The 72,089-nt window shown below is 39.0% G+C and overlaps 1 protein-coding gene across 2 annotated transcripts; it reads left to right on the plus strand.

Annotated features, from left to right (window-relative positions):
• Nucleotides 1-6,982: 6,982 nt before the first annotated feature.
• GDAP1 (ganglioside induced differentiation associated protein 1) lies at nt 6,983-25,392 on the plus strand. 2 transcript variants are annotated; one of them, XM_036338677.1, is made up of 6 exons: nt 6,983-7,144; nt 8,422-8,614; nt 18,344-18,517; nt 19,756-19,850; nt 21,211-21,325; nt 22,321-25,392. In XM_036338677.1, exons 1-6 carry the CDS (start codon nt 7,028-7,030, stop codon nt 22,701-22,703), a joined length of 1,077 nt encoding a protein of 358 aa, XP_036194570.1. In that variant the 5' UTR covers nt 6,983-7,027; the 3' UTR covers nt 22,704-25,392. The 2 variants fall into 2 exon arrangements, with proteins under 2 accessions (XP_036194570.1, XP_036194571.1); XM_036338678.1 differs by having other exon boundaries at nt 7,080-7,144; nt 8,422-8,469.
• Nucleotides 25,393-72,089: the final 46,697 nt, after the last annotated feature.

The following is a 72,089-nucleotide window of genomic DNA, read 5'->3' on the forward strand; positions in this document are numbered from 1 at the left end:
AGCTGGCAATCAGTGGAGCCAGTGATTGAATGCAGTTCTGACTTTTTTTTTTTCTTTGAATACTTAATAGACGTTTTTTAGAGCAATTTTGGGTCCACAGCATAATTTAGTGGATGGTACAGAGAGTTCCCATATTCCCTACCCCCACATTCATGGCCTCCTCTACTATCATCATCCCACACAAAGTGGTACATTTGCTTCAACTGATGAACCTACAGCACACATCATAATCACCCAAAGTCCATAGTTTAAAATAGGGTTCACTCTGGTACACTTACGTGTTTTGACAAATGTATAATTCCATGTATCTACCATTGTAGTATCACATAGAGTAGTTTAACTGCCCTAAAAATCTTCTGTGCTTGCCCAGCCAGTGTGGTACAGTGGTTGAGCGTGGACCTATGAACCAGGAGGTCACAGTTCGATTCCCCATTCAGGGCACATGTCTGGGTTGCAGGCTCGATCCCAAGAAGGGGGCATGCAGGAGGCAGCCGATCAATGATTCTCTCTCATCATTGATGCTTCTATCTCTCTCGCCCTCTCCCTTTGTCTCTGAAATCAATAAAACTATATTTTAAGAAAATCCTCTGTGCTCTGTTCATCACTCCTGCCCCACAATCCCTGGCAACTGCTGATCTTTTTATTGTCCTCAGTTCTGTCTTCTCCAGAATATCGTATAGTTGGAATCATTTACCATGTAGCCTATTCAGATGGACTTCTTTCACCGAGTAACATGAATGCAGCTCTGACTTTGGAGCCTGAGCCATGTTCTGGAGTGAAGGGTAAGGCTAAATTAACGTGGAGAAATTGACCAGTGAAGTATCAACGCCAGGCACTGCTCTCATATAGTGACGTGACCCACAGGACTGCATCATTGTGTCCAAACCTGAAATTGTAAAGTCAATAAACTGAACAGAAGTCAGACTGTGATGTAATACATAAATAGTAGAAGACTTTAGAGTTGGCCTAGATCTGTGCTCAGGCGAGTGGCGGGCCACGTGGAAGCTGTGGGATGCTGTGGATGCATAGAATTTGGAGCTAGAAGCCTGGTGATTTGGTTCCCCATCTACCAATACTTAGAAGGGTAGTTGGCTTCATATCTCAGTGCTGATTCCTTATCTCGCAAAGGGGGTAGATGGAAAAATCAAATGAGTAGTGTCTTTAAAGCATTTGCTGACTTTTAGTAGGAAATTGGGTATTATTAGGGGAATGTTGGCACACATTTGTAATAAGTGTTGGTTTAGTTTTAGGAGGATATTTTCCCCACTCTGTTCCTCTCACTTTTTCTTTCTTTCTACAAATCCTAAACACGTTGGGCAAAAAATTCCTGAAGTAAAAACAATTAGAGACTTGAGGAGTAGGTAGCATTTGCCATCCCTGCTGATGGCTCTGTGATTGTCCCTCACAGACTGAGGCCGGCTCTTGCAGTTGTAAGAACATGATTTCTACACCAGTCTTCTGGGGCGAAGTCCAGGTTTTGATACTTCATGACAACAGTGTGAGTTTGGGAAATTTCCTGTCCCTTCTGTGTCTCAGTATCCTCATTTATAAAATGAGTATAATTCTCCCTGCCTTAAGAGATTTTGCATGTGTTAAAATAAAATATCCGTATAAAATCCTCCAAATGGCTCCTGACACACACTAAACACTCAAAAAAAAATTAGTAGCAACCCTTTCATCCAAATGCATCTTTGAACTGCTTACTGGTCCATAGTCAAGTGTTTTCTCTGAAAGGACACCATTCCTCACAGTACAGACGATGAGAGAGGGTGGCCAACATGTGAAACCCTCTCCGCCAGAAAAACAACGTGAACTCTCTACTAAAAAACCAAGATATTCGTGCATTATTTACATTAGCAGTCATTCTTTGAGAAACGAGAAAGTTAATCAAATTATTGTAAGTCTACAGAGCCTCCTGAATTCATATGGCACACTTGGTGGTATGCATGATTATTTGCTCTGGGATGCACGAAAGACCAGAGGAAACATTTTAGAGTGTCAGGAGCAAGTCTGGGCTATTCTAAGGGCATGGAGTCTTTCTCTTAGAAGCCCACAGTGGGTAATCTACAGTTTTTGAGGGAAAAGTGGAGGAGTCTTGGCATCTTGAGTCTATATACTGGTGGCTTGGAACCATGTCCTTTTTTTTTTTTTTTTTTTTTTTTTTTAACCAGGCTGTTTTGTGAAAATGGTTCCAGATTATTTAACCTTTTTTTCCAGCTACCATAAGTCGGCCTTTGAGTTTCATACACCATTCTGCTCCTGAGGTTTCATAGATGGGGCAAACTAGGGACTGAGAATTGGGATGATTCATCAATTCTACACTAAATTGGCAATTCTCAAGCTTAATACGCATCAGAAAAACTGATGGCTTTTTCCCCATCAGTTTAAAAAACTGGAGAGTCTTTTAAAATGCCAGTTGCTGGGCTCTGCCTCCAAATTTTCTGATTCACTAAAATGTAACAAATTCCTGGTTGCTGTCATTTGTCCGGGGGCCACACTTTGAAAACCAATGCTGATAAATCAGACATAGGAGTCAAGTTGATTAGGGCTCCGGTCAACCAGATAGAATCATCACAACTCTTTCACCAAGTTAATGTATGCAGGTGAGCCATGATTAGATAATACTTTGAGTTTTGTAGATGCTCGAGAATATCAGATAGTAAGGATTCTTCATATGTGAGATAAAAATTCTAAAAAATAACTTCTAAATATCCCCTTTATTTTTTTCTTATGCATACGTATACCAGTTACAGAGCATTTTCGATTCTTTGTTGGCATGGGTCAGGACGGAAGAGGCTAAGTCTGGGTGGTTGGTTAGTATTAATGTTGCTACTCTTGGGAGAAAGTGGAAATTCTATTTTTTTAAAAAAACATATATATAAAATATTTTTTCCAATTTTGAAAATTTTGATTTTGAACTAGATAGCTTAATTAGTTAAATCTATTCTTTAGAGACTAGAGATGTTTCTGTCTTCTAATTGTCAAGAAAGAAAATTATCAGGGGATTGATTTTTCTTTAAAAAATAGAGACCTCTTGTGGTCATTCATAAAAGTACTTTATAAAACAGAAACCTAGAGTATTCCAATTTGTCAAAAGGTTTCAAGATCTCTGACTTTGTTGAAATATATTGCAAAATTATATCTATCCCATAATACCTATCAAAATATATAAGAAGATCGGTAATAGGACTTTAAGACTTTACATAACAGTAACTTTTATAAATATATACATCAGTCAGCCATAAAAGTTCTAGATTGTAATTTAAAATCTGATTGAAGCATAAGACATAAAGGAAAGTGAACAAATCCTAATTGTCTAACTCAAAGAAATTTCCTGAACTGGATCTCTCTGTGCAGCCAGTATGTCTGATAGATTTTCTATTGTAATTTTATAGGTAAGGTGACCCCGGTTCAGAGAGGTTATGTGATCTGCTACTTCATAATATCAATCAAACCCACTTTAACCTCATCTATATAGGAATATATAAATGAATAAAGAATTTCAATAAATGTTTATATAAAAAGACAGTCAGTTTACAGAGGCATAACCCTCAGCTCAGATTTGTAAATACCAAATTCTGTCAAATGAAAATACCTGTACACATAGAATTTTGAGAGCAGTAGACTAAACAGGCTATAATTTATTATTATTGTTGTTAGTTGTTGATTGTCATTGTTTGCTGTGGCTGCTGTTGTTGGTGATCTACTCTTCCTCCATTAATAAATAAGCAGTTTAGAGCACCTTTCATGTACCAGGCACTAATTTGGATTCCTGGGGATAATACAATGAATATTGGGCCTTGACCTTATTAAACTCTGAATCTAATGCACAAGAAAGACATATAAACAGTAGTTTCTGATACTGTAGTTTGTGCTTTCACAGAAGTATATGTACACCTATGTGGAGTTATTTTCAAGAAGGTGGCTATATTTTCCCCAAGGTCTACCCCACGCCATGCAAAGCTTGAAAGTCCACAAATTTCTCTTTGGTTTTAGAGCTAGCATAGTGTAGTAGAAAATATACCTGACTAGCAGTCAGAAAAGTTGTGTTTGAGATACGGCTTTTCCACTTATCAAGATTTTGGACCAGTCTTTTAGTCATGAAACTTTATTTTCCTCAATTATAAATTAGGGATGGTAGCTACCTCAGACTATCAGAGGGATCATATGAGACTGTAAGAAATTGGTCCGTGGTCTTTAGATGAAGTTCTACATTATACTTTGTCTATAGGGCATTATAAATATGAAACACCAATGCAATAATCAATTCGTTCAGTTTTCCCGGGTTTATGGTTTGTTTTTTTTTTGTTTTGTTTTTTGTTTTCCTGGTGGGAAGATGTGCTAGAGAAAGTACAGTGAAGAGAATGAAAATGTTGTAAGAGTAGTGGGTGTCTGAGTCATGGAGAAGGAAGCAGAACTAAGCTTATCAGGACAGGAAAATGTACCAAAAGCAGATAATATACAAACTCATTCATTCTCAGATTTACCCAAAGTTCTCCTGATCATCATCATCATCATCATTATCAAAATAATTTACTAAACATTAAATAAAATTCATACACTCCATGGTGTGCAGGTAAATGTTTAACATCCAATTCTCTGGAAAAAACCAAACATATGATAGATAGTACTAGCCAATTGCTACGGTGTAAATACGCCTATGATGGCCAATTTCAGGCTACTAAGATGACATCACTGAACAGGGAGATAGGAAGAGATACATAGCCACACACCCTTATATATGACATACATAATTTCAAGAGTGTAGACAATAATAAACATAGCAAAATGATTAGGAAGTAATGAGTTTTGAGTATTTGCTGGCTCTATTTAAAAAATTATTTAAATGTAATTCAATTTTATCTAATTTTTAATATTGGCTATGTTGAATATCCAGCTTGCAAAATTCTTTAAATGTAGCAATCAGCTCTCATCCGCCTGTATGAGCCAGTGGTAGCCCAACACTGGATATGCTGGTAATTGCACCAGTATGGTTTTAGTTATGGTAGAAGTCATCACCTCTTCTGGGAAGACTCTGTGTTAGGAGGCTTTGTCTGTACTCCTATCTCAACATCCTAGATACCCAGCAATGGCCACGTTGTTTTGTGATCTCATCTCTCTCCCTCCACACTTGACTTCCTGAAGCCAGTTCCTGTGACTTTTACCTCCATCTCTTCTGCATCCAGCACTGTTCCTGAAAGAGGGAAAGCACATGGACCTGGAGCTGGCTCCTGTTCTCCTGGAGCCCACAATCTAACTTAACGTACAAAGACACACGGCAATAGAATGCATGAACGATTTAGCAAAAGCTCTGAATAAACGTGTGAATGGATAATAAGGTTTTTCTATTACATACAAATGGATTTTAGTGGGAAGTATTGGAATGGGGAGAGGGACATTATGAGATTTGTCTCTTCCAAGGCCCCTCCCCCCTTTTTTAAACTTGAGTTGAATACCTGCCTTGTTTTCTCATAGTACCTTGTGTTTATTCTAAGACATATAGGTCTTATCTCTGTTATGGTCGTCTATTTATTTTGTTGTCTCTGCCACCAACCTTATATCTTCGGTGCCAGGTATCAGGTCTTATATATATTTGCATTCCCAGTGCTCGGCATAATGCTTGGAATATAGTAGATACTCAGTAAATATTTGCTGAATGCATTATACAAGCATCCACAGCAATATTAGTACGTTAATTTACTAGTGATATCACATTTTAAGAGGTGTACAATAATAACTAGACTAGTACAAATTATGATTCATGCCTATAAAGAGAATGTTTATAAGTCAACTGAACCTGCGAATAACATCGAGTTCCTACAACACGCCAGGCTGTTTTAAGTTTTTTTTTAAATATATTTTATTGATTTTTTACAGAGAGGAAGGGAGAGAGATAGAGAGTTAGAAACATCGATGAGAGAGAAACATCGATCAGCTGCCTTCTGCACATCTCCTACTGGGGATATGCCCACAACCCAGGCACATGCCCTTGACCGGAATCGAACCTGGGACCCTTCAGTCCGCAGGCCAACGCTCTATCCACTGAGCCAAACCGGTTTCGGCTGTTTTAAGTTTTTAACATTGTATTTAGTTACTTAATTGTCATAAAAACCTTATTAGGATAGTAAATTATCTCCACTACAAAAATGGGAAATACTGGAAATCCAGGACATGAATTCAGGTAGATCTGTTCTAAAATTTCTGTATTTAACAACTAAGTTATTTTTCCTCACCATTGTGTATTAGTTGTTGTTGTTGATGATGATGATGATGATGATAATAATAATAATAATAATAATAATAAATTAGTTTGGCCCAGCTGGCATGGCTCAGTGGTTGAGTGTGGACCTGTGAACCTGGAGGTCATGGTTCAATTCCCAGTCAGGACACATACCCAGGTTTCAGCTCCATCCCCAGTGGGGGGAGTACAGGAGGCAGCCAATCAATGGTTCTGTCTCATCATTGATATTTCTCTCTTTCTCCCATCCTTTCCTCTCTGAAATAAAGAAAAAAATATTTTTTAAAAATGATAAATTAGTTTGCATGACTCCATAATAGCCTCTTCTAATGACAACACCTAGATCCTTATCCTGTTGCTTTGTCTGGCACCTGGAACTTCCCCTTCGCCAAAGGCAGGGCTTTCCCAGAGGAACTCTAAATATCCTGGAAATTTGCTGTTTTGATATCCGAGCAACCTCTACTCCACCTCCAAAACCAACGAGTAATTTCCTATCAATATTATTCATTACCCACTTTAATGACCAGGGATGCACTTTAGGTTGTTTCCTCTAAAAAAAACCGCCTACTTGCCCTTCCCGGTGACTCCCGTGCCCCAAAGGCTTTCTGGCTCACGTACACCCCAGTTTGGCAGACGCTGCCCCACAGTTTTCTGGCTGCAGAAACTACACTTCCCAGCGGCCCGTTCGTCCGCACGAGCTCGCTTTCCAGGCTCCGAGACGCATCGCGGGAAAACTGCCCAAGCTTTGCAGGGCAGTGCGGGTGGGAGACATACCGAGCGCACCTCGAAATGGCTCAGATGCAGGATGAGCAGGGAGGGGGCGCGCCCTTGATGGCGGAAGGCAGGTCGGAGGCGGAGGTTAAGCTCATTCTGTACCATTGGACACATTCCTTCAGCTCCCAAAAGGTAAAGGCCTCGGCGGCGGAGGGCGGAGAGGATCGGGTTTCAGCACCAGGACAGCTCCCTCGGGGCCTGGCCCGCGCTGGCCTACCTGGAAACAGGCCGCCAGGCCCCCCCACCAAAGCTCCCTCCAGGGCAGGGCTGCGCATTAGTGGGGGGCGGGGGGCATCAGCCTGAGATGGAAAGCCTATGCCCGAGGCGCTGCCACTCATGAAAGACCAAAAGCATCACTTTCGGTGTTTGGGCTGCAGGCCTTGTCCCCTCCCTGGGCCTCGCAGAGTGAGGCAGAGGGAAGGGAGCGCTTTCAAACAGCCCCAACACCGATCTTACTCCATTTTGTTCCCATCCATTCTCTTTCACAACGTCTAGCATATTTGTATTTCAGTTTCTTCTTTGGGGAGGATATAATTAGGCTTAGGGCACAAAGAAAGTATTGGTGATGGGGAGGGTGACTGAATTATTGTAGCCAGAGTCATTGTCATTACCGATCTTTTCTAATTCATAGGAACAAGACGCTAGATTAAATCTTATTAATTCTAGAACAAGAATACAGTGACATGGGGTTTAAACAGGGACATGTTCTGAAAAATGCATTGTCAGGCGATTTTGTTGCTCTGAGAACATCACAGAGTGCACATCCACAAACCTAGATGGTACAGCCTGCTGCCTACCTAGACAATATGGCACAGTTTATGGCTTCTAGGCTACAAGCCTGTACAGCATATTAATGTACAAAACTACATGAGATTAAATTTACACACAAGAGAAAATGATGCAATCAAGAGACATGTAAAAACAAAATATATGAGGCTGCTGCTGGTGTAACATGACATATTATTTTACAAGTAAACTCTAAATACCGGGATAAAGTACAGTATAGTACATACATAAACCAGTAACACCGTCATATATTGTCATTATCAGGTATTATGTAGTGTACATAATAGTACCCATGCACATAATTTTATATGACTGGCGGTGCAGTATATTTGTTTACACCAGCGTCACCACAAACATGTGAGTAATGTGTTGTGCTAGGTTGGCTATGACATCACTAAGGGATGGGGATTTTTTTAGCTTCATTATAATCTTATGGGACCACTATCATATACGCAGCCTGTCGTTGACCCAATGGTAGTTATGCTGCCCAGGACTGTAGCTAAAAAGGATGTTGAAAACATTCATAACTCAGGGAAGCACAGAAAAGCTGCCTAGTGGTATCCAGGGATGCCATTTAATTGAAAGCCCCCATGCTCTGTGGTAACCGGTGTGACCTCTTCCAGGTGCGCTTGGTAATTGCTGAAAAGGCATTGAAGTGCGAGGAACATGACGTAAGTCTGCCCCTGAGTGAGCACAATGAGCCTTGGTTTATGCGTTTGAACTCAACTGGAGAAGTGCCTGTCCTTATCCACGGGGAAAGCATTATTTGTGAGGCCACTCAGATCATTGATTATCTTGAACAGACTTTCCTGGATGGTAATGTTAAGGCTATTTGTGATTTCTTGGATTTACTTTTAACACAAGTCTATGTGTTCCCTCCATCCGTTCTTCCCTCCCTTCCTCCCTCCCTCCTTCCCTTTCTTCCTGTTTTTTTTCTTCCCTTTTCGGTTTCATGATGGTGGTTTAGTGATAAAAACTTTTCCATTTCCATAAGCACACAAAAATAAATTAGGCCAATAACATAAATTTTGTACAAACCAGTACAACTCCATTTAAATTTTATGTAAACTACAAATTCTAATGTTTTAAATTTACATTAAAAAAAAAAAAAAACAAAACCCTGCCCGTGTGTGGCTTGTGGTGGTTAACTTAGTTGCCTTAAGGTCAAATTCATAATATTGATTCTAAATGTACACTATGAAAATCAGTCTCATCTGTTCTACCAAATGGTTCCACCTTAAAAACAATAAGAGGGGAACAGAGGGATACATTATAGGCAAGGGAGAATAGAATGTTGGTATACTTTTGAGTTCTTGTCCCCTGTAACTCCTGTATAGTTTGCATTTCATCTCTTGGAAGAAATTACAGTGCCTTTAAGTAACAATCACTTATTGATAGCCTGTTTTATAGCAGGCATTTTGTAATTTCTGTTCTATTCAGTCTTCAAAGAACCCAATCTGAGACAGGTGCGGTAGACTAGTTAATCCCATTTTGTACATGAGGGATTGCCTAAGGTAATATAGCTTTTTCAGGGTAGGGCTGGACTGCAAGCCCTTCAAATCCATATCTTCATATTGTACCAACTGTCTTCCATAGTGATTGCCACTTACACATGTGTCACTTGTTCCTCATGACAATCCTCTGAGGAGACTGTGGCTTCACTGATTTGCCCAAGATTCCACAGCTAATCAGGACTGGCAGGACCGAGAGCAGAACACAGGGCTCCTAGCTCTCAGTAAAAGGAGCTGTGTGAGATCCAGTGACTCCATCTCCCATCAGTTGTGTTGATGTTAACGGGGCAAATTAAAACCAGAATATATAACGTCAAATCACTGGAAACTGAGTAAGGAAATTGGCCAAGAAAAATGTCTGAGGAGGTGCTACTTTGAAGGAAAACAGATATGGGACCTGAATGGGGCAGGGACCCCAGGGAATTCGATAGGCAATGGGCTGCTTCTGCTCTTAATCCAACTATTCAGTTCTCTAGGATTCTGACTGGAGTTGTTATTTAGAGGTGGCCATTGATCTAAATGAAAGAATTGAATGAATGGCTTTTTCCTTCATCATTACCTGCCATCCCTCTGAGTCTACATGCTGGGGATTGTATTGAAAATGATGGCTAATTGATTTAATACCATTTTTCTCAACTTTGAGCTTTTTGGAAATGGACAAGCCTATTAAGTAATAATTTGTATTTACTGGGAAAAGTGATTATGATAATGTGAATAAAACAAAAATAATTGTACAAGAATTCTGTTTTAAATAATCACAAGCTTTAAAATGATACAGTAAATGGAAAATCATATTTAAATCTTTTGTTAGTATCTCTTAAATTACTACTACTACCATTCTCCTCCTCCTCCGCCTTCTCCTTATCTCTTCCTCCTTACATTGTTTCTCCTCTGAGATATTGAGTAATATGACATATGTTACTTAATAACATAGTAATGTTAATGATTATTAGGCTTTCTTAACATGTTCCTGAGGCTTTTCCTTTTCCTTTGACTGTATAACAACAAAACTGAAACACATTCTGAGTCCTGCTCTAACAAGAGAAATACTAGGTTCTTATTATAATTTATTGAATCAGAGAAGGAGGCATTGTGGGCTAAGTGTTAAGATAAAAACATGGAAACTAAGGACTTTAATTCTGATGTACCAACAGAATAAGAAATCACGAATCCTAGCTTGTAGCCTGAAGCTGACCCTAACGTATTCCAGGTCCTTGGTGACTTGACTTCTGTTCGTCCCCTCAGATTAGGTGACACAGTTTTATCAATTGCAGACATAAAGCAAGTCCAACTGGTTCCTATCTTACTCATTCCTCTTTCCTAGGAGAGTAGGGTTGTAAAAGATTAATATTAAAGGACCTAAACGCATATCAAACCAGCACAAGAACAGTTAGTTGCATAAATGAAGACTAGTCTAATCTACAGACGAAGTTTATCCCAAAGTATTAAATAAAAAACAAACAATGCAAGTGTTATCGCAATTATCATTAAGATACTTTATATTTACCATTAGGAACTCAGGGTGATTAGGAAAGGAGCCAGACAAGAGATAGGCAAATGTTATCCCAATTGTCAAGGAGGCGGAGTGGGGAATTCTACCAATTCTTGCTACTTAAAGTGTCTTCCATTGACCAGTGGCACTGGTATCACTGGGAGCTTGTTAGAAATGTCATTAACTAACACTTAAAAAAAAGAGTCTATTATGTGCCAGGCATGATTCTAGATATTGTGTATCTTGATTTAAGCAGATCATTTACAATTGCTTTATATGATACCCTTGTGTAATGAAGGAGCAACTATGGCTTGATGAAACGCACATTTTCAGTTGAATAAACCACTGTATTGAAGAATATTCATTTTAGATTTCTTATACTAGGTTGCTTCTTTAGCCATAGACTGTCATGTTACTTATCCTATAATAATTTTTATTTCACTTTATTTTAATTATTTCAATTGTTTGTGGACCACTCTAAATATCATAAGATCAGAGACAGTGTCTGTCTCATTAACGACAGTATTCCCAATGCCTCACATGGTGAATATTTTTTAATAGGAACTTAATAAATACATTTGAATTATTAAAATAAGTGAATTATTGAAAATAAATGTCAACCTGGACAGGAATCTCTGCTGGTGTTCATATAGGCTTCTATTCCCTGAGGAGCCTAACGATTCCATAAATGACTTGGAAAGCTAGGATGGTTAATATGATGACTAGCTTATGAAATGTTTCTAATGGAACGATAAAATAGAAACATAACTGAGATAAAGTTTAACAAGGTTAAATGTAGTGTGTGAATGTTGTTTGTAAAAGTCACCTCCATTAGTGAAGGATGGGAGGCCTGGCTGGCTAACGAGTTACCAGTAAAAGCCAGTAATAAACAAAAGGCTCGTATGATCTGAAATTGTTTCAGAAGTATAGGTTCTATCTAGACTATGGGGAATTGTAACCTGCTGCATTTTTAACTAGTTGGAATATGTAGCATTTTGTCCAGTTATGGATGGAACTGTGAAGGAGTTGGCAAATTAGAATGATAAGTGAATGGATTTCATGAGGTGTATAGTTGCCCAGGGTTATAATAGGAAGACTTCAATTAAGTATATCCATTCTAAAGAATAGAGTGTAGTGAACTGGTATCTCCTTCACTGTTACTATTGCTATCCCGTGTTAGTCTATTAGTTGGGGATTATACTAAAAATGACCTTTCTCTGTAATCAGTATTACCATGGTTACATCCTTATAAGTCCATCAAATAACTGCTAGGTTGGGGGCGGGGGGTGGAAATTTGATCACCAAGACAGTCTTTCCAAGTTTTAGCTAAAGAAAGTGAATATTAAATTGAATGATGGCTATACTTGATTTTTTTTAAAGCGGTTACATGGAAGACTGGTGTAGACATCAGCCTGATTCATGAATCACTTAAGAAAGTCAAGTAGATCTTCAAATGTACTCCATTGAATTTTGTACTTTAACAGTGGTACGTTCCTGAGGTCAGAGGTTGGGTCAAAGGAAGAATTTAGAACTACTCCATTGCTCAACCAAAGGCTGGCCAAGAGCAATCTCTTGATTCATTCTTTCAGTAGACATTTATTGGGTATTAATTGGTACAAGGTCCCAATTTAAAAGACCCCAAATCACTAACAACTTATCTTCAAAGATAATTTCATTCTATAAAGTTGGCCGGGTGCCAAACCTGCTTGCAAGACATGCATGTATTATCACTATTACCCAGTTTCATATATGTGACAACTTTTCCTACCTGGGCATGTGAGGAAGAGTAGTTACAGTAAAGCAAGCAATTTATATGATAGTAAGCAAACTAGGAGAACTCAGGAGAAATGGATGTGACAAGTGAATGTACACACTAATAATAGGAATTTAAAATCCAGATATTTCTTATACTATTCATAATCTCTTTGGGTGATCTTTAATTTGGCCACTAGATAATAAAAAAAATGTGGGCATAAAATAACTGCAAAATACTAGAACATATGCTTTTTTTTTTTTTTTTTTCTGCCAGTGGTAACCTGGAAACAAGGATGTATTATGGTGAATATTGAATTTTGGTAATTTAATATATAACAGAAAATCCAGGATGCATAATTTGACACAATGTAATTTTTCTTTTCTGTGTTTAGATTTGATCTTGCTAGCACCAAAGTTAAAATAACCTTGAATTATAGTTAGTTTTTAACCACACCTTTTGCTTCAGGTCATAACTTAATTGTTTACTATTAGTATATTTCCTAGTGGTCAGGTGTATGACTTGTTGAAGGGTACAATCTTATTCAGCTAGTTGATGCATATTATCTTATATACTAATGTCATCCCCAAGTGATCTAAGTAGAATTTTTTAAAAAATCAACAAAAGGACCGAGTTAGAAATGAAATCTACTCTGTTTTCATTGAGCTAGTAAAGAAGACCTGAAGGTTCTTCAAATAGACCTGGGGGAGTCTTTCTTGAAAACAGGCATAAAGTGCCTCTTATCTGCCATCATTGGGGAATGCAGGCAATCAGAGTAGTGAATTTAGTAAAATAATGGAAGCTTATGCCTTTAAGTCCTTAGACCCTTTCTATTTTTTGCTCTTGGAACTGAATGTAATTTTTTAAATGGCTCAAGGCCATTGTTATTATCACCAGCAGTATAGGGACTTGAGAATTAAAGGGCTGCAGAATGTTTTTATTGTTTCTTTCTGATTAAAAAAACACAAAACTTCTTTTGTTTTCTCTCCTTGTTGTTTATCACGTCATTCTGCTTTTTTAAAATGTCTATCTGCCTTTTCCTAAGTTGTTGCCTAAATTTAGGTCCAATACAAGACCTGTCTTGCCCCCTACTCAGTCTTCTAGGAAATCAGATCTTGTGCAAGTTATTTATTTATTCTTTTTTAAAAATTGATTTCAGAGAGGAAAGGAGAGGGAGAGGGAGATGGACAATGATGAGAGAGAATCATTGGTTTGCTGCCTCCTGCATGCCCTCTATTGGGGATGGAGCCTGCAATCCGGGCATGTGTTCTGACCAGAATCGAACGCATGACCTCCTGGTTCATAGGTCCACGCTCAACCACTAAGCCACACCAGCTGGGCTATTTATTTTTATTTATTCTCCCAGTGACTGCTAATCGTTGCTCCCACTACTGCAACCCTATTCCCCAATGCTGGGAACCCTTCCCATTGCCCGCTTCTTAAAAGTCCTCGATTACCACCCTGGCTGGTTTGGCTCAGTGGATAGCGTGTGGGCCTGTGGACTCAAGGGTCCCTGGTTCAAATCCGGTCAAGGGCACATGCCCAGGTTACAGGCTCGGTCCCCAGTAGGGGGTATGTGTGTGTGTGTGTGTGTGTGTGTATATATATATAGTTTTAGTATATTGACCTTTAACAAATAGCCAGATATCTCTCCAGCACAATGTGTTTATTTGGGAACAACAAAGAATTGCAATTTGGGACCTGTGGCCTAATGGTGAACCATGTGCAAGTGCAGAGAAACAAGAGGAACACACTCTTGTATGGACATAGGAGGGAGTGTTGTAAGGGAAGAATCCTTTGGAGGAAATTGAAAGCTCAAAGTATAGTGACTTCTCATTGGCTGAGTGTGGAGGCCTCCCGTTGGCGGAGCTGTTACTGGGCTGGGAGGACCCTTTTCCTCCTCCAGCTTGGGTGGGAGGTGTATGTTGGAGGTGCTGGTGTGCGTTTCCCTGTGGGGTCAGTAGTGAGCTATGAGAGACACGTTGTGTTAGAGTTCTCCCAGCCTCCTCACTCCATTGAAATGAGGGTTTTGTTTATTAAATTTTCGCAGGATTATAACAAAGCTAAAAGGACTGGCAAATAAAAGTTGATGAGAGTGAGAGGGCAGATCTGAATAGTTCAAAGGAAATTCCCAGCTGTGTTTTGACTGCTGTGCTCTGGTGACAGGAGGTGGCGGCCCATGGCGCACGTGGCGCTGGACAGGGCGTACTCGGGAGAGGCCGAGACTGAAGAGAAGCAGGACCCGCGGGTGTTTTCTGCTCTGACACAGCGTTTCTGGCGAGAGTGACACAGCAATGGCGTACTGAGTCAAGAACATTATTTGCATGCGTTTCAACATTGGAAGAGTTCAGGCCTGGTCGCATGAAGCCTCCCTCCCCAGAAAGCAACCAGGCCTCTTTTTCCTGCTCTCTTTCACTCTCCAGGGGGACCTGGCTGCTCTCCTGGACACTAGCCTCAGGCCTGGCACTGGAAGGCAGCCAGGGCCAGGAGCCATGAATTTAACCACCTGGGAGGCATTTAAAAATGCTGGCCCATTGATGGTATTAAGCTGAGGTTCTTAGAGTCCTAAAGCAGTGGTTCTTAAACTTTTTGGTTTCTGGGACGCTTTGTGTTGGAAATTATTGAAGATACCTGGGCCATATCTATCAATATTGACCACACTGGAAATGAAAGCGGAGAGCAGTTAGAAACACAAGAACGCGCTCGCCTATGTGCCATGAACTGTGGGAAGGAGGAGTCAGACAGCCCCTGCACAGCAACGCTGTCCACTGAGAGAGAAGAGTGGGAAAACAATCAACATCTTAGAATTACGATAAAAACAGCTTTGACACTGTGGAGCCCTGTGTCTTGGGAAAGCTCAGGGATTCTCAGACCACACTTTGCCCTACGTGGTCTATGAACAGAATTCAGGAGATTTGAGATCTTACTTAGATGGGGGAAATTATATCTTGTTTTCACTAATTTCCGGTAGAAATTTATTATTTCCACTCCTTTCTCATGTAGGCATAATTCACAGCAGTAGCAGGAGTGCCTGTGACTTTGTTACCGATAGAAATCACAGAAGTGCTCATAGTGTATCAAGTTATTGCAGATATTTAAAATGATCATTGATGCTCCTATTATTTTGAAATTATGATAGACCTGCTGCTAGATCTTGTGAACGTATTAACACATAGGCACCCATATTAGTATTTTATCATTTAAAATTACTTTCTTAACGGTATCTATAATAATAAAAGTGTAATATGCTAATTAGATCGGAAGTCCTGCCAGACAAAGCTGGGGCTGCAGCAGCGGCATCAAGGAAGCCGCTGCCTAGGGCTTCGAGGGAGGGATCCAGGCAGCCACCAGGACTGCAAAGGCCTACTCTTGCTCGAATTTCGTGCATCGAGCCTCTAGTTTTTATATAATCAATTTCCTATACAATCCTATGTTTGTATTTTATGCATTTTTTAAAAAACAACAAGAATTTATTTTCATGATCACATGTCTTGTAGTTTAGCTGGGGTTTGCCTCATACAGGCTGGCCTCAGCCCCAGACCGGAGGGTCAGCTCAGGCCTTCTCTTTTTGGGCCTCATGATCAAGGCCAGGGAAAGAATCTCCTCAGAATGAGTGCTTCTCCTAATGGATTATTTGACCACAGGAGTGCTAACACAGCTTGTATTTTACATATTTAAGAACAATATTTTGAGCAGAGCATGGTGGCGCATAAAAGGTTAAGAACTCTCAACATTTCAAGGACCTTAGAAGGCATCCAGTGTGTTGTACTCATGGAAGTGGGATGCGTGTACCGTGCATTGATTGGTTGGCATCCCAGTGATATGCTGAGATCAAGAGATTTTGAAAGGTCAGCAAGGAAGTATGCTCTGGTTGGGTAAATCCACTGTTGGCAGGCGGTGTATAGCTGACACTTCATTCTGGATGATCCTAATGCAGCCTTCAGAATTGGATAACCTAGCAGTTTGAAGAATAATCCATCTTGTGTTTTCTTAGAGAATCAGAAATAGCCTGTTGGCTTCAAAAACTTGTTCTACTTGGTCTGGCATTATGAAATCTTCCCTGCAACCAACTCTGAATTGTCAACACTTATGAATGAGTGGGTCATGCTCAAAAGGATTCTAAGTTCAATAAATAACCCAAACGGAGGAATAAATCAATAAAATTAAGACTGTTCTTTTCACTCGTTGGAATAAGGTAGTTGCCTTTTTTTTTTTTCTGGGCAGTTTGAGAGGCAGAAGTGAAAAGTGATTCTGAAGGGACATTGACCTCACCTTTGGGTCATGCAATTCATCTTCATCATCCTTAGATAGTCTCTGAAAAGTAAGCTCTTTGAAGATGTTATGAAGATGGAATAAAACAGAGCACTGTATTAAGAGATAGATGACTTTAGTTCTTGTTCTGCCTCTAATTAGCTATGGGATCTTGGGAGAATTTCTTGGCTTCTATATCTCAGTGCCCTTATACTACAGAGCTTCTCCAGCTCAAATACACTAGTCCCCTTTTCTGTTGGAGATAGATACAAGACCCCCAGTGGATGGCTCAAATTGTGGACAGTACCAAACCCTACATATCATATTTTTTTCCTATGCCTACATATCTATAATAAAGTTTAATTTATAAATTAGACACAGGAAGAGATTAACAACAAGAACAATAATAAAACAGAACAGTTATAATAATACACTGCAATAAAAGTTATGTGAATGGCTTTGGGACAGTTATGAAATAAAAAGGGTGACTTGAACACAAGCTCTGTGATGCTGCTACGCTTCGATCTGATAACTGAGACAGCTACTAAGTGGCTAACAGGAAGGGACAGCATGAAATTTCATCACACTACTCAGAATGGCGTGCCATGTAAAACATATGAATTGTTTATTTCTGGAACTTTTCGTTTAATTTTTTTGGATCATGGTTGAATGCAGGTAGCTGAAGCAATGGAAAGTGAAACCATGAATACATGTGCCTGCTATTGTCTATAATTCCTAGTAATTTGGGATGTATTAATTAATTTGTTAATTAAAATTTACTGTGTACCTATTTTGAGCCAAATGTGATATTAAGTACTGAGGATGTAAAAGAGAACATGGTCCTTGCCCTCAATGAGTCTATAGTCTAGATTTTAACCAGGAAATGAGGATTCATGTAAAATCCACTTTCCAGAGATAACATATTAGAAATTCCATGAAGACTGTCATTTCACATTCACATAGCATCGATAGGGTAACTCTTGGTATTAATTGGAACCTAGGAGAGAGTAATCCCTACACCTCTGTCTGTAATGAGCATGCATTCTTATCCAACCTTTACCAAGGGCCTGAAATGTATGGGGCACTATGCTAGACCCTGGACCACAGGCCCCTTACCCTGCAGAGGTTCATGGGGCAAAAAGATACAAATAATTAAGGTGATCAGGGCTTTAATGGAGTATGCTCACGGTATTTTGTGTGTACAGAGGAAGGCACGCCTGGCCTAGTCAGATGCTGGTAGCTGTAGGAGGTCAGGGAATGCTCTTTGAAGAGCTGGCATATCTAGACCTTGAGGGTTGAGTAGTAATTTGTAAGGCGGAGAAGTGTGAGAATGCCAGAATGATCATGATTTGGGATCTGGCCTGGTACATTAGGCCATTTCAAAATTTGAATCTCTGAGCTCGGGAGATATCTTTTAAAGCCTTGATATAATATCGAAAATGTTAATGATGAGATGGTTGGGTTTTTGTTTCTGATGTAATATTTCATTTGTAACTTTTCCTTTAATGTTTGTGTGTGTGTTTGTATATGCACTTTAGAAAAAACACCCAAGTTAATGCCTGATAAAGAAAGCATGTATTACCCACGGGTACAACACTATCGGGAACTGCTCGACTCCTTGCCAATGGATGCCTACACACACGGCTGCATTTTGCATCCGGAGCTAACCGTGGACTCCATGATCCCAGCTTATGCAACAACAAGGATTCGCAGTATGTAAAAATCTTAAAGACCTGAATTCTGTCCTGAGTTTCTTTTAATTTGTTTAAGATCTAGCCTATCTCATGAGCATTGAGAGGAGATGGGAACAGAGTTGTTGAGTTTGCTTCACGGACGGGCAGGTGATAGATGGACCATGCACCCAGGTTAATCTGTGCTTCAGCTGTCCAGCTGGACACTTATGGTCTATAGGTCCTGATTTCCCAGCTCTTGGCTTTGAGGGCCAAGTTTGGATAAAACTCAGAAGAGTGACCTGTGGAAAAGTAAAGACCATGACGTGTTCTCATGGACAGCTGGACCGGGAATCAGGAAAGCTGGGATCTGTGGGGAACAGAGGCAACTGAGTTCACATTTCTGGTTCTTCCCTTTCATTATGTGAGGGAGCCAAACTTCAGGCTGTTTCACTTTTACTCTAAATCCAGTGATTGCAGAATTACAGACCTTGAACTGAGCCGTCCAGCTCTCTTCCATCCTGTCCTGCCTGAGGAAGGAGTAGGGTTGCTACATGAGGTGTAGAGCAGCAGAAGGGTGCGCTATGGCACAGTAATTGGGGACAAGAAAATTGGGGATGGTGGTTGTGGTCAGACTTTGTGGACATCTGACTAAAAACACACACCTACATCTTCTAAACCTAGAAACAATATTCTTTACCAAAAACCAAGCCTCACCTTTATCATTCTCTTATTTTTCTTTCTTTTTGGTACCTCTCCTCCTCCCTCTTCTCCTCTCCCTTCCTGTCCCTCCTCTTCTAGACTCTCTTTTTCTCCTCTCTCTTCCTGCTTCTCAGCTTCCTCTTGCTTCCCCTCCTTCTCTTCAAAAGGACCCGTCTATGATTTGAAACAAGTATTCTGATAGATACAATTCTGTCACCTAGAATTTGTGTATATATTTTAAATAAGGCTTTGCCCTCCTCTTCATGTAGAAGTTCCTTACAGAAAACTTGAAAGGTATGGGAGGGTAGCGCAAGTACCCTGCACCCAGCATTTACGACGTCTGGGCCTTCCCTCAGCTCTTTCCAGGCGCTTCTCACTGAATCCTGCCCCTGAGCAGGTACTCTGAGAGGCCCACGTTAAAGGTGACGAAACTGAGGCACAGAGAGGGTGAGCCCGAGGCAGAGGCAGGGCCTGAGCCCCTGAACTCCTGCTCTTACCGTCGAGTTTCCCGCTTCTCCTTGTTTCTCACACAGAAGGAAGGAAATAATTTTCTGTTTCAAAAATGACTTCCTTACCAGGCCAAATTGGTAACACAGAGTCCGAACTGAAGAAACTTGCTGAAGAAAACCCAGATTTGCAGGAGGCCTACATCGCAAAACAGAAGCGCCTGAAAGTGAGTAGACCAGGTGTCCTCAGCTGACAGCCACTGTTTGTGCTAAATGTTCTACCGTTAGCACTGTTTCTAGAACATCTCCTGTTAAAGATCGCAGGTCACCAGCACACCATTTACCTGTGGCTCATGCTGTGCTTTCAGAAAGAATTTTTCTTTAGTTGGCTTGATATTCAAACCTAACAACAGCTGCTTAGACAGCGCATATTGCGCATGCTGGTTCCCAAGCACAGTTTTAAAAGGTAAGAGCTGCCGAAACCGGTTTGGCTCAGTGGATAGAGCGTCGGCCTGCGGACTGAGAGGTCCCGGGTTCGATTCCGGTCAAGGGCATGTACCTGGGTTGCGGGCATATCCCCAGTGGGAGATGTGCAGGAGGCAGCTGATCGATGTTTCTCTCTCATCGATGTTTCTAACTATCTCTCTCCCTTCCTCTCTGTAAAAAATCAAAATATATTTAAAAAAAAAAATAAAAGGTAAGAGCAGGTTAACAACACATTCGAGGTACTCTGCGCATCAGGCCTAGGCTGCCCTCTGTCTGTGGCTTACCTGCCTCCTAAAGGCTTCATCAGTTACAGTTGACCTCTCTCTCTCTTTTTAAAAAGAAAGATTTTTATTGACTTCAGAGAGGAAGGGAGAGGGAGAGAGAGATAGAAACATCAATGATGAGAGAATCATTGATTGGCTGCCTCCTGCATGCGGGGATCGAGCCCGCAATCCAGGCATGCGCCCTGACTGGGAATTGAACCGTGACCTCCTGGTTCATAGGTCGATGCTCAACCACTGAGCCACGCTGACCAGGCACCCTTTCTCTTTCTGTTGATTCTTCCCTATGGCCTAGCAATGCGTGCCAGCTCCTCCCATATTAAAGATGTAGCAAGCAGCAACACCTCCCCCTCCCTCAGCTTCCCATCTTCCTTTACTGTATCTGAGCGGAAGGAGCATCTCAGAAGAAATGGGTCACCTGCACACAGCACTGCTGGTTCTCCACTCGCTCCTTCCCTCACCGCCTTCAGATTTCCCCCTCACCCCCCAGCCGTCAGTTATTCCAGTTATTCACTCAGCAAAGCCTGCTGATGTTCCACTCCTGAGCTGGGCCTGAGAAGCATCTCTGTGCCCCTCATCGTCTTCGCCCGCTCTGCTCCTCTGGTCCACAGGAGTGGCCAGTGAGCAGTGGCCCTGGCCCTGGGGCATCTGCACAGCCGCGCATTTCCCCCCAACTTAGCTTTCGCTTTAACAAAGCTATTCTAATTCTTCTCATTTACAACAAACAGTTCCCAACTCTACAATAGTGTCTATCTGCTTTGCTCTACAGCGCTTGTTTTTACAGGCTTAACTAATCTATTGCGTTATTTTTGTTAATTAGTCAAAGCTGCTTGACCATGACAATGTCAAATATTTGAAGAAAATCCTGGATGAGTTGGAGAAAGTCTTGGATCAGGTAGAAACTGAGCTGCAAAGAAGAAACGAAGAAACCCCAGGTAGGTTCTCATTTGTATTCCTTTTCCCTGGACACCAGGCGTCTTTATGGGAACAGCCTTAGATTTCAGTAACAATGCTCTTTCGTTATTTTCATGGGCAGTTTGAGTTCAGTAAACAATCCTGAGAAGCTGAGAGCCTCCATGCCGAGGAGGCGGTAACTGATATTTCCTCTGGTTTAGGGAAACAATAGGTGAGCTTTAGGAATATCCATAAAGTCAGGCCTGAAATGTCGCTCGGTGAGTGCTGCTCTCAGTCACTATGGAAAGTGTAACAGAGTCCCTGTGCGAAGCAAGTTTCAGCTAACGGGGTCCTCAACTTTGTTGTCAACTGGAGTAGCACCCTGGACGTGGCCGGCGTTCTTGCACTTGAGCCCTGGCTGCACGGCTAGTCAGGTGCACAGGTATAATGCGTGGATGCTCCCCAGTCGGCCTGCACGTCTGCACGTGCCGGCCCCATTTCATACTTGACTGCAGAGGAGAAGTTGTCCCCTTGCCTAAGGAAAGAATTAGAGGGAACATTCAAGCACCTGCTCAGGTTATTCAACTAAACTAACTGCTGTAGTGACACGTTTGTGAGACGGGCGAGGTTGGAATCCCACAATCATAATCTAAATTGTGCAGAAAAATCCTTCGGGGGTCCTATTTCACGTCGATGCAGACTGACCGACAGTTAGGTACCAGGGCTTTGCTAAATGCAGTGTTATTGTTGCTATCCTCAAGGATAGATAGGCTTTGAGCTCAAATGACCCTGGTTTCACTTAGGGACCGAGGTGGCTGGCAGTTGTTAAGTCTCCCTGAGCTTGGAATACATATACATGGACTTGGTTTTTAGCATAAAATTACTCGCCTAGTAGGATTGCCAGGAAGATGTACTATGGCCTTCATCTCCTGTTGTCCTCACTCCTGCCCTCAAGACTGAGATGCAAGATGCCAGGTAGAGTCTGCCTGTGTGCCTGGGCATGGCCCTAACTCTCTGTGTCCCTTTCTCTGATTAGAAGAAGGTCGCCAGCCCTGGCTCTGCGGAGAGTCCTTCACCCTGGCCGACGTCTCGCTCGCTGTCACCCTGCATCGCCTGAAGTTCCTGGGGTTTGCGAGGAGAAACTGGGGAAATGGAAAGCGACCCAACTTGGAAACCTATTACGAGCGTGTCTTGAAGAGGAAAACATTTAACAAGGTTTTAGGGCATGTCAACAATATCTTAATCTCCGCGGTGCTGCCCACAGCACTCCGGGTGGCCAGGAAGAGGGCCCCCAAAGTTCTTGGCACCACCCTTGTGGTTGGTTTGCTCGCAGGGGTGGGTTATTTTGCTTTCATGCTGTTCAGAAAGAGATTTGGAAACCTGGTATTAATAATTAGACCCAGACCAAGTTATTTCTAGGCTTGCGGGGATCCGGTGGTGGCAACTCACCCTACCATTTAGCTCAGCCTTGTCCACCCTGCCAGGCCCAGGGAAGAATGACCCTGGGCAGCCAGCACAAACCATATCTTACTTTACTCTTTGGGTAGTTGATGTCAGGGAGGTGGCAATGAACATGACGGGGCTGGTAATGTTACGATTACTGACTTGCAAACCTAACCTAATCTCTCTTTAAAACACACGCAAGGTCCAGGTATGTTAATGCTGATAGATAGAGAATAGTCCTTGACCTCAAAATGCCAGTTTAGGTTCTGAATTTTTTTTTGGGGGGGGGGGAGGAGGTTATTATTACAAGCAGACAGTAATAATAACCCGAGGTTGCCCATAGCTCTTTATCTGAGACTATCTTGATATGCTGAGTGCTGAGTAGTTAGCAGTATTTGCCCCTGGAATTTAGACGTCATATTTGTTACACAGCATGGGGTTCAGACAGCAGCTAAGTGCAACAATGCTCCATGCTGGCACAGCTGGCTTCAGGCAGAAATGAGGGAGGCAAAGGGAAAAGGGAGAGGGAGAAAGGGAGAATGAAGTCTACGCTGTACAGACCAGAGCAGTGGAGTTCAATTTCCAGGAGCCTCCAGAGCCACCCAGGGCTGCCTGTCCCCCAAGGAAACATTACGGTGATGACCTGTGCCCCCTGCCCACACATCCCCCCGTAGCTGAGAACCTTGGGAAAATAAGGCTAAGGATTTATGAGGTGGAGTGGGCTGGAGAAAACCCAGGCTTTATATTTACAGCACCTCATTTGAATGCATATGAATCACGCTTACATCCATCGATTTAATCAGATGAACTGCTTATGTACTTTGGTGTGAGATGCCCACCCAAGCATGTCTGCCTAGCATTTACATGAAGCTATGAAGTGATATAAAAAAGGTTCCTTTCTTTTCATGGTTCCCCAATTTGATGGTGCCTATGGACTGTTGTGTCCAGTCACATGTGGCTGGGTAGTGGGTTTTGATGAGCTGGGCGTACTAACCATGCCCATTCTGCACTTGGGAGGCTGGTGTGTTCATCCAAAAACTGTTGTCCAGGCCTTGCATCCGTTTATGATCATCAACAAATCTTTAGAAGGTTCCAGAGGAAGAGAAAGGTCTAGTCTTAGCCCTTGGCAGTTAATTTACAGGAGATGAAGTAAATGGCTAGGTAGGAATGCCACCAATATTCATTCATATACATCTGGGCATCTTGGGGGTGCCTCAGTCCACGTGGAAAGGACAAGCCCAGTGTGTCCCACGGACAGCCATAGGGCTGCATCCGACAGTCTGGCTCAGGAGAAATCTTTCTTGGTGCCAGGCACACAGAGATGCTCTAGAGCGGGGCAGAAAGGCCTTGGGAGTGGTGTCAGGTCTGGCAGAGAGAATAAGGACCCAAAGGTCCAGGAGCAACATAAGCTTACTTGGACGGCCCCCATTGGCTGTGCAAGATAACCAAAGACCGGACTGACTATTTCTTTTATAGGAATCAGTCATTCCTAGGGAACAATGATTTTCTGATGGTCAAAGGCTTCTATAATTCCATTTCATGATCCAGTTGTTTCAGAAAAGCTTAATGAACTGGATGTTCTGTGTTTACAAAAAATTAATAACATTTCCGGTGTGAACTCAATCCAACAATCATTAGTAGACAGGCAGCTTTTATACTAGTAATGTCTTAATTTTGCACCTCAGTGCACTGTTGTATAGAGTGAAATTTGTTGCTGGAACATTCCGATCCATGTACTCATAAAAGATCCACAAAACTGATTATTCTGTAGCTCGCAGTGTTATTTGTTACCTTGTTAGGAGCAAGATTTCAGACATGAATCCAAACCTAAATTGGATTTTTATAAAACTACGAAGGGTATTTACCGATCTGAGGGCTGTTCATTAAGAATAAAGATGAGAAGCCAGTGCTTGCTTTTCCTTAAATTTATATCATTACTGAATCAGAGAAAATCTACTAGGAAGTGTCTGTAATTTTCTGATACAGTTTCATTGGAAATAAGCTTGTGTCAATATTAAAGATGATGCATTGCAGACATTTCGCTTGTTTTATGACCACCCTTGAGGATTATACTTTAAAAATGTCTGTTTAGGGATATCATGGCCACTAGATGTCGCTGATCACCCAGCAGTCTGAGACTGGACTTTATGTTCAGCAAAGCCTTCTGAAATGTTTCAACTGAAGATAAACATGAATGATCTCAGTTTCCGAAATGAGGACATCTTCATCAAATCATTCATCTGTAGAAAAGCTTGAGGCACATGTGGTATTGATTTCTGGTGAATTGGAAGGGACAAACACCATGTCAAGCTGAAGAGCTGAACACGTACTATCAGCAAGATCGGCACTTTTATGTGTTTCCTTTTTCATGATCATTGGTGCCTGGCCAACGTGCTCCTCAGTTTCCCAAATTTGTAAACTATCACAATTAGAAAAATGCCTGAGGTACTAAATTTATGATGGCTATTTGTGTCTTAATGCGTAAATGCTATTTTATTGTTATTGCAATGATATGCCTTTGGAATCCCATCTCCTTCATTGCAGATAGTTGTAAATTGCTTGCTCAATTTTTAGTAGTTGTTGATATTGACCCAGAGTTGTAGATATTTTGGTGTTGTGGAATGTAATAGAGAGATCAAGATACTATTCTGCCTGTAAGATAAATAAAAATAATTGGAAAAGAAATATGCGCCCTGCGAGTACTAATTTTGTAAGCTTTTTGAGAAAACAGATGTGTTTGTTTCATTTAAAATCAAAGCATAATGTGGGAAATAGTAAAACCAGCAGAAGTTAGGTATTCAAGATATTTAGCAATAGAATGCCACATTCTCCTTATAACAAAAATTACCGACCCATGATTTACTTACATACACACAATTTTATGGTTAAAATGAATGGCAGCTTAAAGAATTACATATTGATCCTCATCATTAAAGGATCTCTTTTGTAGCCAGCCACCTCACAGAGGGTAGCATGAAAATGATAAACAATGAGAAAGTATTTTTTTCAAAACAGTTTTGTAACATATTTACTGGGTTTCAAATATGACTCTACTTATGATATTTATGTCTACTTTGATATAGCTAATTCTCTTTCTTCTATTGGCTTATAGATGATAAATATTCAAGTTACCATCCATATTTTGGCCTTGGTAAGCTTAGCTATTATTCTAATTATCAAGTAGAAACTGAGTACTGCTTTTGTTTTATTTTATTTTATTCTTTTTAAATATATTTTATTGATTTTTTACAGAGAGGAAGGGAGAGAGATAGAGTTAGAAACATCGATGAGAGGGAAACATCGATCAGCTGCCTCCTGCACATCTCCCACTGGGGATATGCCCGCAACCCAGGCACATGCCCTTGACTGGAATCGAACCTGGGACCTTTCAGTCCGCAGGCTGACGCTCTATCCACTGAGCCAAACCGGTTTCGGCTGCTTTTGTTTTATATTGAGCAAATCAAATTAAATGAAAATTAAATTGACCTTATTTCCCCTAAGTAGGCAAACACAAACAGAAAAAGGAGCAATTTTGAATACCCAGGGAAATTCACGTGCATATACAACTCTGCAGTCTTTTCAGAAACGAAAAGAGCACCATGGCAAAGACACAAAAATTAAATTAATGCAACAAATAATTTGGCATTTGGACATCACCTTCACATTGTTCATGCCAAATATTTGGCCCATTTATATTCTCTCCACCATTCAAATCAGAATGTCTTGATCGTCTGATTCCCCTGAACACGTGTGTTTTACTAGGTAAGGTAGTAGATTTGAAGCCAAGTGAGGGAGTATAATTTCTAGAGTGAGGATAATAGTTTTAATTGTGTATTGCTTAATGCAAATGAAGAGAGGGGGAGAGAAAGAGAACTCGCTTTGTGGAGGATTAGAAAGGCAGCGAGTGCACGATAAAAGCAATTCCCTGTATTTCTTGCTTCTGAGTTGAGCCCTGGGTTTTGACTTAGGAGGGAGGAAGGACTATCATGTGGTTCAGAAGGAGTGGATGGGGTAGAGCAGGTGCTGAGGTACAAGATGACAAGGCCATGTGGAGCTTCCGACAAAACATGCTGATGATGGGCCTTGATGTACCCTGACTCAAGGAGAGTGGTGCATCTCAGTTATAGGGCCTTGTCATGAAACTCCTTCGAGAAGGTTAGAAGTTTCTGTCTTCAACTTTTCACTTTATTCAATATTTGTACACTGGCTCTACAATTACAGTATGTTGTCATTAAATTCCGCTATTAGGAGAAACCAATGGTATGGGTGCAAATAAAAGATGTTAATGAAATGTAATGCAAAGGGTCAGGTTTCCGGGCCAACAGCAATATTCACATCCATACGTACTAGTTAATTCCTAATCAGACAGGTGATTTTTTCATACATTTTTTCTGTATGTATAACTTTTTGTGTCATCAGATTAAGCTATCTTTTGAATTTAAGAATCTGATATTCAACGAAGTCAACCATAAACATCATCAACTACACATCATAATCAAAATATGATGATACACTTTCAGAGATGCCACACTTAGTAAGTTCAATGCACGAAAGCAAGTAAAGGTTGACACTGAGAAAAATAATATGAACTAAAAATCCGCCCATCAAAACCCAGCATCCTTAGAACACGACTATTTTAGACTCACCAGAGAGGTGCTCACCAGAGAGATTAGAATCCAAGTAGTGATGGAAGTCATTGGTGGTCCATTCAGAGTGGTCCAGGCAGAGTGGACCATACCCTAGTAAGGCCTAAGTTAGACCAGAGTTTTTAAGTTTTGGAATTATTGATATTTTGGTCCAGATAATTCTTATGTAGAGCTTTTTTGCATGTTGCAGGATATTTAGCAGCATCTTGGGCCTGTACCCACTAAATGCCAGTAGCTCCCCCTAGATCTCCTGTTGTGACAATCTGCAATGTCCTCAGGTATTGCCACATGTCGCCTAGGGAGAAAATCACCTCCAGTTGAAGACCACTGCCCTGCACCCAGCTGAACAAAGCCAGAACCAAGTCCTGACAAGATCTGCAGGGGGGATGGATTTTGGGGGTGGAGTCCTGTCCATTAGCAGTGCTTGGGAAACATCTCAGGTTTCTCCATATTCCCCATAACAAAGCATAAGAACAAACCTACACAATTGAGAGGTTATTCGCCACTAACTGAACAAGAATCAATACTCTTCAGAGGGAAGGCAACAGCTTTGGAGTCTCGCTAATGTATCACTAAGAGTATCCAGTAGACAGTAAAGAAATGACCAGACGTGCAAAGATGCAGGAAAATAGGATCCACAGACAATCAAAAAAGTAGAAAACAGAAACACAATGTGATGTGACTCAAATGTTGGAGTTAGGAGACTTTAAAGCAGCTAAAGGATAAGATGTATTCATAAAATTAAAGGAAAATGTAGTCTGATGTCCACAGATAAGGAATCTCAGGAGATAAATAAAAAACATAAAAAAGAAGAGACTGACAGCTGTCAGAGGGAAGGGGGATTGCAGGGCCAGGTGAAAAAGGTGATTAAGCAAAGACCAAAACCAACCAAACAAACAAACAAACAAACAAACAAACAAACAAACACAGCTCACAGACATAGACAAAACCATGGTGATTACCAGAGGGAAAGGAGAGTGGGGAGGTAGAAGAAGGTAGAAGGGGGATAAATGGTGACAGAAGGAGACTTGACTTAGGGTGGTGAACACACAATGCAATATACAGATGATGTGTTGTAGAACTATACACCTGAAACCTATATAATTTTATTAACCAATATCACCCCAATAAATTCAATACAAAAAAAGACTCAAACAGAAAATCTAAAATAGAAAAGTACTGTAACCCAAGTGAAAAACTCAGTGCAGAGACTTCACAGCAGACGGGAGATGGTAAAGGAAAGATAAAGGAACAGAACTGCAGAGGCACATGGGTATATCGACTCCTCTAATGTTCATGGTGGGCAAATGTCGGTTTACAGTGTGAGTATGTGAAACAGTTTATTGTATTATTATTTATTAATAATTGTATTATTTATTTGTGTTTCCATTGTAAACCTACTTTTGCCCACCCCTGTATGTGTTATAGGAGTCCTAGAAAGAGAGGAAAGTGAGAATGGGTAGGGAAAAAAAACGTAATTAAAGAATCCCAAATTTCTTCAAATTTGATAAAAAAACGTTGACTTACAAACCCAAGAAAATTAGACTGCTTAAAACTAAAAAGAAGAACAACTTGAAAGCTGCCAGAGCGAGGAAAAACACATAATATAAACGTGAACAATGTGAACATTTGCTGAGTTCCCATCAGAAACAGTGGATGTCAGAAGACAATGGAAATGTCTTTAAAGGGCTGATGGGGGAAATGCTTAGAATTCTACATCAGAGGCAATACCCCTTAAAAATTGAGTGAAATTAAAACATTTTCAGATAAATGGAAGCCAAGAGGATTGGGTCCAGCAGGTCTGCAAAACAAAAAATGCTAAAGGCAGTTTTCAGATTGATGGAGGAATGATACCAGATGGAAACACAAATCCACAGAAAGAAAAAAAAAAATTCCAGGAGAGGCAAATAAGTGAGTGGTATAAAATATTATTTTTATCACTTCATAGTTTCCTTAAGACAATTGACTTAAAAACACAATGAAATAATAGCATTGTAAGGTGTACTTCATAATATAGGTAGATGTAAATATGTAACCAAAAAAGCACAAAAGTTGGGGGTGATGGGAAACGTAATTATACTATTGTAAGGCTATTAGCTCTGTGGAGTGTAAAGTATGAAGTGTAAAGAGAACTGTGTCACGTGTAAAGTAACAAGTGGGAAGTAGTAATTTTGATTCTGAATAGACTGATAAGTTAAGAATGCATTGTTAGTCCTGGAAGAACACTAAAAATTAATTTTTAAGAAGAGATAAGAAACAAATAGGAAGAATAGAAACAAAACACTAATGAAAGGGGCAACAGAATGAAAAAGCAGAAGAAATAAATGGAAAATAATTAACAAAGTGGTACACTTAAACACAGCACAGCAATAATTATCCTATATAATAAAAGCGTAACATGCAAATTGACCAAACGGCAGGGGGTGGGGCCAGTGAGCAGATGGCTCCAGGCCAGCCAAGGCATGTGCCAGTGGGCAGAGGGAGAGGATGGCGATGGGGGGGTGGTGGGGGGGGGGGAGCAGCAGCGACCAGCATCAGCAGAGGGGTGGGGGGGGCGGAGCATCCCCTGATTGGCCTACTGGTTACCTTCTGCAGGGGGAGGTCAGAGGGCCTAAGCCGTCAGTTGGACATCCCCTGAGGGCTCCCGGACTGCAAGAGGATACAGGCTGGGCTGAAGGACCCCCCTGAGTGCACGAATTTTCATGCACTAGGACTCTAGTATTAAATATAAATGTAATATAAATGATATTAAATGTAAAATGTTCCAGTTAAAGGTCAGGGATTTTGAGATTAGATAAAAATGCAAGATATAGTTATGTGAATCTATTAGAGATATTCTTTAAATGTAAAGTTATGCATAAATTAGAACATAGAGGAATGGAAAGTGTTATACCAGGGAACTGGCATAAGATAGATAGTGTGGCTATATTATTCCACAAAGTAGACTACTAAAAAGTAGACTTTATGACAAAGTATTTTAGAAGAGATGTAGAGGGACATTTACAATCACAAAAGATCAATTCATTAGGAAAACATAATTATAAGTATATATGCATATAATAGGAAAGCTTCAAAATCCATGAAGTAAAAACTGACAGAACCAATGGAAAAAATAGTGGGGGAGCTTAACACCACTCTTTCAATAATGCATAGAACAAGTAAATAAAAATTAGCTTGGATATAGAAGACCTGAGCACAGGATCAACCAGCTTGAGCTAATTGACATTTGCAAAACATTGTACCCAATAGCTGTGGAGTAAATATTCTTTTCAAGTGCATATGGGATGTTTATTAAAGTAGACATATACTGGGTCTTCAAAGAAATTTTAAATAAGTATTACAGAGTGTATTCTATGACCATAGAGTCAAATTGGAAACCAGTAACTCAAGTAGTTGGAAAAATTCTAAACATTTGGAAATTAAGTAACATATCTAAGTAACCCATGGCTTAAAGATTAAACCACAAGATAATAAGAAAATATTTGTAGTTGAATGATAATAAAAATACAACATATCAAAATTTATGGGATAAAGTAATGGCAGCACTCAGAGGGACATTTATAGCTTTAAATACTGTAATAAAAGAGAAGGAAGGTTAAAAGTTTTGATGTAATTTTCACTTTAAGAACTACAGAAAGAGAGTAAATTTAACCCAAAATAATAAGAAAAAATATTAGAGTCAGTATAGAAGTTCATTATTTAGAAACAAAAAATTAACAAAGCTCAAAAGTCATTATTTGAAAGATTAATAAAATTGATAAGCCCAATGTAACAAATCAAGATATAGAAAGATAAATAAATTACCAATATTACAAATAAAATAAGGAATACCATCACATATCCTACCAATTTTAATAGGAAAAGAAAAGGATTTTAGGAACAAATTGTGCCAATAAATTTGGCAACTAGATGAAGCGAATAAATTTCTTGAAAAACACAGCTTACCAGAAGTGACTCAAGAAGAAGTAAAATATTGGAATAGCCATATAACTGTTGAATAACTTGAGTTGTAACAATAAAAAAAACCCTCTCCACAAAGAAAACTCAAAGCAGTTTGGATGGTTTCATTGGTAAATTCTATCAAGTGAAAAATAAGAAATAATACCAATCAGACATAAACTTTCAGAAACTAGAGAAGGGAATGTTTGCCAAGTTATTTTATGTGGTCAGTATAATACTGTTAACAAAATTCTACAAAGATTGGTAAGAGAAGAGATCCGAGACTGCAATGGGCTGAATCTTGTGTCCCTCCAAAATTCATATGTTAAAACTCTCCCTGCCCCCTACCATGTGATGGTATTAGGAGGTGAGCCTTTGAGAGGTAAATAGGGTTAGATGAGATCTGGGATGGGGGTACCCTTGTGAAAGGGATTAGAGCAGCGGTTCTCAACCTGTGGGTTGCAACTCCTTTGGGGGGGTTGAAGAACCCTTTCACAGGGGTCGCCTAAGACCATCAGAAAACACATATATAATTACATGTTGTTTTTGTGATTAATCACTATGCTTTAATTATGTTCAATTTGTAACAATGAGATTGGGGGTCACCACAACATGAGGAACTGTATTAAAGGGTCGCGGCATTAGGAAGGTTGAGAACCACTGGATTAGAGTTTGCTTATTCTCTGCCATGTGACATACGGTGAGAAATTGGTAACCTGCACATTGGTAGTGGTGCTCACACCAGAGCTCAACCATCAGGTACCTTGATCTTGGACTTACGGCCTCCACAATGGTGAGAAATAAATTTCTGATGTTTATAACCCACCTAGCCTATGGTACTCTGTTATAGCAGCTTGAATGGGCTAAGACAGAGACCAGTACCCTCATAGATTCAAACATCCTCAACCAAGTATTGGCAAATTGAATCCATTAATATATAGAAAAAGATACATCCTGCATTATGGCCCAGGAGAGTTTATTGAAGGAATGCAAGCTTGTTTTCATTTTTGAAAATGACAATATAATTAACTAGGTTAACTGAATAAAGATGAAACATTATATGATCATCTCAGCAATTGCAGAAAAACATTTTGGTAAAATTCAACACACACGCAAGGTAAAAAACCGTGGCATAGTAGGCATAGAAGAAAACGTCCTCAGTCTAATAAAGGCAGCCATGAAAATCCAGTTAATATCATTTAATGGTGAAAGGCTGATGTTTCCCCTCTTGGATCAGGAATAAGGCAAAGGTGCCCACTGGCATCACTTCTATTCATTACGCGACTGGAATATTAGTCAGTGCACTAAGGCAATTAAAAGAAATAAAAAGGATACAGTTGGAAAGGAAGAAGAAAAACGGTCTCTACTTGCAATGGATGTGATTGTCTGTATAGAAATCCTAAGGCATCTTCTACAAAACCCAGTTAGAAACATTAAGTTATCAAGGGCAATTCTGGCGAGGGCCCAGAAAGAAAGGAAAGCAACAGGGCAAACCTCAATCTTAGAGCAAACGCAAGTAATCCTAAGCAGAATTTCAGTAGGAATGTGGGTGGTAAAGGCCATTCTGATGAGGTCTCCGGCGGAAACGAGGAACATGTTATTGGAAACGGGAGGAAAGTCCGTCCCTGTTATAAAGTGGTGAAGAACTTGGCTGAATCGTGTTCGTGTTCTCGTGTTTTGTGGACGGTAGAACTTATGAGTGATGAAATTGGATCCTTGGTGAGGAAATTTCTAAGCCATGTGTTGAAGGTGCGGCTTGGCTTCTCTTGACTGCTTATAATAAAATGTGAGAAGAGAAAAATGACCTAAAAATGGAGTTGTTAATCAGAAAGGAAGCAGACCTTAAAGCTCCGGGAGATCCTCGGCCTGTGTATATTGAAAGGATCGAGAAAGCCTGTACAGGGGAGAGCCCAAAGGGTATGGCCAAGTGACCACATGACCAAGGCAATGGGTTCATAGCAATTACATTTGGTGTAATTACTTAAGTAACTGCCAATTAGCAACTCCTTGTTTTCTATTGCTTCCCTCAGCAAATGCAGTATAGACTCTGAGTAGGCAGCACTACATTTCCTCATTAACTGACATATGTGTTCAATTGATTTTTGACAGAGATGCCAAAGTAATTCAGTGGCAAATATAGTCTTTCAACAAGGGATGCTGGAATAATTGGATATCTATGTGCAAAAAAGAGCTTTGGTCCAAACCTCACACGTACACACAAACCAACTCAAACCAGATCATAGACCTGCATGTAAAACCTAAAACTGTAAGATGTCTAGAAGAAAACTTAGAAGAAATTTTTTTTGTGACCGTGTGTTTGGGAAAGATTTCTTAATAACACCACCAAAGGCACACTCCATAAAAAAAAAAACTGATAGGCTGAACATCCCCCAAATTAAGAACCTCTGCTTTCTAAAAGATACTGTTATCAGAATGAAAAGACCATCCCCAATGGGGAAAATGTCTGCAATTCACATATCTGATAAAGGATTTCTCTGCTGCTAACTATATCAAAACTTTTTATGAGAAAACAAATAAGCCAACAAAAATATAGGTAAATGATTTAAACTGGCATTTTTATCGAAGACATGTGGATAACAAGTGAGCCCATGGAAAGGTCTTTAGGGAAATGCAAATTCAAACCACGGAGATCCTATGACACACCCATTGGAATGTCTACAATTAGAAAAATGGCTCATCGCAAGAGCTAGTGCGGGTGTGGAACAGCTGGAAATCTCATATACTGCTGGTGGGAATGCAGAATAAAACCAATTGGTAGTTGTTTTTTTTTTTTTTTTAAGCATATGGTAGTTATATACCAACTGTTCTGTTCCTAGGAATTTAACCAGGAGAAATGAAAGTATATTCCATGTAAAGACTGGCACATAAATCTTCATAGCAGCTTTATATGTTATAGCCCCAAACTGGAAATGATCCAAATATTCATTAATGGGTAACTGACTGACCAAAGCGCGGTGTGTGAATACAATACAACTCAGCAATAAAAGGAAACAATCAATATGAGCAGTGGCATTGATGAACATAAAATATTTATGCTGAGTAAAAAAGCCTGATGAAAAGGTTACTTCTTTTATGATTCCACTTACATGAAATTCTAGAAAATGCAAACTAATCTACAGGGTGACCCAGATGGCTTTAATAGTCCCCTTAGGAAAACTAAATGTTAGGCAGGTTTCTCTCTGACTATAACCCCTGACCCTCCTTTTCTTAGAGCATTTCCTTTAGAAAATTACAATCATCAATTCTTTCTCAGCCCCTTTGAGATGTAAATACTCTCATTCTATTGAAATAGTTTTTATCTTCATTGCAATAGTCTTGAATACAGTCTTCCTAGAGTGCTTAATTCAATCAAGTGCAATTTTCTTGGACAAAAGACAGAAAGCAGATCAGTGATTGCCTGAGATTGGGGCAGGTGTGAGGGAGTGAGATTACAAAGGCTCATGAGAAAACTTGGAGTGATGGCCCTCGCTGGTTTGGCTCAGTGGCCTAGAGGGTCGGCCTTTGGACCAAAGGGACCCGGTTTCGATTCTGGTCTAGGGCACTTACCTTAGTTTCAGGCTCCTCCCTGGCCTGGGCCCTGGTCCGGGCGTGTGCAGGGGGCAATCAGTGGATGTGAGACACATCAGTGGTTCTCTGTTTTCCCTCTCTCTTCCACTCTCCCTACAAATCCATGGAAAAATATCCTGGGGTGGAGATTAACAAAGAAAACTTGGGGGTGATGGACACAGTTTTCTTTGTGTGAGGCTGTGAGTGTCATGAATATATTTATTTGTATGCCAAAATTTATCAAATTTTTCAATTGATTAATTAATATAAATTATATCTCAAGAGACCTATTAAAATTATGTATATCATCTTGCCCCAAAATTGACTTTTAAGACTCAATTTTATTAAAATAATTGCATATGTATATAGAGACATATGGTAACAGTTTGGAATAAAAGACTGGAAACAATCATTTTTTATCAATAAGAAAAATCAATAAAAAAATTATGGTACATCCATAATACTACACAGCTATTAAAAGAATAAGTGAGCCAAAACCGGTTTGGCTCAGTGGATAGAGCCTCGGCCTGCGGACTGAAAGGTCCCAGGTTCGATTCCGGTCAAGGGCATGTACCTTGGTTGTGGGCACATCCCCAGTAGGAGGTGTGCAGGAGGCAGCTGGTCGATGTTTCTCATTGATGTTTCTAACTCTCTATCCCTCTCCCTTCCTCTCTGTAAAAAATCAATAAAATATATTTAAAAAAAAAGAATAAGTGGAAAGATTGTCAAGAGCAAACTGAAGACTAACACATGTATATTATGTGATTCCATTTATCTAAAGAAATATGTAAGCACATATAGAAATTAACACAAACTCAATAGAGGTTGACTCTGGAGGGGTTGTTAGAATTGTGACAGGCACATGAACTTCTTACTTCATCTTCCATATTGTATAAGCTTAGCTGGCTGATCTTTGAGCACTCAATCCTCTGCTTTCTTCTTCATATCCTCCAATATTGGACTTGACAATGGAGTATACTTTAACAACTAAAAGCTTGATCCTTTTAGAGATTATTTTCCAGATTTAAAAATAGTGCCTTGGTTTTCTAGTATTCTCCAAATATGACCAACGATGGCTTTTTGGGTAATATTACAAACTCAGGAATTTAAGTCTATTTCATGTGTTTCAATCCATTGCCTTTATCACCTTACTGACACTCAAACTGTCTTATCTTGGGCCACTATAAGCCTATTCAAGTTGGCTCCCGAGTTCTTATTGTGCTCATAATATAATTTGATAGCTTCCTCTATTTCTGGATGATAAAGTGCTTCAAGTGCACATTTTACATTTCCTGCACCAGACTGGGAATCAGCTATTTTTCCAAAGAGCTTTGGTTCCTGTTAATGGGAAATTGATGTGATGGTTGGTCATTGCTGTTGGGTTGATAATTTTTTTCTAGATCTTTTTAGTAGATGGAGCTTGTTATGTTCTAAAAGCATTTTTAAAAGCATGAGCTTGCAATAGGACCTGAATTCTAGCTAACATTGTTAGATAGCGTGGATATTTGAAAAAGGATACAGAAAGTACTGTCGCCGACCTTCAGTAAATTTATAGTTTAATTGTAGTTTGCTGATTTTTGCCTAAGAATAAAAAAATGTTGAGTACCACGTTCTCAATTAATCCCTGAGTTTATCATCCTCTTTTCCATACTCTGTCTGACTTCTCTCTATCATTGCTGTGTTCAGATGATTATACTAAGTTAATTATTGGGACCTCAAAATAATATGTTTAGGAAAAGAATTAATGAAGAGAAAATGGCAGGCTGAAGTTTTTTTTTTCTTTCCCCTTCACCTTTCTCAAGTTCTTCATTGAGAGTTCTTTTTTTTTTTTTTTTCTTTCTGAGTATGTATCTGTTTGGGAGTTTCAGTTACTCAAGTGGAGAACTTTTGGATTATTAATTGTGTCTACCTTTTATTTCAATTACTCCCTATTACAAATCTCTTCCTTCCAGCATTTCTATGCTTTTCACACCCTTGTTGTTGAATTAAAAACTTAGAAACCCTGAAATCTGAATTACATGAAAGTAAAAAAACAACAACTCCCCCAAATGAAAAAGAAAGCTTCTTCCTCAATTTGCTTACAAGTCAATCAAGCCCACAAAATGCAAACATTTCCATTGCTTTTCAGAAACCTGGGTAAGTCTGGGTCTTTTCAGAATATAGCTTTCAAATTAACCTATGTCTCACAAAACATGCCATTTTGTTTCCTTGGGTGTTTGCAAGCAAACTTGACCAACCATTCAGTATTTTAGTTGGCCCCTTCAAAGTTGGATTGGGGGAAATCTTCAAAGTCAATTCAACTTTTCTTGCTTTGTTAAATTTCACCTGTTTGCAGGTCTCCGATGGCTTTCATCCCAACCTTTCACCCAGTCCAGGCCTATTTGAAAACCACACCGCATTGGCTTTAGAATTGACCTGGGCTTGTTAACAAATGAATCCCACTCCAACTGCAGCCCAGGTTAGTCCAAAGCTCATCTCTAGAAATCTCCTCTTTTTCTCTTGGGAGAGAAGAACCTGGCTGTATTTTGAGGCATAGAACTGATTTCAAAAGTTTTAGATTTAATAGTCTGTTTGAATTTTGACAAATATTTCCATCCTTAATTTAAAATGTGTTTTTCTAGCAAAAGAGAATCCAACACTGTATATAAGCCATGACAGAAATCTTCTCGCTTCCAAATCTCTCTCTTCATCTTCCTGGCCCTGGGACTTAATCACCCTTAACTACATCCTCTGACATTTGTGATCCATACCTCTTCACACTCTCTTCACATAATTGGAAGAAGGTATTTTTTTCTCTTACTATGCCAGTTTACCTTTGTTTTTTTTGAGCTGTACCTCTTGCAGATTCACTTCTTCCATGAAGCCTTCCAATCAAAATGTATGAAACGCCAGAAAGAAAAATTGTAAGCTCACAAATACACAACAGTCAGGGTTTTCTTCATTGTGTGAATCAAGCCGGCCTTGTTGTAGCTGTCTAGTGATCCTCTGAGCAGTAGTGTTGCAAGGCTCACATTATCACACCCTGCGCAGGGACTCAACTCTTAACACCAACTTGCAGACTTCCTGCCTCAGAAATGATGAGAATAATGATTTCATTCATTTACCTCCCAGGAACTTATTACTTGGAATACAATCGCTGAATTCAAACAATGCGCTAAATAACTGTTTGCTTCTTCAAACATTCTGTTGTTTAGTTTAAAAACAACTTGTTGAATTCTGTCCATTAACATAAAGCTTATGTTAACATTTTCTTGCCCAACAAGAAGACTGTGTGTCGACACCTCTTACAGTTTCTGGGAATTCGCTTCAGTAGGGAGAATAACTACCAGCAGTAACATACTGGATTACACAATTTCTTTAAATTCCTCTCGGGCGACCTCCTTTCAACCACGGCGCTTTGTTCCAGAGCCCATGCATGAACAATTTTTATATTTTTCCAAAGTAGAAGTTGTTTTCTTCAGGTCTTTTCTTTCCACTAGGAAGTCATGTTTTCTCTGTGAATGGAACTGAAACCCCAATTGTTCAATTCTAAATTCAAAACCCACAGAATTTGGTCTAAAGTAAACAAAACACATTCATTCTCTTGTTCCTAATGGCTTGAAATTCTATCCAGGTTTTCTAAAAGTTGATTGAGTCTTACCAACATTTTCTATGAACCACACATAAATTTGGAGTTTACAGCAAACCCCAAACCTCCAGAAATAAACCCCGCATCAAGAAAATTTCATTTGGTTTCAGATTTCAATATAAAAATTCAATATAACTTTATAAAAAAAGCACTAAGCAACACGAGATGGAGATGATTCCCATTGCCAGTGGAATGTCGTGCTTATGTATCATTGCATACCAGCACTGATGCATGTCTTTAAGTCTTGAAGCCCACTCTATGTTTTGCAGTCAATACAACTATGCACATTTTATTTGTAGCTAAAATTCCAATAGTGACTTTATATCTCGAAATTACACAAAAGAGTGTACTAAGGAACAGCATTGATAAATGTGGATCTACTTTAAACAATAGTTGAATGACATTAAGGCTTGCAAAAAAAAGGATATACATGCTAATCTATATATATAAAAGCCTAAGCTACTGTTAGGACCGGTCGGCTGAACAACCAGCTGACGGGTTGCTATAACACACACTGACCACCAGGGGGCATATGCTCAACTCAGGATCTGCCACCTGGTGGTCAGTGTGCTCCCATAGCCAACCTCCCACAGTCCCTCTGCCCGGCCAGCCAGCCCCGATCAGCCCTGATTGGCCCTGATCAGGACTAGGCGAGATGGCCCTGATCAGCCCTGATTGCTGCCCAGGCTGAGGGACCCTACCTGTACACGAATTGGTGCACCGGGCCCCTAGGTGTTAAATATTATTTAATTAACTTCTAAAAGACCTAGAATCACAGAAGTGAAAGGGAATCTAGGGAATATATATATATATATATATATATATATATATATATATATTTTACCATGGTACTTCTTCTGCAGGTATTACCAGATCCAAGTGTTTTCTGCCATAAAGACACCTGGCCCATACAAACCTTCTCTGGCCCTTCCCACATCTTTCTCCTCCTATTGGAATAGACTGAGTCAATACTCAGAGAATGGAAGAGCGAAAAGACAGAAGGAGCTATTTAGCGCGGAGGAATGCGGCAGATCAGGAACAAACATATGTAACTTACATTATCAAGAAAAATCTATGGGGCTAAGACATGGACATTTGCGAGTTTATTTGTTACAGATGCTAGCATTATTCTTACTAATACAAAATGTATTTTATACTCATCTCCTATGTGTGTTGTTATTACCAATGCCAAAAAATTAAGGTATTAAAAAGAAGGTTATATTTATAAGGAGAAAGTTTAATATATTTAGTGTCGTCTTAGCATTCCATCATATGGGATAATATTCTTAACCACCATGAGAATTATAACACATAAACCATCTATATATTTCCTAGTTGAGGCTCTATAATTTAAACAATTGCTCCTTTCTAGTAAAGAGACAGTCAAAAATACAAAAGAGAGCCTGAAAATTTTGGGTTTGGACAAAAAATGAGAAAAACAAATTTTAAAGGCCTTCTCTCCACTTCCTTGATCACTGGCTTGGGAATCCTGACACAGTGCTTTCCCCTCTTTTGCTGAGTGAGCTGAGTACGTTTGGGGTAGGGGATGATGGGCAGGCATAAGGTATGAATAAAAGGCCTCAGGGAATTTTAGATAGAAAAAGTTGGCCCCACATTTCTGTTTAATGTGCTTAAAGTATGTAAGATATCCAGGATCAAAATGTCCTGAGCAGCCTAGAAAGATGATCATGAACATTTTAGGTCTTTTTATTGGTATCAAGGAAGAAAAATTATGGGACAGAAACTTAAAACATATTTCCATGGATTTTGACAATCCAAGTGTCTCACGTTGATCTGGACAATAAAAACATATATTGTCTGTTTGATTAAAAAACCAAACTCCTGCCAACAAAAAGATCATTAAACATTACCACAGGGAACAGTTTAAAAACTATCATAAATCTGTTAGCACTTAAGTTCAATAAACAGGGACAAATGTCTTTCAAAAAGACACATGTTTTTGTGAATACTTAAGTACTAAATTAAGTACTAAACAGCTCTTTAGCTTCTGAGAGGTGTACCTGGAGAGAATAGAACCATCGAGGTGGTAGTCACATTGGCTATTTGACGAAACCTGTTCTCTTCCTTACACACTGTCCCGCTCCCCTTCCCTTCTTAAATAATTCTGCTTTTCCCAGAGCAATGTCTGATAACATCCTCATGGGAATATTTGCCTTGAGTGAGGAGAGCTAATCCACCACCTTGGACAGAACTTTCTAATATGTCTTGTCCTAGGGCCTCTTCTCAGTTTCAATGTTCAGAGTGCTAGTAAATACACTCTTTGACCTCCCTAGGCAGAGTTCATCTCTCCCACCTCTGCTTCTAAAGCATTTGATTCTTACGCTTTGTTCTATACATATATATATATATATATATATATATATATATATATATATATACTGATATTGGCCAGAGGGTTCAGTACAAAACCCTGATGCGGTGACGACTCAGAGAGGACTAAGAAGTATGTGGAGGTCAGCTGAGCTGGGGACCAAGGGTGGTACTGCGTGAAGAGACAAAGACAGGCCTCTGGAAACGGGAATCCAGAGAACGCCCAGAGCTGGGGGGAGCTGTCACGGTAATGGGGTCAGGACAGGAAGGAAACTCATGAACCCAAAGTTGAGGGAATACCTGAAGTTGCGTCAACTGCAAAGAAAATGGGTGCAAGGGGCCCAGACATTGCTTTAGCTGGCGTTTTCCATTTGTTTCATCCCCGATGGGTGCCCTTGGACCTTATCTGTTGTCTTTGCCAGCCTGTGAACTCCTCAGGAGCCTCTTATGTATTTTATCCATCTGAATGCATTTCCGGTGCTCAGATACTGAGTGTTAAATGAGTTGAGCAAATTCTGGAAGATATTGTTCACCGTATTTTATAGACGATAAACTTAGGGGTTCATCAAAGCTCTGAAAGATGTTAGTGAATATGGACACAGCTCCAATACTTTTGTTAGAATGTGAGGCAATTTAGTGTCCACCAATCTTTTAAGTTCAGGGACCTAGTCATGCCTTATAAGCACAGTATCTGACGTATTGGGAAAGACTTCCAGTATGCCAGTGAAGAAAAAAAGTCAGAGGTGGATTAACACACAAAAAGAGGAATCTTCATTTCACGTCCTCTTTTCGTGTGCAGAGCCATGAGTGAACTGGACGAGGAGCAATATTCATCTGTTCTGTACGCAAGACGGTTACAGTGTAGAGTGATCCCAGGACCGTGCTGTTGAGAGTATGGATGAAGTACTTTGGGGTGAAGTGTAGGATCACACAGTCCTGCTTTCGAACCAATGACCCCACCATATTGCCCTTTAGTAATTTCCTGATGCTGTAGTGTATGGGGGTGTCAAGACCGCAATGCTCTAACACTGGCAGTTTATTTGCAAATTCAGTCAAAACTAACTAAAGCACATTTTTACCATGCCTGTATCTATACCTCTAGTTATTTGGTTTAGGCTTAATGAAAGTTTGTTTAAAAATACACCACACACTGACACTTATTTTTATTTTTTTATATTTTTACTGATTTCAGAGAGGAAGGAAGGAAGAGGGAGAGAGAGAGATAGAAACATCCATGATGAGAGAGAATCATGGATCAGCTGCCTCCTGCACCCCCCCGCACTGGGGATCAAGCCCGCAACCTGGGCATATGCCTTGACCAGGGATCGAACCGGTGACCTCTTGGTTCCTAGGTTGATGCTCAACAGCTGAGCCACACCCAGCTGGGCTCACTCACATTTATTTAGCATCTAGTCTAAGTATATATCACATTGTTTTAGATCTCACAGTGACAGAGAACAGGTTCAAAGAACTGAAAGACACATTTTAGGTGTAAGGTAGCATTTTCAAGCTAGTGGTAACAACTCATTAACTGATGGTGAAATTAATTCAGTAGACCATGATCGACATTAAAAAGGAAAGAAAGGAAACAGTTCAGAGGAGAACAGAAGAAGAAATAGAATACCTCACACATAGCAAGGAGAAGAATTGTTTCCCAGAATGTTTTCTCCTACATGGACACACATGTGTGCTGGGTCTGATGTAGATGGTATTCCTTACTGTGTGTTGAAATCAAGAGTTTCAGAGTCACTCCTTAAAGGGGTTTTGCTGAAAAAAACACTGGAATTTATGTGATAATCTTTTGGGAACTAGAAGCCCCACTTCCCATGTAGCTTTTTATTTTTGAAATTCCAAAGAAAGAAATGTATTTAAATGTAAGAAAAATTGAAACAAAAGCCCATGCAGTTATTGGTTTTCACAGTTCCACTGTAAAATTATCTCATAAAAACAAAACTTTTAATTTTTGCACTAAAAACAAAAATATTTTTTCTCAAATATAAAGAAATTAGTTTTCGCATATGTGAAAAGTCTTGAAATTAATCTTTAAAACTTCCAGTTTAATAGAAGTTAATCTTCCATACAATTATCTATCAAAATAAATCTGAATAGATAATTGGCCCTCCACATTCTTTGTGTGTGTGTGTGTGTGTGTGTGTGTGTGTGTGTGTGTTTTGAGCTTGGTTGAAGTAAAAAAAAAAATATTTGGTTTCAATGTATAACATTCTTTAAAAATTAGTAGGAAAAAGTTAATAGATATGTAAAAATTTACATGAATGGAAAAATCTCTATAACATAGTAATGAACATTTTCATTATAAGTACATACATGACCACAATGGCTAAAAAGTGTATTAAAAATATAAGCTAATTTTATACTTTCAAACACTCATTCGCTGGGATATGTTTGTTTTGTTTTTTTTTCAAACATGTGAATATAGTTTTATTATATTCAGGTATTTTTTAATGGGATTGATGATTCTGCTTAATTGTTTGTTTTATTAATATTGCAGTCCATCCCACCATTATTGTTATAATATTGACTGCATTTTACTGTTTCATTTGAATAAAATTTAAAAGAAAAAAGTAAAAGAAGAGGGATTACAAACATTTAAAAGCTTAATTCTTAATTTCCTTCCCATCCAGTCAGAACAAAGACAGGGATTTGACATGTTTTATTTGGGTGACTCTCTCCATCTGCTCACGCCCATGGGAGAGGGCTGGAATTGCAAATGAGCCGCGATGGGGGACTTTTCCTTCTCAACAAGGCCTCCAAATGTGTGTATGTCTTACTTGCTTACGTTTAGCTTTTGCTGATGAAGCACATCCATTGAATGTCATCGAAGTTCCGGTGGAAGTACATAGATCATGGTCTGAAGGATCTGGGTGAGACATCTGAGCAGGTTCCTCCGGTTGCAGGGTCTCTGTTGAGTTAACCTTTAACCTTTAGAGACCACTCGGTAGAACAGCGATGATGAACTGCCATCCTCTGAAAGGTTCTGCTGATGCTGAAACATGAAACTCAATGGAGCTGCTGTTTTGTTCAGATTAAGTCAAGATTTAAAAAAACTCAGTACTTGAATTGGGTGCTATGTGTAAGGTGTTGAGGCCTACGGTATCTGGAAAGCTTTGTCTTTTAGTCTCTTTATTAAAAACATACAATCTTTAAATATGAATCATTTAAAAGAGAAAGAGATTAGGATGGTGAATACTTTGGGTTTATACAGTACAAACAAGTCAGAATGCTATGGAATCTCTATGACAACACCACAGCGTATACCAGTAAAAGTATGTACAGTACCTACTGCTTAATAATGATAAACAACTGTGTTACTGGTTTATGTATTGACTATACTATACTCTTTAGCATTATTTTAGAGTGGAATCTTTCTACTTATATGAAAAATATTTTCTGTATAGCCATATGACGTGTTATGCTGTCAGCAGCCCCATATGTCTCAGGTTTACTGCGTCTCTTGATTGCATCATTTTCTCTTGTGCTTGATTTAATCTCATGTTGTTTTGTGCAGTAACATGCTGTACAGGTTTGCAGACCAGGAGCAGTAGGCTATCCCACACAGCCTGCGTGTGTAGCAGGCTGTTTTATCCAGGTTTGTGGAAGGGCATACAATGATGTTTGCACAAGGAGGGAATCACCTACGGGCACATTTCTCAGAACGCATCCCTGTTGTTACAGGACATATGACTATATTTGCAAGCATCCCAAATGGCTCTGATGCAGGCAGCCTGGGACAAACATTGCCCTTGAGGCTCTTCAAGGGATCCATCTCAGTTCACCTGGGGAGGGCATTAGATAGGGCTTGGGTGCAGTTGCTTAGTTCCTGTGCTCCATATCCCTCATGATCCTAGTGAGGATACCCATGCATAAATTAGAAAGATTAGGGACTTGGAGTCCAGCAAGGCCCTCTTATTAGAGGCAAACAAGTCCTGAAATCAACACAGGGCAGAGAACTGGGAGAATGAGGCCACATTCTACCCTGTCACCCACACCTTGAGAGAATTCAACAATCTCTGGTGGAGAGTCCATTACACACCATCATACAATGCAAAATAGCGTTGTCCAGATACAAGGAAGAATTATTTTTTTAGGTCTGCCTTTCCCCCACTCCTCTTATTTTGAAGTACTTGTCAAATTGGAGGATACTTCAGCAGGCTGTGTATCCATGGAGGTGTCACTTGGACTCTAGGAATTGTAGTTTGGGGAATTCCATTTGATTCTGGAATGTTGCAAAAAGGATAAGAACCAAGTCCAGAGGAAAAAATGGAGTACTTTTGGCCTGCAGTCTCATCTTATTTTAAGAAGAGAGGTAAAGAAATAAGTACTTTTCTCATTGTCTAGGCCAGTTTGCCAGCGGGATAAAGAAGCAGGGAGCCAGGATGTTTTCCCTAGGAATAAAGCTTGCATTTGTCAAGGTGAAGCATCCAACTTATATAAAAACTGCTGTTTGAAATTTTAACCGTACTATTTGGCTTATGTAAATGCTTGCTTAAATAATAAGGAAAATAAGACTACTCCCATTTCAGAGAGGCTATTAAACCTTTCCCAGATGAAGTTATCAATGCTGGCACCAGGCCAAGCCTTTGGCTGAGGTCTCAAAGCCCCAGCACATAGGGGCTCTTTAAGAACTTGCTAAGAGGACCAGAAAACCCCATATTTGGGAGACAAAGAGGGTAAAAAGGTATAAATACAGGAAACTTGCTGTGTGACTTTGCCCAGAATTCTAGAGATATTTTTCTCTGGGCCCGCACGTAATAATAATAATAAATGTAACTCCATCTCTCTCAGCGTTGCTTGGTTCTCCTCCAGTTTTCTGTAACAAAGGTGTCACCAGGCACTTTCTCTAGAAAGATATTTCTCTCTAAGAGCCATGATTTCACTCTTATTAATGGAATATGTACACTTTTCTTTGGCCAAAGCCTAAACATTTCATGACAGAGGCAATTGATATAGATTTTTTTTCAATTGTGTCGACTGCAATTAAGTATAACACAAACAGAGAAATTTGTACTATGATGACTCTAAGAACAGGCAGCTAAGATCCACCTGATGGGCCAGCTTACTCACTGTTATTCAATTTTCCCTGTGTATTAATTGCACATAACTAGCAAAAGGGACTTTATGGAAGCCTTACTCTAGCTTTGAAAATGAATTATCTCATGGTGAGTTAACTTCTGGGACTTTGCTAGTATCAATTTGAACACTCATTAGTTAAAAGCCACAGTTCACTGTTGGAAACCATGGTGCAGTAAAGGATGAAGTGGTGTTGAATTATTATGTAAAATTCCCCACCAGGTGTGAGCCCCACCAAGTAGAAAAACAATTAGGAGACAGACCACACATTTCATCTCCCAGCTGTTGGTGTCAAAGTAGGAGTAGTCGTTGCAGAATTTACTGTGACCTTAAAGACATCCACACTAGACAAGCTCTTTAAATGAAGCTGCTGCTGTAAGTAATGTTCATGGTTTCTTGTAATGCAGAGTGAAGGAAACTGTCCATTTAAGGCAGAAGTGATGTTTCTGACCAGATTTTCTTGGTATCACAGAGTAGTATGTTAATGCCAGTCCTGTTAGAAGTGCATGTGTGTTTATGGGGCCTGCTCCAAAGTAAAGTCTCGAGCATAGAAAATAAACAGTGTTGTTGAGTCACTGTTTATTTATCATTGCTAACCCAGAATTCATTAAATGGCACCGCCTGTCCTAAACTTTAATTCGAGCCACAAATATTCTCAATGTATTGCCATGTTGCTGAAAAGACATGTGCAATACACATTTTTACCTCGCCTGCCTTTCTGGGCCTAAGCATTGCAGCTCAGCAGTGATTAAAAACAGGATTGAAACTAATACAAGGTCAGGTGAGTGTCTTGGATGTCCCAACGCATGTGGATCTGGTTGAGTGGTTAGCTTTTGTTTACGCCAAGGGCTTGATATTCCTACATTAAAATGGTTTAAAAGCCTATGCAAGCTACTGACATTTATTGATTCCAATATATTTTTGGCTCCTTGGAAAATGTCCCATGTGGAAACTTTCACAGTTCAAAATGTCTCCTCAGACATCTATTCTTTGCCAGAACACAGCATTTCGTACCCCAACAGCTCCCCTTAATGTTCTCAATGTCATATTCATGACCGGCCTCCAGGGCTGAAAGACTGAAATTCTACTCCTTTGGACAGATTTCACCCTCAAGAAGCTCACTCATGTTTTAGTCCTCAACCTCTCTCCTTGCTCAATGTCAGGATTAATGCTTCAACTCTGCTCTATCAACACTGGGGCAGCAATTTTGAAAATAATGTGACTGTCTGTTTACTTAAAAGGAATATTTGTAAATCCCAGGAAAAACATTCTGCCCACATACCACAGCCAACTTTTGGTAAGCGCAAATATAAAGACATGAAGAGAATACGAGCAAAAAGCGTAACGGAGGCCTCCTCGGCCAGCACGGGCAATGCTACATTTCAATTTGGTTCAGTTCAACAGATACTCTGCCCCTCAGTGTTCCAAGAGTATCCTCAAAGGGACTGGGAAGATGATGGGAAGGAGCGATAACTCTGAATAGATTCAAAAGTCACTGAGAAAGGGAAACATTCTCCATATAAACCAGTTGACAATACCAATATGCATGGACTTCAAAGGAACACAGCTTTGAGAGGTACTGTAGTATCACGTGATAGACCACTACCAAAGTCCCAGACTAGTCGACGGCAAGTCCACATGCAGGAGAGATCACAATAACCCTGCTTTGGAAAGGCTTTGAAATGGAACTGATATTGGAGCAAGAGCCCCAAGAAAGTGGACTGAATTCAACTGGTCCATTGCCTGCCTACACAAAAGTATCAGTATTATCCACAGGCTAGAGAACGAAGGCCCAGAATCTCTGACATAACATAATATTTAGAGTCTGGGATATAATCCAAATTACTTGGAAATAAAGAACCAGAAAAATCTTAATCCACAGGGGAAAAAACAACCAACAGATTAATATGTTAAGGTACCAAAGATGTTGAAATTATCTAACAAATACTTTAAAGCTGATTTTCCAGAAATGCTCAAATAAGAACAAACATCCCTTAAAGAAATGGAAAGTCACAGCAAAGTAATACAAGACATAAAGAACAACCAAATGGACATTTATAACTAATTTAAGTTCTACCCTTTTAGCAAATTTCAATTACATGTAGTCAACTATCACCTTCAGGTTTTACATGAGATCCTTAGATTTTGTTCATCTTATAGCTGAAAGTTTGTATGCTTTTACCAACCTCTCTCTTTGTCCTCCATCTCCAGCTCCTGACAACTACTTGTCTACTCTCCGTTTCTGAGTTTGAATTTTTCTTTTTTTAAAGATTCTACATATAAGTGGTACCATGATGCAGTATTTGTTTCTCTTTCTGAGTCCATCCATGGTATAACAAATGGCAGAATTTCCTTCTTTCTCATGACTGAATAATATCATTCATATATATATATACACACACACACATATATGCCACAACTTCTTTATCCGTTTATTAATTGATGGACACTTAGGTTGTTTCTATACCTTGGCTAGCTGCATTAAACATGGGAGTGCAGATATTTCTTTGATATTCTGTTTTTATCTCCTTTGGTATATACTCAGAAAAGCGATTGTTGGATCATATGTAGTTCTATTTTTAATTTTTTGAGGAACCTCCATAATGTTTACCATAGTGGCTACACTGATTTATATTTATAACAACTTCTTCAACCTGAGAAAAGGCATCTACTAAAATAGAGTTAATGTCATACTTAATGGTGGAAGACTGAATGCTTTATCCCTAAGATTAGCAACAGGGCAATAACTCTCATTCAACATTGTAAAACTAGTTTTAGTTTTTATATTTAGGTCATTGATTCATTATAAACTAATTTTTGTTTCTAGTATGAGGTAGGGAGTCCAACTTTGGCTCTGGCACCATTTATTAGAGAGAATATTTTTCTCCATTGAATGTTTCTGACACCCTTGATGAAAATCGATTGGTCTTAGATGTATGGATTTATTTCTGAACTCTTCATTATATTACATTGGCATATTTGTTTATTCTTATGGCAGTACTATATACTCTTTTGATTACCATAGCTTTGTGGTAAATTTTGATATTGGAAATTTTTATTTTATTTTTCATGATCGTTTTGGTTATCTGGGATCTATTACAATTCCATATGAATATTAGCATTGACTTTTCTATTTCTGCAAAAAAGGGCAGTGAGATTTTGACAGGGACTTGATTCCCCCCCCCCCCCCCACCCCCCAATATAGTGGGAATACCATGAAAACGGAAGTGGCCTGGCCTTCTATGCCCATGTTCTGGCTGTGGCAACATAATGTAGTAGGAAAAGCTTAGCATTTGTAATTTGTAGACCCAGATTCATGTTACTGGATTAATTGCTTAATTTTCAGGGCCTTACTTTCTCCATTTATAAAATGACTAGAGGCCCGATGCATGGAATTCGTGCAAGGGGCTCGGCCCATCGCAGCCCTAGCTGACTCTTGGCCCTGCCCACTGGTTGTTCCGGAAGGGTGTCCCATTGTCCGGTCTAATTAGTCTATTAGCTCTGTAGTGCCATGTATTGACTGTGTCAGATGTTGTGCTAAGTGCTCTGTGTTACTTAGCTCATTTCATCCTTAATGTGGCTCTCAGAGGGAGGTATTTTTACCCCCATTTTACAGATGCAGGAACTGAACATCAGCATGTGCAATGTGATGCAGGCTATGGAGGTAATAGACAGATCTTAGAGATGGAACTAAAGTCTGTTTACTTTAAATTATACTGTAATTGACCGATTCCTAGGTCCTTTCTATCATGACCATGATTAACTATTTTTTTTTCACTATCCAAAAACTCTTCACTTTCCTCATCTTTGTTGCTATCACTTTTGTCAAAACTCTGTAATAATCTGAAGATATATATGGATTTCTTTTTTCTTTTTTTTTTTAATATATTTTATTGATTTTTTTCAGAGAGGAAGGGAGAGAGACAGAGAGTTAGAAACATCGATGGGAGAGAAACATCGATCAGCCGCCTCCTGCACATCTCCCACTGGGGATGTGCCCGCAGCCCAGGTACATGCCCTTGACCGGAATCGAACCTGGGACCCCTCAGTCCGCAGGCCGACGCTCTATCCACTGAGCCAAACTGGTTTCGGCGATATATATGGATTTCAATAGTATGGACTTACACTGATTTCTCTCCTATTGGTAGGAGAGATCATTCTTGCTCTTGGGAATAGACACACTATGACTAAGCTATGACTTATCCTATGGCGCTGGGTAGAGTCAAGGCAACAGCCACAAATCTTAATCTAACATGGAGTTTCATTTCCCAGGTTAGATGGTTAAAAACATTTGAAAGACTTGAAGCTCCAGGTTAGTCAGCAGTCTATACAATAAAAGCTTTACCCTTTTGGTAGATTCATGTTTTCTCTTTCAATTCTGTGTATCATAGTTATACCTGGAAATGTAACATGTTTTTATAACTGTTTTATATTACTCTTCTTAAGTACTGATTGCTGTTTTCCTGGTCTTTAAGGTTTTTAGATTTAGGGATGGGTGTGTAGTCTTCCAGACTGAATGCTGGAGGGACTTTCTCTAATACTGATTTCTCTTTTTTCCTATGACTTCTATGCCAATTAGTTTTCTCTCTCTGAACAACTATCTCTTTGATCGTTTGCCATAACATACTGTCATGTTCTCAGGGATTTTGAAAATTTTAAACTTTTTTTCAAGTAGGTTACACAGGAAGTGTGCGGAGTATCTTCCTCATTTTCTAAAGTGTTTTTTTTTCTGTCATCCTTACTTACCCCACCGGACATTGTAGAACTCTATCCTGATGGCACTTTGCTTAATTTGATCTTAGTGCCTGTGAGGTAGATTGTTACCATAATGGCTTCCCGATTCTCTGTGTCCTGCATGTGGCTCTTTCCTGCCTTGACTCTGGGCTTGGCCATGTGACATGACTTGGCCAGTGGGACTCTGCAAATGTGATACAAACTGAGGCTAGGAAAGTGCTTGCACATCTGGGTTTTCCCTCTTGAAATGTGCACTTTTTGAAGGAGCCTGGGTTAGTGGGTTGAACACATGCGATCCTGTGGACAGCCAGAATCCTGCCAGACACGTGAAAACGGCCATTTTCTGCCAGCCAGTCCCAGCTGAGTCACACATTATTGCAGCCATATGAGTGATTCCAGGTGAAACCAGCATAGGAGCTGCTTAGCTGAGCCCACCCCAGCCCAAATTATGGACCCACAGAATTGTGATAAAAATTTTTTTGAATAGCAAATCTTAGGGTGGTTTGTTATAGAGCAATTAATAACTGATAGATCCTATAAAAGCTCATGACACATGGCTCAGGGGTGGATACATGAGTCTCAGAGGCATTCATTCTTCCTGGACAATTGTTTCTCTTGTTATAAAAATAATTTATTCACAGAAGTCCTATCCTAAAGCAGATTTTTTGATTCTGTTTTCCAACCTAATGTATCAATGATTTATGCTTTTTGTACTATAAAAGGACTTTTTTAAACTATAGGTTATTACTGAAAAATCCATTAAAAAGCCACATTTAGAAAGGAGCAAAAGATAAAAAAGTAGACTATTGTTCTGGGCAGTCTGCACTTAACTTTCCTTTTCAGTGTTCATTTAGAAGAAAATTGTTGGAAACGGGGTAGAACATGGGGGGACAGACACTTTACTCTGCATTACCCTTTTGTAAGGGAGCTTTCTAATTTTGTATCTTATGCATCTATTACCTTTTACCATTTTAAAAAAGTAATTACACTTAATTCACATTAAAAATCTTTAAAAAATCCTTGACAACATCCAAAGGCAAGAATTTTTAAAGAAATTCGGTGGTTACTGAAATTCTAGGTGCCATCCAAGTATCCAGAGGCAAGTTTGCTTAAGATCAATTCAATATTTATCACTCGTTTAGTTGCATGGTCTTTCAATTTCCCCTAAAGAATGGTCACCTAGAAAGAAAAGTGGAAAGACTGTCGCCATCTTGGAAAAGGTGTTCCTCTACAGCAGGGGTGGGAAACATCCCGCCTGCAGGCTGATAAGGTCCAAGAAATCATTTGGTCTGGCCCTGCCAAGGCATTAGGGATGAGCTAATTAAATGGTTGACCAAATATAGCAGGCTAATTTTTAAGTTGATAGTTTTGTATGGTCCACACATGATGCTGTAAATATCCAAATGGCCCTTGGCAGAAAAAAGATTCCCCACCCTTGCTCTAAAGAGTGGTAAAATACAAAGAAACCACAAGACAGGTTGTTTCCATGATCAGGAGAACCAGGTCTACATGAGTAGCTGAAAAGGATGTCCATGTTCAATGTGAAATAGGATCCCACAGGCCTCACCATCAACCTTCCCGATAATAACCATCGCTTTCCAGATTGCTCTTGTCATCCCCAGTTCCAGAAGACATTGCCGTCATTTTATGACACTTTTTCAGGGTGACAGTCACTGTAGCACGTGGTGTTTAGGTGATTTCAAACAGAGAACATAAAGTGACTTCACACAAAAGTGAAATGTCCATCTTTCACTAAAAACAATCCCGTTTACCATCGCACCAAAAAAATTAAGCTACCTAGGAATAAACTTAACTAAAGAGGTAAAAGACCTCTACTCAGAAAACTACAGGACATTGAAAAAAGATATAGAGGAAGACATAAACAGATGGAAGAACATACCGTGTTCATGGATTGGTAGAATCAACATCATTAAAATGTCCATACTACCCAAAGCAATCTATAAATTCAACGCACTTCCCATTAAAATACCAACGGCATACTTCAGAGATCTAGAACGAACTCTCCAAAAATTCATCTGGAATAAAAAAAGACCCCGAATAGCTGCAGCAATCCTGAAAAAGACCAAAGTAGGTGGGATCTCAATACCAGATATCAAGATGTATTACAAAGCCACTGTTCTCAAAACTGCCTGGTACTGGCACAAGAATAGGCATATAGATCAATGGAATAGAATAGAGAGCCCAGAAATCGGCCCGAACCAATATGCTCAATTAATATTTGACAAAGGAGGCAAGAACATACAATGGAGCCAAGATAGTCTCTTCAATAAATGGTGCTGGGAAAATTGGACAGATATATGCAAGAAAATGAAACTAGACCACCAACTTACACCATACACAAAAATAAACTCAAAATGGATAAAGGACTTAAATGTACAACAGGAAACCATAAAAATTCTAGAAGAATCCAAAGGCAACAAAATCTCAGACATATGCCGAAGCAATTTCTTCACTGATACAGCTCCTAGGGCACTTGAAACGAAAGAGAAAATGAACAAATGGGACTACATCAAAATAAAAAGCTTCTGCACAGCAAAAGAAACCATCAACAAAACAACGAGAAAACCCACTGTGTGGGAAAACATATTTGCCAATGTCATATCTGATAAGGGCCTAATCTCCAAAATTTATAGGGAACTCATACAACTTAACAAAAGGAAGATAAACAATCCAATCAAAAAATGGGCAAAGGACCTAAATAGACACCTTTCAAAAGAGGACATTCAGAAAGCCAAGAGACATATGAAAACATGCTCAAAGTCACTAATCATCCGAGAGATGCAAATCAAAACAACAATGAGGTACCATCTCACACCTGTCAGACTGGCTATCATCAACAAATCAACAAACGACAAGTGCTGGAGAGGATGTGGAGAAAAAGGAACACTTGTGCACTGCTGGTGGGAATGCAGACTGGTGCAGCCACTATGGAAGACAGTATGGAGTTTCCTTAAAAAACTGAAAATGGAACTCCCATTTGACCCTGTGATCCCACTCCTAGGAATATATCCCAAGAAACCAGAAACAACAATCAGAAAGGATATATGCACCCCTATGTTCATAGCAGCACAATTCACCATAGCTAAGATCTGGAAACAGCCTAAGTGCCCATCAGTAGATGAATGGATTAGAAAACTGTGGTACATCTACATGATGGAATACTATGCTGCTCTAAAAAGGAAGGAACTCTTACCATTTGCAACGTCCTGGATGGAACTGGAGAGCATTATGCTAAGTGAAATAAGCCAGTCAATGAAGGAAAAATACCACATGATCTCACTCATTCATGGATAATAGAGACCATTATAAACTTTTGAACAATAATAGATACAGAGGCAGAGCTGCCTCAAACAGATTGTCAAACTGCAGCAGGAAGGCCGGGGAGGGTTGCGGGGCAGGAGGTAGGGGGGTAAGAGATCAACTAAAGGACTTGTATGCATGCATATAAGCATAACCAGTGGACATAAGACATTGGGGGATAGGGGAGGCTAGGGGACTGTCTAGGGCGGGGGGGATAAAATGGACACATATGTAATACCCTTTGTAATACTTTAAGCAATAAAAAAAAAAAAAAAGTGAAATGTCCATCTTTCAACAAATATGAGCTTAAAGATAGATATCCCAAGTTCTTACCTTTTTTATAATGCATTTAAACTTCCATTCTTTCCTTTGCAGAAAATGAAATTGTTTCCTGTCTATTTGTATCTTTCAGCCCAACCATTAGTAACCTCTCCTAAAATTAGTTTTAAAAACAGCTTAAATGGTGGTCATTTCTTTCGCATGATACAATTCCTTTTCTACTTACATAAAAGTAATGGGAGTCCATATTACTTATAAATAAAATAAATAGGCAGACCACTTATTGAAAATTATTTCTTAGAAATCTCTACCTTCTGGTATCATTATGGTATGATATAATATGGAACCCAACGCAGATAGGTATTAAGCAGTGAAAAGACACAGTCTGAAATCCTACAAAGATTACTATTTAAAACAGGAGAGGAGTGACATAAAATATTACGACTTGCCGAAACCGGTTTGGCTCAGTGGATAGAGCATCGGCCTGTGGACTCAGAGGTCCCAGGTTCGATTCCAGTCAAGGGCATGTACCTGGGTTGCGGGCATATCCCCAGTAGGAGATGTGCAGGAGGCAGCTGATCGATGATTCTCTCTCATCGATGTTTCTAACTCTCTGTCTCTCTCCCTTCCTCTCTGTAAAAAATCAATAAAATATATATTAAAAAAAAATATTATGACTAAAAAAAAGTCAGTTACCTACAAGGGAATACCTATACGACTGTCAGCTGATTTCTCAACAGAAACTATGCAGGCCAGAAGGGAGTGGCAAGAATTATTCAAAGTGATGAATAGCAAGAACCTACAACCAAGATTACTTTACCCAGCAAAGCTATCATTCAGAATTGAAGGTCAGATAAAGAGCTTCACAGATAAGACAAAGCTAAAGGAGTTCATTACCATCAAACCAGTATTATATGGAATGCTGAAAGGTATTCTTTAAGAAGAGGAAGAAGAAGAAAAAGGTAAAGATACAAATTATGAACAACAAATACACATCTATCAACAAGCGAATCTAAAAATCAAATCAAGTGAATAATCTGATGAACAGAATGAACTGGTGATTATAATAGAATCAGGGACATAGAAAGGGAATGGACTGACTATTCTTGGGGAGGAAAGGGGTGTAGGGGGTACAGGAAGAGATTGGACAATAATCATGCACCTACGGATGAGGACAGTGGGTGGGGTGTGAGGGCGGAGGGTGGGGTGGGAACTGGGTGGAGGGGAGTTATGGGGGAAAAAAGAGGAACCAATGTAATAATCTGAACAATAAAGATTTAATTTAAAAAATATTATGACTATGAATCCTGATACAAGTAGACTGACACTTAAGATCTGACCCTGCTGTTTTTGAAGAGAGCTAGAGAAGCATCCAACTAGGAAAAGCAAAAGTGCATTTTTTAGTGGTGATTCAGAGTCAATGCACAGAGTGATGAAAAAGTTGAAAAGTTGAAATTTCGAGTCTGAGCCTGTCTTTGCTTGTTACTCTATCCAATTCAAATGAGAAGCTTGAATTTTAAAGAGGATAATTTGCATGGTTGTAAAAATTCCTGGAACACATCTGAATTGTAAACCATACAAGTAGATTGTATCAAAGCAGAAGGATTCTGGGTCTCCAGAAAAATAAGCAATTCATTAGCTTTCAAAGCGAAGAGTTAAAATTTGCAGTGGCATGCAAACATTAAATTAGGCTGTTAAGGTTTCTATGTTGAATCTCAGAAAGAGACTTTTAGAAACGTTTCTACTTTGTTCCCTCCAAATATCATAAATCAACTCTTTGGTTTCTCTGCATAGTTTCTTCAGTTTGTAAGGCTTGAATGTACATTTGTTTTAATTTTTAAAGTAATCAACAAATATTTCTGGGCCTTCAAAGGACCAAATGTGTTATAAGACCAATGGGAGAAAATGCTCCAACTTGCGGCTCAGTATTAGCACATAAATATTAATAAGTTCAAATCATCCCAGAATGCCAAGAACAGGAGAAATATATGGAAATATTTTTTAAATGAATTTAATTGTGCTGATCCAGGGTGAAACTCTTTAAGCTGTTAACAAAAAGCAGGCAAACACACTTTCCTCACGTGACCCACGTCATGGCACAGACTGCTCATGGGAGAATACTTTTGGGGTTGCCTTCTGGCCTCTGATAATTACTTTCTGAAAGTTGGCGTTAATACTCAGGGGCTGGACCTTGTCAATAATACATGACTCTATCCACACAGCCAGTTGTATTATTATTGATTAGTTATATTATTTTTCAAATGAACAGCTGTCAACCTACTTTTGCCCCACCCCGTATTAAAATTTAAGTTCTAAGTACCTGAAAACTACAATGTTAAGGATCATTCCAATTTGAAGTTAGAATAGCGACATGTGGAAATGGTGATGACTCTGCCGGTTCAATGGGAAACATGTAGAGTAAGAACTATTACAAAGTTTATTCCAACTTTGTTTTACGTAATGAGCCCATCTCATTAATCTTTTCAAATTACTTCAGTGCACGAGCACATGGCCATAAAGCTTCTTCACTCAGCCTTTTTTATTTTATGCTCCCTGAGTTCAAAGGTTAGAACGAAAAGACACCAAAATCCAGTCAGCCTGTGTATAAGCTGCGAAATCCATGTGCTCTTCATTAACTGTACAATCCGTGGTGCACCCTTCTCACATGAAGCTCATGATGGACCTATGAAGCCATAAAGCTGTCCACTCATTAATCTGCCTCATATGTAGCAAAATAGCAGTAAACAAAAGGCACAGGTCCTGCAGGCAAGTGGCCCACCTCTGTCATTATTCTATTATTTGTGATTGCATCAAGTACCTACTCACTGAGTGCAAATCCTGGACTTCTCAGAAAATGCAAAGTGGTTGACTTGAACTTTAGTAAAATATGAAAAATACTTATAGGATACTTTCAGATGACTAACTTCCTGTAAAGAATGGCTAATTGTAAAGGACATTTATTAACACAGATTTGCAGATGTTTTGAAGCATCCTCTTAAAAAGTATAATGAAACCTAGTATTTTATGAAAAGGGAAATATTTTATGAAAAGGGAATGATTTAATCTACCAATAATTATTATTGACATGAGTTTGCAATGTATATCTCTAAATAGAGCTAACTTTCTGTGCCAGGTGGCAAAATAACTCTTAGTTGGCACTTTAAATATTGTAGGAAATAAATTATTTCCCATAGAAAATGATGCTGTTTGGGGTTTTAATTTTATTGAACTCTACTTCTGGAGTTTAATATTGACTTTTGTTCCAACCCTCATGTGGCAGACATGCTTAGCTCCCACTACAATGATCTGGAAGCATCGCAAACTTCATTTTAATGAAAGCTCCAATTTATTAATAATTTTTATAAAGACAACCCAAAGGGATAACGAGCAGAAACAGGAAGTAAGAACAGTGACCATGCAAACACCTAAGCTAGCTCTGGGTGCATGCTGATTTCGATAACATGAAGACTTGGGTTTTATTGCTTATACAAGGACAAAAAACAAGAACTTGGTATGTGAGGAATTGGTGTTGACATCCTATATGTAAACCAGGGACTGTGTAAGAGATACATATTCAAAGAAAATGTGAATGAGAGAAAAAACAGACACTTTCACAGGGAGATAATAGGATGACTAGTCTGCCTTGGTATAGATTTGGGCTGGGGGTGAAAAAGATTTCTATTAAAATCTATTGCATAGATCTGCCCTATTGTGGACTTAAGTTTAAATGCATACTGTCCACGTGTGGCTGAGGAGTCTCAAACCTTAGTCATGAATGTAGAAATGTCTCCAAATACATTCCAACCTGGCTGTGTTGGGTAAAAGCAAATATGAAATTTCTCTAGTGCCGTGGTCAGCAAACTGTGGCTCGCAAATCACATGTGGCTCTTTGGCCCCTTGAGTGTGGCTCTTCCTAAGCCTTAGGAGTACCCTAATTAAGTTAATAACAATGTAGCTACCTATATAGTTTAAGTTTAAAAAATTTGGCTCTCAAAAGAAATTTCAATTGTTGTACTGTTGATATTTGGCTCTGTTGACTAATGAGTTTGCCGACCACTGCTCTAGTGGAAGAAGGTGTTCTCTGGCCAGGCTGTGAAGACTTCTCACAGGAAAAACTCACTGAAAAGGGACTTACAATCCGGATTTTCAAATGGAGGAGACAGGCCCCAGCTTCCCTAGCCCCGGGCCAGTGTGAGCATTTGGGCCGTGCAGGTGCCGTGATAGCAAAGCTGGTGGCCTCCAGTCTGCACAGCTGGGTACATGCCAACGCCAGAGCCAGACACCTAGTTCCCCTTAGAGGCCCTGGCGGCAGCCTTGGTGGAGGAAGAAGAAAAAGAGGAGAAGGGGTGCCAGCGCTGGCATGAGCACTGGCTGACTTCAACACCAGCTTTTCTGGGGTGGATGGGCGTCCATGTATAAGGTAGGAGACTTTGTGAACTTTTCTGATATTTAACACTAATGAATATTATTTCAGGAAGTGAGAAGAGTTAACGGCTGCCCATAAGGAAACTAGGGCAAAGATAGAGACCACATAGCAGAATAAATTAAATTGAAACGGATTTCAGCCTGTGATCATCAGGAAAGACCCTCCTAGTCAGATCTGGATCAGAAAAGCGCTCCTGGCCCTGGCCGGGTAGCTCAGTAGGTTAGAGAGTCATTCAGAATTTCTCTATCCACAATGCAACTATTTAGAAATCAGTAACAGGAAGATGACTCTTTTTTTTTTAAAGCTCTATACTTGAAAGCTAAAAAGCATATTTATAAACAACTCATGACTCAAAGAAGAAATTATAATTAAAAATTTAAAATATTTAAAATTAACCATCATGAAAATACTGCACATCAAAACTTCTAGGTGCAGTTAAAAGCCACTTAAGGAAAATTTAAAGCTCTATATACTCAAAATGTAAAGGAAAAAGTTAATGAGCTAAGCTAATTCAAGAAATTAGAAAAAAATCAGAATTCAACCAGAGAAAGTTGACCTATTCTCTTAGCAACTTTCAAATATGTAGAACACTATTATTCACTGCAGTCACCATTCTGTGCGTTACATCCCCAGGACAGACTTTGTTTATAACTGGAAGCTTTTACCTTTTGAAAATCTTCACCAGTTTGCCATTTCTCTTTTTAAAAATTCAAGTGTACAAAAATAAATAATATATGAATATGCATTTTAAATATGTCACAACATGAATCCTATTCAAACTAATCCAATTAGACAGTATGAGATGCCTATAATTCACAACTAAGTATAGTACTAGTAAATGCAAGCACTGGACTCCTGGCTGTGCTGTGATTGACAGCTGATCCCTTAAACAAGCAAGTTACTTAAATTCTTTGGGCCTTACTTTCTGCATCTGTCTAAATGAAAGAGTTGAACCAGATAATCTCTAAGGTCCACTTTACAGCTATTAAATTCAAGGCGAACCACTTTACAGGATTTTCAGCAAGAAAAGCATGAATAATAATTTGCATTTTAAAGTATAATTTGGATTTTAAAGTATAATTTGAAATTGAAGCCATGAACTTATACCTGGATCTTCAGTTGTTCAATTGTTCACCCCTATGTTCATGGTCATTACTGTGTCAAGTGTCCCACCATATCCACCTGCTATTCTGATCAGTCGTTAGAGAAAATCATCTCTCTTCTTCTGTCACACCAATTATTCCCAACCCGGGCAGACACCTTCTGCTGTGTGGTAAGGGATAGTTGGATAACCTCTTACTTTTTGTAAAAGTTTTGAGCCCTCATTTAATCACTGATTAAACTTTAGGTTCTTTTAGTGCAGAAATTGGTTGTGGTTGGATTCTGGGGAGCAGGAGCCAGGAGAAAAATTACTGGAAAGACTCTGAGTACCTTCTTGGAATCAAAGGAAGAGAAAGTTTTAAAGATGTCTGCATTACATTTATTGGCCTTCTCCCAAGAGCTCTCCCATTTTCAAAATTCAGCCCCAAATACCCTCAAGTCTCCTGGCCATTCTTTTCCAATTCTTTAATTCCTAGGATACGGATTCTAACTGGCCCAGTCTGGGTAAAATACAGTGTAGGGGAAAAGTAGGTTTGTACTGTGCATGTGCAGGCTGGAAAGCGTCCTCAGTCAATCTCTGCTTTATATTCGGACTTCCGCTCTTCACAGTTCTGTCGCTCAGGCCTGCTCTCACAATCTCCTGCACCCTCCTTATGTTCTCACCCACATGTAAATATGGCCACATTTCCGCCATGCCATTTCCTGCCAGCTGTTGTTCTTTCTCAGCCTTAGTGTATTCAAAGTCTTTCCTCGCCTTCAGTCACAAGTTCCCTTTACCCATTTCAGCCTTGCCACAGGTAATTACCTTGCCACAGGTAATTCACCTACGTGGACTTCTTCCTCACCCCTTGATTTCTACCGTCCCATACGTAGATTTTCTCTGGCATCTCTGCCACTTCTCAGATTCCTGCATACATGTGGAGTGAAGGCATTCACACTGCTGTCCTTCCTCTTCTTCCTCCCTCCACATGCATAAACTTTAAAGTCAAATGCCTTTTAAAATAATTGTCTCAGTCCAACGAAATGAATGAAAGAATAGATTTACCATCCTTTTACATCCAAGGTGAGAGACTGACAGTTTTAGTGGCGGCTACGTAAAGGGACTCTAGATACTTTTATATCTCTGTGGAGTTGTGGTGGCAGTGTCCATGAAAAATTCCCTGTAGTCAGCCCCAGAGAGTGCTCTGAGGGCTACGTCTGACATTATGTTAGAACTAGAGGTCCAGTGCACAGATTCGCGCACCAGTGAAATCCCTTGGCCTGGCCTGTCCCCTCTTGCAATCTGGAACCCCTTGGGGGATGTCAGATAACTGGTTTTAGCCTGATCCCCACAGGCCCAATCCAGACAGGAGGGAGCCCAATCCTGTGCATAGAGTATCTGTCCCCTGGTGTCAGTGCACGTCATAGCAACAGGTCAACCGGTCATTCAGTCATCTGGTTGCTTAGGCTTTTATATATATAGATGCCTGACCTAAGAACCCTTTAAGAGTGAGTCAAACTCTCTTATGTTTCAATGAAGAAACTAAAGTCCAGATAATTTAGGGTTTCATTAGGGAATTGGACCTTGAATTGATCAAGATGAAGTTTTCTCTCCCTGGGGGAAGGGGCCTTAAAAAAGAAATATAATTTAATTACACACACAAAAAAAATGTACATTTCTTGCATTCTTGTGTTTATAGCTAGAGATTTTTACCTAACACACATACCAGTATACACACCCATGCCCTCCCCCACTCTGCTGACACAGGCTATTTTCACCTTTAAGTAAAGATACATTAAGCACAGAGATAACGTGTGGCATTTACCATAGTCCAGAGTTTGGATAAAATCGCCAGAAAATTTCTTGAGATTAGGGATTGAGTCTACATGAAAACTCTGGGTTGTCAGTATTCATTGAGCTCCTTTGAGTTCTAGAGCATGAGAAGTTCAGAAGGAGTTATTAATGAGCCAATAACAACAGCTGTGGTCAGTTAGCGGGGTAAGAATTAAACAGAAGAATTAGAGAATGATGATTACACAACGAAATAACTTCAGACTTGAATTTTGGTCACATTTATTTCAATTAAAGTTCTGTAAAATTTCCAGTTCTACATAATATGAGAAAAAAAGTCAGCCAAAATTGAAGGGAAAGAAATAACAAGAAAGAAAACATACGTTGGGTTAGGGTTTAGTATGAGATATTTTGAAATTAAAAGTGCTAAACAGTTTATTTTAGATGAATGACATTTCTTCTTTAAGACCCAAAGTAGGAACATAATTATATCAGTTTGAAATTAGATTAGTGATAAGGATTGGAAATCTCTGAGAACATCCTTAAGGGATATACATTCCCTTTCCTCTGTGTTTTAAAGGCTTCAATTGCTCACTTTTATCAGAAAGAATAATTTTCTATTTCTAGTTAAGAAATAATAAATCTATTAGTTTGATTCTGGGGCTCCAGGGTTTTCCAATGAACTAATATACTTTGGCGAAAATTTCTCTTTTGTGCAAGAACAAATTTTCTTTAGTCTTTCTTTGCGTATTTTTGGGGATGTCAAGTTCAATGTCTTAGTCAACAAGCACGTCTTTGGGAGATCCACATTAAGTTACAATGAATCATAGAATCATAGAGTTGAAAGGGCATCCAAAAGTAATGTAATCCTATCCTTTGCTTCCAGGAATGATACCAGAATCATGCTTCACACTGTTTCTAAAATCTGAAAGGAAGACAGAATAATCTAGAACATATGAGTGAAATACTATAAAGTTATTGTTGATACTGTTATGTCTCAGATAATCTTCTTAACTACATCAAGATTGATAAGTGAAAATAGGTGAGGTTGTTTGCTTTTTTTTTGAAAATTGTAGAGGTCTATTAAGAACTAATATATTTAGGTTGGGTATTTTCTAGCAGTCATTTCACAATGTCCTAGTGTTATGATAGCCAAAGGCACTGGCATCCTAAAGGAGCATGTTACCACTGCTATGGTTGATAGTCCACATTCTTATCTATATACAACCAGATTTCTTTTAGATCATATCTATTTGCTTTCAGGTCCTGATCCTGTACACATATGCTAATTTATACACCACGTAAAATAAGACTAACGGAAATTTCTCCATTATTTCAGTCAATAGAGAATGTGCCTTTTTTATTTTCACTTTCCCTAAATTGACTGAAAAAGATCTGGCTAAGAAAATATACCATTTGATATAACCCCGGGAAATTGAACATTATACATGTAGATCAAAATACTTTATAGTCACTACAGATTATAGTTTAAGGAGACATCAAATCTAAGTTAAAGAGAGTCTTGAGTTATCAATTTCTTTTCAATGGGGCGTCTCAGCATGAGTGCCACATGGATTCATGTTGAGTGATGCAGAGGTACTGGGAACAATTTTAAAAGGGATTTTCAACCAGTTACCCCCTAGGGGGAAAATGCTGTTCTTTAGATTCAAGAAAACGTCACATTTCAAATAAATCTGTCCAACAAAATGCAAATACACCTCACTCCCCCTGACTGCTCAGATGACCAAAATCAGCCTCCTGCCGTTCCCATCCCGGACAGCTCAGTTACTATCGCCAGACTGTTAACCCAAGCCGTGGATTCAGAGAGATGACTGCAGCACCAAAGTCCTGGAGACTTTTGAGAAATTTCTTTTCCTTTTATACTTTAACATGTACACAACATGGAAAAAATCCCTCATCAGAATTTCCTAGGGTAACATGATTAGCAGAGAAATAATAAAACAACGGGAAAAAAGGTCAAGTTGTTTTTCTGTTGTGATGCACTTTTTGGCTGCTCCAAAGGTTCCAGAGATCTGGGATTGGTAATCTAGAAAAGCTGAACTGTCTGTGAAGGGTGTTGTTGGGCAGGTTAGGAAGCATGATGTATCTATTTGTTCTGACCATAAAGAATCCTTTGTCAGAAACTATTAGGAGGAGTCTTCTCTTAGAAACAGTTAGCTTGTAATACAACACCTCTGAAATTGACATTAATGTACCTGTTTCAATTCAAAGGTCAAAGTGAAATTATGCATTTTCAAGAGCTTTAAAATTTCCTTTTTAAAAAAATTTTTACTGGAGGATATTTTCCCATTGATTTTTAGAGAGAGGGAAAGACAGAGAGAAACATTGATGTGAGAGAAACACATCGATTGGTTGCCTCCCACACTCACCTTGACCAGGGCCCAGGCCAGGGAGGAGCCTGCAACCGGGGTACATGCCTTTGACATGAATCCAACCCAGGACCCTTTGGTCTGCAGGCTGACGCTCTATCCACTGAGCCAAACTGGCCAGGGCATAAAATTTTTCTTTTTTTTTTTTTTATTATAAAATAAAGATGAAAGGTAGTGTTTATTGAACAATTACTATGTGCCAGGCTCACATAAATATAGGTCTATCCATATAATGGAATATTATTCCAGTCATGAAATGGGATGAAGTACTGAAATATACCATAGCATGGTTTAAGCCAGACACAAATAACCACCATGTATTGCATAATTCCATTCATATGAAATATCAAGAATAGGCAAATCCATAGAGACAGAAAGTAGATTACTGGTAGCAAAGGGCTGTGGAGAACAGGAAGTAGGTATGACAATTAATGAGTATTGGGATGTTTTGAGAATGATAAAAATGTTCTAGAATTAGTGGTGATGGTAGCACAAACTTGTGAACATATTAAAAGCCACTGAATTGTACACTTAAAAAATAAAACCTTTCTACTTGGGCCTTCTTTCCCCTCCTAAATAACAAATGAGCTGGAATAAAAAAATGGAGAGAGAGAATTAGAGAGGAATCTGCCTTCATGAATTTAATTATCCCTTATAGGTGCTTAAGATCTAAATTAATAACTTAAACACAAGGTAGAATGAGGTAATTATCATGGGGGTGAAACACCACCAAATTTTATAAAGCTCTTTTTGCTTTCTGTCTGCCAATTACAGTGTTTAATTCACTTACCAATTTTGTTCCAGGTGCCAGTATGTCTTTCTCATTGATAAGGTATTTCATGAAATTGCCACAAGTTCTTAGCTATCAATGCTGAGACACCTGTAAATGGAGTTCATTGTTCTATTGTTTCTACCTTCATGTTTGGGTGAACATTTCTGTAGTAATAAATTAAAGACATTATGTATTTGGGGTAAGCATTATTTTCCTAAATAACTTGGAGCATATTTTTCTTTCTTGAATTTTTGTGTTGGAGAAAAGGTTAAAATCAGTGAAATGCACAGATCTTAAGAGTACAATTCAATGAGTTTTGATAAATGTGACCACTGCCTCACAATATAAAACAATTCTCTTACCCTAAAAATTTTCCAATCATTACCTCTCATAGGCAACCAATGTTCTGATTTCTGTCCTGACAGATTTGTTTTGCCTATTTGTGAATTTTGGATATGCAGTGTGTCCTTTTTTATGAGTGGCTTCTTCAGCTCCACATAATATTTTTGAGGTTTACCCATGTTGTTCTGGGCATCAATAGTTCATTCTTTTCTTTTGTTGCAAAGGAGCATTTTATTGTATGAATAGGCCACACTTGCTTATCTGTTCTACTATTGATAGACAGTAATTTTGAAAAAAGCTATTATGTTATACTAGAGGCCCAGTGCAAAAATTCATTAACGGGTGGGGTCTGGCCGGCCCAGCCCCAATCAGGGCTGATCGGGGCTGGTTCTGTCAGGAGGAGGAGATGGCAGGAGGTAGGCCAGCTGGCTCATCCTGATCAGGGCCCAATCAGGGTCGGGCCAGCTGGGGGGAGGGGCCGAGGGCGATTGGCCAGATTGGGCCAGTTTGCTAGCTGCAGTGGGCATCACAGAGACCGGTCATTCTGGCGTTCTGGTTGCTGGCTTTTTATGTATATACTAGAGGCCTGGTGCATGAAAATTCATGCACTGGAGGGGAATCCCTCAGCCTGGCCTGCCCCCTCTCACAGTCGGGGAGCCCTCAGGGGCGGGAGGTGACCTGGTGATCAGGGGAAGGTGACGCCCCCATCACACCTCTGCTGCTGCCACTGCCAGCAGTGCAATCCTTGGCCAGCCCTGGTTACCTGAGCCTCGGGTGGCCCTGGGCGGCTGGGGGGTTGAGGGGACTGGGGGACTCTGGAGGCAGACGTGCGGGGTGGGTCTGGCCTTGCCATGTGCCTGCCACCCCAGCAGGGCTGAGGGGACTGGGTGCCACCAACTTGTGGCTGTGGGCACTGCCATCTTTGAGGGTGGGGCAATTAGCATATTCCATCCTTATTGGCGGTGGGTGCCTCCATCTTTGTGATGGCATGAGAGTCAATTAGCATATTTCCTTTATATTAAATAGGATAGATTCTTCTACGGGTGTTTTTTTGTGGACTAATGCTTTTATTTCTCTTGATATTTATAAGAAAACTACCAATAATTTTCCAAAGTGTTATATCAATTTAAAACCTCATCAGTAGTGGATGAGTGTTCTAAGTTGCTCCATATCCCCACTAATATTTTGTTTTGTTTTTTTAGTCTTTTTAAGCCAATTTAGTGGATATGAAATGGTACTTAATTATGGTTTTACGTGGCATTTATCTGACGACTAATGATTTTGAGTATTGTTTAATGTATTTATCAGCCACTTGAATATCTTATGTGAAGTGGCTTTTCATGTTTGCTCATTTTAACAATTAGGTTGTTTTATTGTTTTATTTGTAGGAGTTCTTTATATATCTGGATTCAAATCCTTTGTCAGATATGTGTAACACAAATGTTTTCTTCAATGTGTAGATTTCAGTTCATATTTTTAACTATATTTTTAAAAAATATATTTCTATTGATTTCAGAGAGGAAGGGAGAGGGAATCATTGATTGGCTGCCTCTTGCATACCCACACCAGGAACCGAGCCCATACCGAGGCATGTGTCTGGGACTGGGAATCAAACTGTGATTTCCTGGTTCTTAGGTTGATGCTCAACCACTGAGCCATGTGGGCCAGGCTTACTATATTATTTGATGAGCAAAATTTTTTTGTTTTATTGTCTTCTGGAAGCTTTAGAGTTTTAGCTTTTCATTTAGGCCTAGGCTATTTCAAGTTAATTCCGTGTATGGTGTGAGGGAGGCTCTAAGGTTTAGCTTAGAGAAAAAAAAATCTTTCCTTTCACATTGAGATCTTTTGTAAAAAATTAATTGACCACATATAGGTGGGTCTATTTCTATAATGCATTCTGTTTCATTGATCTATTTACCTGTATTTATGATTCCTAACACCTTGTCTTGATCAATATACTTTTATAGTAACTCTGGAACTCAAACTTGAATCACCTTTGTTCTTTTCATGATTATTTTGCTATTCTCTTATGTGCTTAAATATAATTCTAATTGTCCACTTATATAAAAAACTTGTTGGTATTGTGACAGGAGTTACATTGAATCTATAGAACAATTTGGGAAGAACTTGTGTGTGTGTGTGTGTGTGTGTGTGTGTGTGTGTGTGTGTTTAACTCTACTGGCTCTTCAAATTCACGAACATGGTTTATACATCCACTTATTAAGTCTTTTTAGATTTTTCTCAACAGTATTCTGTAGTTTTTAGTGCAGAGGATTTACATGTCTTTTGTTAAATTCATTCCCAATATTTTATCTTTTTTCATGTTAATATAAATGGCATTGTTCACAAATTTTATTTTTCAACTTTTTGCTGTTACTTTTATATTGACTTTGTATCCTGCTACTTTGCTAAACTTAATTATTTGACCCAGTCACTGTTCTGTGGATTCCTTTGACTTTTTTATGTACAGGGTGTTGCCATCTATGACTAAAGCCTTCTTTTTTTTTGTCCTTTCCAATTAGTATAAACTTTTTTAAAATTAAAACTTCAAGTACAATGTTGCATGGAAGTAGTGAGAGTGAAAATCTTAGCCTAGTTCTCAATTTCAGGTCAAAGCATTTAATATCTTACCTATAAGTATGATGTTAGCTAGTTTTTTGAGATAACTCATATTGAGAAAATTTCCTTAAGTTCCTGGTTTCCTCAGAGTTTATTTTAAAATCATGAATAGCTTAAATGTTTTTTCTGCATCTATTAAATTATATGATTTTTGCTTCATTCTGTTAATATTATTAATTACAATTTCAGAACTTTCTACTCTTTAAATTTAGATATGAAAAATTATATATTTCCTTTTAAAATGCTGCTTTAACTGCATAAAAAAAGATACATTGTATTTTATCATTCAGGAAAATATTTGAAATATTTTCCTTGATTTTTTTCTTTGATTCAGTGGTTATTCACATGTGTGTTATTTAATTTACAAGTACTAGTTTTAAAAATATATTTTATTGCTATAGATTTCTAATTTAATTTCATTGATGTCAGAGAATATGCTGTATAATATTTCAAATTTTTGACATTAATTAATACTTATTATATTTCCCAAGATATAGATTATCTTTGTGAACACATAATAAGTGCTCAAAAAGAATGTATATTGTTTGTTTTTGTAGTTTTAATGTTCTATATATGTTAATTAGATCAAGGTCATCTATAGTATGGATAAAATATTTTATATTTCTTATTATTTTCTAAATGTTATATTAATTACTGAGGAAGAGGTCTTAAATATCAAATGTGATTGTAAATTTTTCTGTTCCTTTGGTTTTTTAATTTTGTATATTTGAATAACTATTCCTCATGACTTAGGAAGATTTCATATTTACTTTTCCATAGCAAGCCAACTTATAGTCAAGAGATGTTTTAATTCTAAGTTTGCCATTTTCTCCTCTCCTCATATATTACATTGGGACAAGTCATTTCCACTCTTCTGTCCTCAGCCCCCATCTTAAAATGAAAATATTATAATAGGAGAATGGAATCTGGTGGGTTTTTTTTTTTTATGTTGAAGAAGTCCCATGTCTAGCCACAATTTTTATCTCCACAACCCTACCAACATGCTAGTTGAGAAATTAAATAAAAAAGATACTGGTTATTCTTTTGTTGACAGTCTTTGTTTTCTCATTATCTACTCATCTGAAGAAAACACACGCTTACAAAAGTATTCTAAAGACCTAAGGGAAAATTCCTTCTACAGCCAAACGTGGGAATCAAGATAGTTATTAAGTACAGTATGTGAGTAAGAATTACTGGAGCTGATCAGTTAATTCTGTTTTTGTCCTGTTATTTAACAAATATTTACTCGGTATTTGGCCCTGCGGTTGAACTTCTTTTTATAAGAGTTGGACCAGGGAAAAGGTTTGCCAAAATATCAACTACAGAAATGAATCTAAACACTTTCCAAATGTGATTACCTGGGAGGAGTTCAGAGTAGTGAGAAAGGAAGGAAGATTGGGGGTGGGTGCCTCAGAAATGGGAGTATACTTTGTGGATCAGAAGTGTGCATAACTTGGGTTTGGCTTCCATTGGCTGTCGGCGAGAGGGGCCAGGTTGAGGAGAAGGAGCCAAAATGGAGGAGTTAAAGCCAGAAGCAAGCTAATTTTAGATCTGAGACCTTAGAGACAGAAAAGATTCACAGGATAAAATTACCAGGCCTGTTTTCCTGCCAGCTCAGGAGACATTTGAACAGAGAGAAGATTAGATATGAAACTGACCTCAGCAAAAGGCCAGTGTTCAGCCATTGCTCTGGGTCCTAACATAATGATGTGAATAAAATTTAGTTTAAATAGATACTATTTAGATCAAACAAAACACGTCTTCCTCTTTCAAAGAAGCTGGGATAGAACTTATTTTGACTTTGGCGATCATGAGGAAAGTGTTCTGGAAATGTCTCCACATTCTCGATAGTGTGGTTGCCATGCTTTGCTCTGAATGTTCCTTGTCTACAGGAATGGGGCTGTGAATGGCCACTCACAGCTGTGAGAGTGTTTGTGCCACAATATCCCAGAGGCGTGCTTCCAACATGCCAGACCGTCAACTGATACAAGTCCTCATAGCACGAGGGGAAAGAAAACTAAGGACAAGATGAATTTTTCATAGAGATAATTTTATAAAAAAAAAAAATTGAGATTTTTTAGAATATACTTTTTGAAACCGATAGTATTGGTGTACATATTTTTTAATTTTTATTATTTATTTATTTATTTATTTTTGGTACATGTATTTTTAATCACCTTTCTTGGCAGAATGAAAATTGATAAAAACTTACATAAATTTGTCCATTAAAAAATGAATCCACGGCATTAAAATTCAAGGTACAACTTCATCAGAACAGCCCAAGGGCATTTAAAAAATGAAAGAGAAATGTACACCATTAAAACTAAATCTCTATTGATGGTAAGACAATCTATTCTTTTCAATCCAGCTAAGATAGAAAACATAACTATCCATCCCATCAGTAGTACAATGCACCTCATATGAGGATTGTTAATATGTGAAGAGATGTGACCCTGAGAATATTGTGTATGACACGCCTAAAGAATATTCATTCATTGAACACATAGTTAATGATTATAAGGATCCTTTCTGAGGATTTTATTGTTGACACCTGATTCCAGGCTTTGAAGAGTTTCTGAGTAACATGTGAAATTATATCCCATATTCTTCATTCTTTCCCCAGTAGAGCATTTCTCAAAAATTTTAAGTGTTTCAAGTGATCATTTTTAGACATTTCTCATCTGGTAACTATGTTTGGCTGTGCAGGCCATTCTACAGCCTCCAACAGTCATAGCTCGGTGGATGATCAACCAACCGAATAACCACCATCACACAGGTGATGTGCTTTCCGTTGGGGTGGGGGCCTGTGTGCTGCTAGATGCATTCAGCTCAGAAGAGTAACAGGGGAAAGGTTTGCCAAAATATCAACTACAGAAATGAATCTAAACACTTTCCAAATGTGATTTCCTGGGAGGAGTTCAGAGTAGTGAGAAAGGAAGGAAGGTTGGGGGTGGGAATCATAAACAAACAAGGTTTCGTCTCACCCTAAATATCTCCCCAAGTATTTCTCAAAGAGAGTTGCTGAAATTACGTTGTCACATTCTTTAGAAAACAGGCAATCCTTTCCCAAGATCAACTCCTCTTTCATTAGTATTTCTGTAGTGACTTGAGAATTCCACCCCAGAGACAGGCATTTTATGGGTCTTGTATTGATGCTGTATAAATTCCCTAGTTAGCACACTTGCAATTTTTGGCATTACGAAAATACAAAGGCACTAACTTTAAGTGCATGATAATTCTGTCCCTGGGAAAGAGTAGATGCACAATTTTGGATTTTTAAAAAATAATTTAAAAATAGTTTAATTACAGTTGACATAAAATATTATATTCAATTTTTGTTTTTTTTTTTTTTTTTTGTAAAGCAGATTCCCTTGTACCTGAAAAACCCCTAGTCTAGTAAATTCTGTTTTAGTGGTTTCATTAAATTAGAAAAATGTCTCTATCAGAAATACAGAATAACTTTTTATCAATTTTTATATTTTGTGACTGCTTAATTTCCATTGTACCTGTACAGAGAGGCAGTAGGGTTTGGGGTAAATGAGATAAAGATCTGAATTGAGAAAACTGGATCGTGAGCCCCACTGGAAATACTGCTTTGGTCCCTTCACGTCTCAATGTCTTCTTAGGATGGTACTGACACTTCAGTGGAGATGGTAAAAAAACACTTACGATGCTCTGTGGAAATGCTAGTAGAGAAAATATAGGAAACATAGCCTTAACTATTTCTTGAAGACAGTTGTAACGAATAGTATATTTGCTCTCAATTGTGTATCTTGACCCTGAAAAACAACTGATAGGAAAACCACAGGGTGATTATAAAATAATCATGATACTGAAATAGCAGTCCTGTTGGTGCCACAGGTTCAAGGGTAGGAAAGAATTTTAATATGCTGAGCATGGGAGTTTGACCTACCATTCTGCTGTGTGATGAAGTTGAAAATATGTAACTTGGGATAAGAAAACGGTCTGTAAGGAGAGGGAAAGGAAATTTGTGGCTTTTTTTCTATTTGAAAATAATTATGGTTTCCTTTAGCCAACTCCAGGAGATTTAATAACTTTTTGTATTGGAGAAGGGTGGCCCATGCCATATGGCTACCTCCCCCGCCCCCTGCTTTTGTGTTCAAACTACAAATAGCACCATTTGGGAGCCTGGGACAGTTTGTTCATTGTAAACCTACGCCGTAATTTTTCTTTATGTCTTAAAATTATATTCAAGACCCCTTCCTGGCTCTTGAATTGCCCATTAAAAAATCAACTGGCAAGTCTTGGAGAGAATAATTTCTAAGTGAGTGACAGAAAACTGTGCCCTTCCCGCAGACCATTTCAAAATAACCTTTGATGAGTCCACAATCCATTTTAATTACCGGCGCAACTATCCCATTTCTAATATGTGAGCAATAAATGACCT

Source organism: Myotis myotis, unplaced genomic scaffold (genome assembly GCF_014108235.1).
Source record: "Myotis myotis isolate mMyoMyo1 unplaced genomic scaffold, mMyoMyo1.p scaffold_m19_p_16, whole genome shotgun sequence".
Classification (NCBI taxonomy): domain Eukaryota; kingdom Metazoa; phylum Chordata; class Mammalia; order Chiroptera; family Vespertilionidae; genus Myotis; species Myotis myotis.

What these genes read in the sequence shown, in the direction of transcription:
- GDAP1 (XM_036338677.1), top strand. Translation starts at nt 7,028, where the DNA reads ATGGCTCAGATGCAGGATGAGCAGGGAGGGGGCGCGCCCTTGATGGCG. An exon ending in TGCAACAACAAGGATTCGCA is followed by an intron (nt 18,518 to 19,755) that starts GTATGTAAAAAT and finishes CTTCCTTACCAG; the next exon opens with GCCAAATTGGTAACACAGAG. An exon ending in AAGAAACGAAGAAACCCCAG is followed by an intron (nt 21,326 to 22,320) that starts GTAGGTTCTCAT and finishes TTCTCTGATTAG; the next exon opens with AAGAAGGTCGCCAGCCCTGG.